The sequence below is a fragment of the Sorex fumeus genome, unplaced genomic scaffold (genome assembly GCF_029834395.1).
Source record: "Sorex fumeus unplaced genomic scaffold, SorFum_2.1 ptg000019l, whole genome shotgun sequence".
Classification (NCBI taxonomy): domain Eukaryota; kingdom Metazoa; phylum Chordata; class Mammalia; order Eulipotyphla; family Soricidae; genus Sorex; species Sorex fumeus.
This window is the reverse complement of record NW_026606076.1, coordinates 35,055,149-35,127,237: the sequence shown is the minus strand read 5'-3', so window position 1 is coordinate 35,127,237 and position 72,089 is coordinate 35,055,149. Positions and strand designations below refer to the sequence as shown.

Below are 72,089 nucleotides of genomic sequence, written 5' to 3'. Positions count from 1 at the left end.
TTTTCTATCAAGCAGCTAAGCTGGGGTCAATATGCAACAGTACATAGGTTCACCCACTCCAGCACTGCTAAAAATGATACATGAACTCAGAACCAAGAGTAAGCCCTGAGCACTGAGTGGTTCTGTGACCTCAAAAAGTACAATAAATTAAATAATAAAGAAATTTCTGTGAAAAGAGATTGGGGAGATAGCAGAGCAAGTGAGGTGCTTGTCTTGCACACGGCCAACCCAGGTTTGAATCCTGGCATCCCATATGGTGCCCTGAGCTCAGCCAGGAGTGATCTCTGAGTACTGAGGCAGGAATAGCAACTGACTTTTGCAGCTGTACTCCTACAGACTAAATAATTAATTCATTTAAATCAATAAAAGTGTGGTGGCCAATAATGATCCTAAATTGCATTATTAGAGGGTTTAGGGCACACTCTGGAAGTGCTCAAAATACTTCCTGCTAAGATTGCATATTTGGTTGCCAGACTCACTGTGGCATAGCACAACCCTGATGCACCCCTCTAGACCCACCCCCCCCAACACTGAGTTGTCTTAAAGCTCTGAAGCTTGGGGCCTGAGTGATAACATAGACAAATTTGCACTTGTTTTGAAGGCGGCCGACCTGGATATAATCTGGGCATCCCTGGCACCACTAGGACTACTTGCTGAATATAGAAACAGGAGTAACCAACATCCATCGCTGGGTGTGACCCAAAAAGAAACATAGGTAAATAAATAGAAGTAAATAGAAGCTCCCCACCTCCCTATATCCCCAGAACCCACTGAATGCACAAGAAACAAGTGAAAATCAAAGGCTCTGCCAAATGCTTTTTAGCCCCAAGCATATAAAGAATATGCCCAGCACCCCCCCTCCCCCCGACGCCCAGGAAGAATGAAAGGACACAGGAGAGGATGTTTTTTCCTTCATGCTGTTGACCCAGATATGGGGTACTTGAGCAACCCCAGGAGTGACCCCTGAACACTGCCAGGTGGGACTCAAAAACCCCCAAGAGGAAAAAGAATGCCCCCCAAGTCCCTTTGATGAGGGAAACCTGTGCTTTAGCCCTACTCCACAATCAGCCTAAGGAATGAAAGGGGGCCAGTAACAGGATGTCCAGGGTACACTGCTGGGATGATCCACCCACGCCTGTGACTGAACAGGTGCTGGGAGACGCCCCGATAGTAAGTTAATGCTGAGGTGCCCTCACGCGCCCCATCCGATCTGGGGGGAGACTGACACTCCCTCTAGCTCTGACACTTTCTGCTTTGTGAGGGGCCCAAGCAATGGGTCAGCAGGGAGGGCACTGGACTCGCATCCTGACACCCCAAAGGGTCCTCGGATCCCCAGGGAGGGAGTCCTGAGCACCACCAGATAAAGGCCTAAAACACATCACGATCACAATCAACCTGTTGTTCATCGATGGTATTGATTGCCCCAGCTTCCCCTGGATGCCCCCTCATCCGCTTCTCACCTTCTGCAGCCCGCTGGCACTTCCACCCAGAATGCCTTGGATAAAGGACCTGGATTCTGTGACGTCACCTGCAGGTTGCTCAGAGCCTTAAAGGGCCAGGCTTTAAATATTACTGGTCAGAAAGTTTCATTTTTCCTCGTTTCTGGGATAGGATCAGGTGACTCAGACATCCGGGGGACACCAGGTCGGAAAAGATGGATAGTGACGACTGAACAGATAACATGTCAAGTAGAGAATCTTTGTATTTACAAAGGAAGTAACATTCACAAAAATACTTTGCAAACAGCCACCAAGACCATCTCTCTGAGTCGCGATGTTCATTTGTATATTCATGTACAACTCTCAGCCACATGCTAGGACCAGGGCCCCAGGATTCCTCCTGGCAGCTGCCAGTGAAAAAGATGGGCTTCAACAGGGTCCATCATCACTGGGAGCTGAGGAGCTGCCCCTCAAAGTGATCTGGAAATTTTACATACACATGTCTACACTGAAAGCTGCAGGACAGGGTCCGGCACAACCCTTGGTTGAGAAGGTTGGGATGGTCAAGAGTTCTGCAATCAGCAGTTCGAGGGTCCTCAATTCCCAGAACCCCCAATCCTCAGCTCCGCACTCAGGTCACTCTGCCCCATCGCAGAGCTGGAGGGGAAGGTGCCCCCAAGATAACACACAAACACCTGAGACCCCTGTGCCTTGCTAAATCTCCCCAATGCAACCAGCAAAGTTCTACATCCTCCTAAAGCCTCTGGAGCAAGTCAGACCCAGGAACCCAATGGAAATGGATGGGGGATTGAAAAACATACACAAAAGTGCTCCAAAATCCGGTGCGGTCCCGTCAGTTACATTACAGGCACTGGAGGTGAGAGGTCCTCATGGCCTGCCACTAATTGACCTTCAGTGCCCCCGTTCGACTGAGGTATCACTTTGTCCTTTAAACGCGTGCCTGTAGGAGGCCTGATACACTTGACAGCATTAGGAAGTAAACGTGCACATGGAAGACTCCTGTCTGTGACATCATCCATTTCACCAAGGAGCCTTAAAGTGCCAGATTCCAAGTGCAGAAAGACCATTATGCCAGCGCAGGTGAACCAGTGCAAGGGGGATGAGCTTGGATAAAGAAGAGGAGAGGCAAGTGCTGGAGGGGCTGGTCACAGAGGTCAGGGCAGCGAGTTAAGGCGGAATCCCTTGATCCTGTACTTGTCAAACATGGAACCAATGCCCCCCCCCACACGTCCATCATAAAAACAAAAGCAGGTTGATTCCAAATTAAACAGGCAAGTAGGTTGTGAATGGCTCATGGGACAATGAGTTTCGCTGGGAAGTCATTAATCAAGATGGGTGCAGTGACTCTGAATCCAGCCTTGAAGATGCAGAGGAACTGGCCTAGCAGCAACCCAGAGATCTGGAGAGACACTGGACAGGAGCAAAGGCTGGTAAGAACATCAGAGAGCACTGTACAGTGAACACTCTACCCCTTGAAAACACAAGAGCAGAGAACTCTAACCTACAAGGAAACCCCAGGATGCAGCTTTAGAAACATGTTTTCAACCAAGAGTAAGGGGAAAGAGTATACTACTGTGGCTTAATGCTTGTGTTAAACATGGTTTTCCTGAGTTCCATTCTTGGTATCCAAAATAATACAAACTCCTAAGAACTGCCAAGTATAGCATGAATCACATAAAACATACTTCAATAAATAAATCCCATGTATGAACCAACCCTATGAACGGAGGCACATAGGAGCTAATGGGCACCAAAGTGTACCAGATCATTTTGTAGACTTAGTCTTTTTTATGTAGTAGTACTGCTATTTATGCAGCCACTGATTAGCTGATTGAATTGGGCATGAACTCAACCTTACTTTTTTTCATAGTTTTATTTATTAACCCCAATATTCCCCCATTCCACCCCACCCAATGCCTGTGAGGCAGATGATTTCTACTTATCTCTTCTCTACATTGGTTACATTCATCATTTCTACATAAGATGCACTATTATTGTTTAGAATTTTCCCCCAACAATCAGAATTTCTGAAAAGGCATTGTGAAATACTTTATTTTCTATAGCTGGTTATGAGAATCATATAATGTTGCAGGGTCGCTATTGTGGCCACACAATTTTGGATTTCTGCAAAGAGCCAGATAATTTAGAGATTGGTTTCTGTGTGCCTTGTGTTATGGCTGTGCCGGAGAGCTGCTCTTGGGGGCAACTCAGGACCTCGGTAGGGAGTGAAGGACAAGCCGGTACCACCCCTGTTCCCATGAGACTGCAGTTGCCCTTCACTGCTGGCTCATACCTTCCTTTCCTATAAGCTCTGAGGCGGTGGCCACCTTGCTGCTTGGGGGGGGGGGGGGGAGGCAGAAGGGAGCAACACCGTTTCCCTCCCTGGGAGGCATGGTGCTGGAGTTTAACGCATGGTCCATTTACTTTTCTGCCGCAAGCTGCCGGGCTCTGAACTAAGTCCATTTGCCTCTGGAGCCATGTCTGTGCCGGAGAGCCACTCGTGGGGCGCAACTCGTGACGTCAGTAGGGCATGAAGGACGAGCCAGTACCAACCCCTTTCCCATGAGACTACAGTTGCCCCGTCACTGCTGGTACATACTTGGCTTTTCAATAAGCTCTGAGGCAGTGGCCACCTTGCTGCCAGTGGAGAGGAAGGCGGAAAGGAGCAACACCATTTCCCTCCCGGGGAGGTATGGTGCCGTAGTTTAACGCAGGGTCCATTCACTTTTCTACTGCAAGATGTCGGGCTCTGGATTAAGTCCTTTTGCCTCTGGAGCCATGGCCATGTATGCGGTCCAGATGCATTTCTACCAAAAGCCGCTGGGTTTTGAGATTTGTTTCTGAGTCTCTGGAATCATGGCCATTAATCAGCTTGATCAGGAGCCAGAGAGGCCGTTAGTAGGCAGTGACTCAAGGTCTCGCTGGGGAGGGGTGGTAAGGGCCGGTTCCACCACCATCTGGTGAGGCCCCGCGTGTCTCGTCACTGTGGGCTCAAACCTGACTGTCTTGTGGCCTCTGGGGATGAAAGTCACCAGGCCGCCAAGGGGAACAGGCCAAGACACGAAACCTATTCCCACCTGGAGTGGCCCAGCCCCAGTAACCTACTGCAGGAACAGGACACATTTCTGCCAAAAGCTTTTGGGTTCTGAGATTTATTTCTGAGCCTCTGGGATCATGGCTGTTAAGTAGTTCGATCAGGAACCAGAGAGGCCATGCCTCCGATTATATAGATGAGCCGGAGGTGGTTTGTGGGTATGTCTCCCACATACCTAACTTTTGGCCCTTTACTTTCTTGGTTAACTTTGCTCCAAGTTTTTGGGGTCTGGCCAAAGGCATAGAAGCAATTGTGGGGTATCTGAAAGCCTGACTGTGCCATCAGGCTGCTGATGCACTCACCTCACAGGTACAGATTGACCTGCTGGCGACACCATATCCCAAGACTTGGTCCTTTGGACAGACCAAAAATTGTTTTAATCATTCTGGTGGCTAGTACGGTTGAGATTATACCACTTGCAAACACAACGTGTTGTCATCTTTTCTCCTAATATAACTGAAATGAGGATAGTGGTATCCAGGAATGTGACCACCCTTTATAGTTAGTCATCACAGCTGATGTTATTGCCTACCAACCATGCTGAGATGGGAGTTTGGGCATTCTGCCAGGTTCCCACCATTTGTAAAATATTTTGACCAAGGGGCCCGTTCCATCCTTTCGTAGAACCATCAGAAATCTTTCTATGCACAGTCAAGTCCATTTCAACTATCTCTAATCCACTTTATTAAAGAACAATGACAGGGCCATTATCCTAAACTTTTCAGAAATATTTATCCTCAATGCTTAGGGAAATCTAATAAAAATCTGAATGCTAGGAGTGCAGAGCTGATACAGCGGGAAGGTGTTTGATTGCACAAGACTGATCTGGATTCAAAGTCCAGATTCCCATAAGGACACCTATGTCCTCCCTCGCAGGTATGGATAAGCTCAGAGCCAAGAGTCCGGCCTGAGAAAAGCAGGTGTGGCTCCTCAAAACATAACAGAGGAAGGCCTGAAGTGTGGAGATTTACATATTTTTCCATTCCAAAGGATTCACTGCAACATCCTGCTTGATCTCTACCATAAACCCTGAAAACTAGGCCTCTGTTCAAACCAGGGTCCAAGCAAAAATGAGACTCTGGGCTGGAGTGATAGCACAGCAGGTAGGGTGACTGCATTGCAGCTTGAGTTTGAGTTTCAGTCGTACAATGATCGAACACCCATCCCTCCATTTTCCCCCATCAATGTCTCCCCCCTACCTCTATGGCAAACAATCTCCCCCATACTCTCTACTTCTGGGCATTATTGTTTGCAATACAGATACTGAGGGGCTATCACCTATGGTCCTTTATATATTTTCGGCACACTCCTCCCAACCCGAGCGATCCTTCTAACCCTCATTGACTTAGTGATCTCTTCTCTATTCCAGCTGCCCGTCCCCAGCTCATGAGGCAGGCTACCAACCATGGAGTAATGTTCCTGGGCCTTGTGTGTACTGCCCTTGGGTGTCAGTCTCATGTTTATATTCCACAATGAGTGCAGTCAGTCTATGTCTGTTCCACTCTTTCTGACTCATTTCATTTAGCATGATAACAATATTTCTTTCTTTCTCTTTTTGTCATTTTTTTCCTTTTTGGGTCACACCCAGCAATGCACAAAGAAAGAGGTCACAAATAAACACAGAGGAATGGGAGCACTGTGATAGGAGTATCCTGACAAACCTAAAAACTCTGTCGCATCCCCACCCCAAGGGACTCAGCTCCAGCAGCTGAAAACCTCCAGAACTCAACCAACGCCCTGCTCACTGTCACTCTCCGTATGCTTGGGCCAAGCCTCAACGTATGACTGAATCCCCAGAAAACCCAGTTATGCGGGACTTTGTGAGTGAGAACTCAGGGTTCGATGGAACCAGGAACGGGGATCCTTCACCTGTATCCCCCTGTTTGCAGAAACAGTAGTCACACCCATAAGCCACCTCTGGCTGGTGCCAGATAATCTCATCATCGGCCACCATCCAGAGTCACATGTTCTTCTCTCCCAGAAGGGAGCATAACATGACACTTGCCATAACCACGCCGCTGGATCCCGTGCTAGGCTGTTTCACTTGGGGTGCCCCAGAGGGCGGCCGGTTGAGACCCCTTCCCACCCCAAAGGACCTATCCCTGGCAACCAAAACCCTCCAGAACTCAAGTGCCACCATGATCATGGCCTCTCCCCATGCACTCTGGCCAAGCCTCACCCACAAGTGAACATATTCCTGAACCGCATGGCCACATTTGAATCCGTACGATACTTCATACCACACACCACTCAAACTCCAAGAGTAACGCACCACATTTGATGGGGTTCATGTAAGAGGCAACCAATCTTACCAATCTTAGAGGAAAATATTTTTACACACACACACACACACACACACACACACACATATATATATAGTACAGAAGGATCAACCTTTAACAACATTTGAATGATCTCTTATAGAAGGGCTTAATGGCCCGTGGGTGAAATACAACAATCCTCACATTCTTTCCTCTAAGAAAACTTTTTGTATCATGTTCAGTGGTTTTTCATAACAAGCAATACCAAATATATTATTTCAGTTCTGCTTTTGGGTCCCAAGTTGGGGTTTGGGATGGAACCTTCCAAAATATGGTGGTGTGAAGGTGTCATGGTGGTGGAATTGGTGTTTGAATATTAATTGTAATCAAATATTGTGAACTACTTTATAAAATCTAAAAAATTTAAAATAACCTAATATCCGAGGCCAGTGAAAACAGGGGCCACGTGGACTAGTGAATGGTTGGGAATTACCACAAAGGTTTGGAGATAGAGGGTAATTAATATAGAGGAGGATTCTTCATGACAGCATAGTTAGAAATGATCACTCTGGACAAGAACTGAGTGTTGAAAGTAGGTGAAGGGATATACATAACTTTTCAGCATCTGTATAGCAAACCATAATGACTAAAATAAGCGAAAGAGAATGAGAGAGAAGAGAGGTGTCTACCATAGAGGCAGGCTGGGGAGTGTGACTTGAAGGGGTGGGAGGAAAACTGGGAACACTGGTGCTAAGAAATTATACTGGTGGAGGGATGGGTGTTAGAACATTTTATGACTGAAACCCAATCATGAACAGCTTTGTAATGCCCTATCTCCTGGTGATTCAATTTAAAAAAATTAAATAATCATCACGATCACGATCACGACCATCCTGTTATTTGTTGATTGCCTCGAGCAGGCCCCAGTAACATCTTCTTCGTCCTAGCCCTGAGATTCAAGGCTCTTTCAGGGTTAGGAGAATGAGACCCATCATTGTTACTGGTATTTGGCATATTGGGTAAGCTATGGGGAGTTTGCCAGACTCTGCCGTGTGGGCAGGTTACATTCAGTAGCCTGCAAGTTTGTCCAGTTTTATTATTTTAAATAATAGTAAAAAATCTTGCACGGTCATGGATTGATATTTTCCACAGATACTACAATGAATCTGCTTTTCCTCCACTCATTCTGTTCTCATCATTCAATGAGAATTGGATACACTCTGACATGGAAACTGAATCTTGCCATGGCCTAACCCAACCAAAATATCAAAAATTCCTCAATAGATCCTCTGCCCATATCTCCCTATCTCCAGCAACTCAGCAGTCACACCCATAAGCCACCTCTGGTTTGAGACAGATAATCTAGTCATTGGCCACCATCCAGAGTCGCATGTCCTTCTCTCCTGGAGGAGAGTATAACATGACACTTGACATGACTATGCCACCAGACCCTTAGCCAGGCTATTTCACCCAGGGTGCCCCAGAGGGGTTGGATAAAACCTCTCCTTGCCCCAAGGGACCCAGTCCTGGCAGCCGAAAACATCCAGAACTCAACCACCGTCATGCTCATGGGCGCTCTCCATACATTTGGACTGAGCCTCACCCGTGATTGAATCACCATATGCAGGACTGGAATTGAGATCCTCTGGCCATAAGGCCCTGTCTCCAGCAAGTCAATAGTCACGCCCATAAACAACCTCTGTCTGAGTCCAGATAATCTCGTCATTGGTGACCATCCAGATCGCATGTCCTTTCCCGGAAGAGATCATAACATGACACTCGCCAGAAGAATGCTGCCAGACCCTGCACAGGGTTTGACTCCACATGCTCAGGTCAAGTCTCACCCATGAGTGAACCTATTCCTGGACTGCGTGGCCACATTCACAGCCGTGTAACGCTTCATAGGACACAACCCTACCCATACTCCAAGAATACCACACCACATTTGATGGAGTTCAAAGAAGGAGGCAACTAATCTTAGAGGGAAATAGTTCTTTTACATATATATATGTGTGTGTGTGTCCGTGTGTGTGTATATATATATATATATATATATATATATATATATATATACAGAAGACTAAACCTTTAACAACACATTATCACTTATAGAAGGATTAATGGTCCCTGGGTGAAATACAACAATCTTCGCATTCTTTCCTCTAAGGATACCTTTCTGTAGAATTTTCAGCAGTTTTTTATAACAAACAATACAAAATATATTATTTCGTTTCTGCTTTGGGCAGGGGTTGGAGTTCAGGATGGATAGAAACATTTGAAATATGTTGTTGGTAAGGTACAATGGTGGTGGAATTAGTGTTGGGATATTAAATGTAATCAAATATTGTGAACTACTTTATAACATAAAAAATAACAAAAAATACCCTCAATATGTGAAGTTCTGACGTGCAACTAACATCCTCAAGCATTTCTCTCTTTGGGAAAAGTTGGCAGTCAGGCGGATGCTGGACCACATCTGGCAGTGCTCAGGTTATTCCTGACTTGGTGCTCAGAAGGGTTCAAGAATAAAATGTGGGCCAGATAATCTCATCAATGGACACGATCCAGAGACTCATTGTTCTTCTCTCTTGGAAGACAGCATAAAACAACACACGCAATAGCCATGCTGCTGGACCCCAAGCCAGGCTGTTTCATACAGGGTACCCGGGAGGGGGGCAGGGGAAGCCCCTCCACACCCCAAGAAACCGAGACCTGGCCACTGAAATCCTGGACTGCGTGGCCACACAATATCACATACCTCACACCACTCATATTCCAAAAGTAGCACACCACATTAAATATAGTTTAATTTAACAACATATTAGTAATCTCTTATAGAAGGGTTTAATGGCCCTTGGGTGAAATACAATAATCTTCACACACACTCCCCTAAGGAAAGTTTTTTGAGCATTTTCAGTGATTTATTAATAACAAAAATAGAAAATAAATTACTTTAGTTCTGCTTTGGGACAGAAGTTGGGGTTTGAAATGGAAACATCTAAAATGGTGGGAAGGTCCATTGGTGGTGGAATCGGTGTTCAAATATTAAGTGTAATTGTCAAATATAAAGCAGTTGTCAAATATTGTCAACTACTTTATAAAAGTAGTTATCTTCGTTGTCTACACACCAACATCCAATTATGATGAAGGAGAAATTGAGAAGTTCTACAGAAAGCTGGAGAAGTTCTATAAAGAATACCACACCTTCTACAAGATCATTTTTGGTGATTTTAATGTCAAGATAGGAGCAATAAGATCAGATGAAGAACTCATAGTCAGGACCCATGGCATCGAATGGAATGAACAGGGTGAGAGACTGTCTGAGTTCATCATGTTGACCAAGACCATCCATGGTAACTCACAGTTCCAGAAGGCCAAATCTAAACGTTGGACATGTGAGTCTTCCAGTGGATGGTTAACAACGAAATTGACCACATCATATTCAATCGATGGTTTTGCCTGACCAATGTCGCTGTGGTCCCAAAATTCCATAAAGGATCGGACCACCGTCTCATTCATGCAAAATTCTACTTCACAGTGTGGGGAGAAAGGGCTGCAAAGTTTAAGAAGAGAACTCCCAGAACGACCACCAACTGGGAGCTCTTTGGCACTATTGCAGCAACATGGGTAGATGCCGTCGTAAAAAAATATTGACGAGAAATACGATTGACTGGTTCAGCACCTCCATGATTGTGTGAGAAACAGCAAGAGAGAGATAGCCAAAAAAATGCCTGCCTTTTAAAACGCTTGAGCTTATTTGCCAACATGACTTGGTGCTAGCCTCAGGCAACCACAAGAGAAAGACCGAGCTTGCAAATCAGTGAAGAGAAGCGATAAAGGAAGACCTTGAAGAGAGATGGGCAGTAGTCCTGGCAGATGCAGCAGAAGACAGGAAAAGCATTCACAAAGCCCTGCTGTTCATGGCCAACTACAAGACCAAGATGACAGCCCTCCGACGTTCTGATGGATCTATCATATCTTCCAAAAGGACAATGAAGAAGATTATCCATGACTTCTATTAGGACCTCTTTGATAGCCACATCCACCTGCCCACATACCAAATTTCACTGGATGGATATGTCGTTCCCAACGTTCTCCCTTCTGATATCCGACACACCATTTCATCGGAAAAGAAGTGAATAGCACCTGGCCCAGACAAGGTCAGAACCAAACTCTGAAGAATATGACGTTAGGAGTCATCAATACTCTGGCTCTGCTATCCACACGCTACCTATCTGAATGCAAGTTTCCATCCCACTGGAAAACCAGCAGGACTGTACTACTGTACAAGAAGGGAGACTTTCAAGACATTGGCAACTATTGCCCAATCTGCCTATTGTCTGTCATCCAGAAGCTGTTAACTTGAGTCATCCTGAATAGGATTGGCAGAACACTAGATGAAGGAGAACCATACCAGCAAGCCGGTTTCCGAAAAGGATTCAGCACGATTGACCATATGCACATGATAACCAAGCTTTTTTAGGTTTCTCGGGAGTTCAAGATGCCGCTTTGTCTAACGCTGGTTGATTTAAAGAAGGCCTTTGTTTCTGTTGAGATGGAAGCTGTGATTGAAGACAGCTAGCATAGCCTAGCCAAACAGGGCGTTCAAACTCAATACATCAGGACCCTGCGTGGGCTCTTTTACGGATTCACTACAAGGATCTCACCATTCTACAAAGAAGTGATCATGGATGTCAATAGAGTGGTTCGGCAGGGTGATACCGTTTCACCGAAACTCTTCAATGCCACACTCCAGAACGTCATGCGATAACTGCAATGGGAGGAAATGGGAGTGAAGATAGACAGTTGGCATCTACACCAACTCCGTTTTGCTGATGACATCGTTCTAATAACACCAAACATTAACCAACTGACAAAAAGGTTGGCTGACTTCTACCATGAGTGTGGAAAGGTTGGACTAGAGCTGAATCTCACCAAGACAATGTTTATGAGAAACAGTCTCGTTCCTGACATTCCATTCACTCTCAATGGAATGATCATCTCCGAATGCAACAGTTATGTGTATAGGTCGAGAAGTCAATATGATGAATGACCTGACACTTGAGTTGCGCAGGAGGAAGAGAGTGGCTTGGAACACCTTTAAGAGAGTCAAAGAAATAGCTAAGAGGACAAAGAACCTCTGGCTCCAGGCACATCTCTTCGAATACACTGTTTTACCTGCATTAACATATGCCTCAGAGACCTGGGCCCTATGAAAACAAGATGAGAACGCTATTCAGGTCTCCCAAAGAGGAATTGAAGGAACTATGCTTGGAGTATCACGCTTCACTCAAATGAGAGAATGAATCCGAAGTTCAGACCTCCGTCAACGGTCAAGAATCAGGGACGCTGTCTCATTTGCAAAGGTGTCAAAAATCAGATGGGCTGGACATGTAATGAGATTTGGAGATGACTGCTGGACTAAAGCCGTTACTGACTGGTTTCCCAGGGCGTCAAAAGATCGCATGGCTGCTCACCTAAGAGATGGCCAGATTTCTTCATCAAGACTCTGAACAATCAGTTTGAGGCTCTTCATTCCTGTTCCTAGAACAAACAGACGCCATTTGGCTACACTAGCACGTGTCAAGTATGGATGGAGACGTTATTGGTGCCCACTCGAGCAAATCTATGAGTAACGGATGTCAAGTGATCAAGTGATTTATAAAAATAAAATTTAAATTTAAATGAACAAAATTTTTTTTCTTTTTGGGTCACACCCAGCGATGCACAGGGGTTACTCCTGGCTATGCACTCAGGAATTACTCGTGGCGGTGCTCAGGGGACCATATGGGATGCTGGGAATCAAATCCGGGTCGGCCGCCTGCAAGGCAAATGCCCTACCCACTGTGCTATAGCTCCAGCCCCACAAATACATTTATTAAAAGACTCAATGTGCACTAATCAGCCCTTACTGATCTAGTTTCTGATGCTTCTATTTGTCGTTCTCAATGTTTTGTTGGAATAAATAATACAAAGTAAATTTTTTATGTGCCAAAGGGGGTAGATTGGGATTGGGAAGGAAACTGGGGATATTGGTCGAAGGACAATCACATTGGTGGTGTTGGAACAATAAATGATTGAAACAAGTAAGTATTCTCTACCCAGGGCCTTTCTGTAAGCTTATTTTATTTTGATCCGTTTCTAGGAATGGGAAAGGAGCTCCATGGAGGTGCCTTACAGGGTCCCCCTCTCTTTAAAACTGCCCTTGTTCGGGTCCAAAGGTTTGGGGTGCAGTTCAGTGTTCACCTTCAGTGTTGACAGCCACCAGGGTTGGTGCTGCTGACGTAACACCCAGTGGGGCAGACACGGGGAGGGGAGAACAAAGGGAGCCCGCATTCAAACTTGGGGTCTTTTGCCAGCCTGGCATGCACCCCAGCCCTTTGAGTTGTTGCCCTGGTCCGTGGCAACGTTTCGAAGCCATTTCAAATTCAAACAAAAACCAAGTTATCAGTGTTCATCTTAGGTGTGAAGAATGTATTTGCTACAGTTGAAATAGCATAAATTGAAGCTTCTCCACTTGAGTCAAGTGAAGATCCAAGACACACTGTTTCCTTGAAACGAGGCATCCCAATTACAATATAGAAAGTTGAGATCAACGCACTAGAGTGGGGAAGCTGGCTGGGCTCTGCACTCCAGAATCACGGCCAAGTTAAATCACTTGATCACTTGATGCCCTGTTACTCATCAATTTACTCGAGCGGGTGCCAGTAACTTCTCCATTCATCCCTGTTGCGTGATCACGTAGCCCAGTGGCATCTGCTCGTTCTAGGAACATGCAGAGCCTCAAAACAATCATTCAGGATCTTGACGAAGAAGTCTGACCATCTTGTAGGTGGGCGTCCACGCAATCTTTTGACATCACGTGGAAACCAGTTAGTAATGGCTCTCGTCCACTGGTCATCTCTAAACCTCATTGTGTGTCCAGCCCATCTGATTTTTGATGTGTTGGCAAATGAGACAGCGTCCCTGATTCTTGAGCGTTGACGAAGATCGGAACTCCAGATTCTATCTCTCAGTCAAGCGTGATACTCCAAGCAAAGTGCTTTCGATTCCTCTTTGAGAGACTTGAATAGCGTTCTCATCCTATTTTCGTAGGGTCCAGGTCTCTGAGGCATATGTTAATGCAGAAAGAACAGTGGAATCGAAGATATGTGCTCGGAGCTGGAGGTTCTTTGTCCTCTTAGTTATTTCTTCAACGCTCTTGAAGGCATAGCAAGCTGCTCTCTTCCTCCTGTGTAAATCAAGTGCCAGGTCATTCATCATGTTGATTTTTCGACCTAGGTATATACAACTGTTGCATTCGGAGATGGTGGTTCTGTTGAGAGTGAATGGAACATCAGAAACAAGACTGTTTCTCGTGAACATTGTCTTTGTGAGATTCAGTTGTAATCCAACCATTCCACACTCACAGTCGAAGTCAGTCAGCATTTTTTCCGCTTGGCTGATGTTTGCTGTTATTAGAACGATGTCATCAGCAAAGCGGAGGTGGTGTAGTTGCCGACCATCTATCTTCACTCCAATTCCTTCCCATTCCAGTCGTCGCATGATGTTCTTGCAGGTGGCACTGAAGAGTTTTGGTGAAATGGTATCACCCTGCCGAACCCCTCTCTTGACATGGATGATTACTTCTTTGTAGAATGTTGAAATCCTGGTAGTGAATCCATAATAGAGCTCACGGAGGATCCTGATGTATTGAGTTTGTACGCCCTGATTGGTTAGAGCTTCAATGACCGCTTTGATTCTCAACAGAATCAAAGGCCTTCTTTAAATCAATGAAATTTAGACAGAGAGGCATCTTGAACTCCTGAGAAACCTCAATGAGCTTGGTTATTGTGTGGATATGGTTGATGGTTCTGAATCCTTTTCAGAACCTGGCTTGTTCGCATGGTTGTCCTTCATCTAGTGTTCTGTCAATCCTATTCAGGATGACTTGAGTGAACAGTTTGTAGATGACCGACAATAGGCAGATTGGGCGATAGTTGCCAATGTTGTAATGTCTCCCTTCTTGTATAGTAGTACAGTCCTGCTGGTTTTCCGTTGGGATGGAACCTTGCATTCAAACAGGTAGCGTGTGAAGAGCCAAGCCTGTGTATTGATGAGTACTGATGGTAAGTTCTTCAGGTGTTCAGGTCTGAACTTGGCTGGGCCAGGTGCTCTTTGTTTCTTTACCGAAGAGATGGCGTGTTGGATTTCGGAAGGGGAACATTGGAAACGACATATCCCTCTCACGGAATTTGATATGTGGGCAAGTGGACGTGGCTATTAAAGAGATCTGAGTAGAAGTCATGAATAATCTTCTCCATTGCCCTTCTGGAAGATGTGATAGATCCATCAGGATGTCGGAGGGCAGTCATCTTGGTCTTGTAGTTGGTGAAGGACAGGCGGCATGCATTACGAATGCTTTTGCCGACTTCTGCCACATCTACCAGCACTGCTGCTATCATTTCTTTGATGTCATCCTAGATTACTTCTCCGCACTGTTTTGCCAGATCGGACATTTGCTTGCCTGAGGCATGGGCCAAGCACGTTGGCAAATAAGTTCAAGAGTGTTCGAAGAAAGGCATTTTTTGTGATTATCTCTCTCTTGGCATTCCTTGCACAATCATGGAGGTGCTGAATCATTCAATCATATTCTTTGTCAATGTTGTCAATGACGGCATCCTCCCATGTTTCCGCAACAGAGCCAAAGAGCTCCTAGTTGGTGGTCATTCTGGGAGTTCTCTCCTTAAACTTTGCATTCTTTTCTCCCCGTTCTGTGAGGTAGAATTTTGCATGAAGGAGACGGTGGTCCGATCCCTTTTGGAATTTTGAGCCAACAGCAACATCGGTTAGGCAAAACAGCCGATTGAATATGATGTGGTCTATTTCATTGTGGAACCGTCCACCGGGAGACTCCCATGTCCAACGTTTAGATTCAGCCTTTTGGAACTGTGAGTTACCGTGGATGGTCTTGGTTGACATGATGAACTCAGACAGTCTGTCACCCTGTTTGTTCCATTCTATGCCATGGGTCCCAATGTGGAGTTCATTTGCTAATCTTCTTGGTCCTATCTTGGCATTAAAATCACCAACAATGATCTTGTAGAAGGTGTTGTCTTCTTTATAGAACTTCTCCAGCTCCATGTAGAACTTCTCAATTTCTCCTTCACCATAATTGGATGTTGGTGCATAGGCAACAAAGATAGAAACTGCTGGCATTGATCCACATCTATTCAAGTGAAATCATCCGATTCGGGTTGTTAGGCATTCGAATGAATCAATGCTCAGGGCTAACTAAGTTCGTGTTGACAATGATACCGACATCACCGATGCCTCTTTTGTCACATGTTCCAAGGAACAGTTCTTCTCCAGTGTCAAAAATGGCGTGATGTGATTGATGCCTTCTCGTTTTGGTCAGACCAATAATGTCGTACTTGATCTTTCGCACTTGTACCTTCAGGTCCTTGATGAATGCATCAGATACCAACATACATGCATTGAAAGTACAGACAACCATTTTTGTCTTTCTTCGTTTCGGCAATTTTCTAGACCTCATCCCCGCATATTAGAGTCCACGACTAACCCTTGGATGTCGAGACAGGCAATGAGCAAACCCTGCCCAAGGGTCAGGAAATACCTATGAACAAACCTTCTATTGGTCCATGTTTTGCCCCGCTCCTCTCTCATTGGCTGTTGCTAAGGCCTAGAGCCCTGCGGACTGGTTACTGGGGAGGGCTCAGAGGTGCGTACTCCTTAGCCAGAAAACCTTTGTGCTCCAGCCACCAGCTTCTCTTCTGTACCGTTAGATGCTGACCATTAGACTACAGACCCTGTGCTTCATCACCGGACCTAGTCCTCCAATGCCTGTTTATAAGCTTTTCCGCATGTTTTACAAAACCCAGAACAAATACCCAGACCTTGTCTCTAATTCATTAGAAGGTCTCAGTGGACCTATATATCAGAGTTTTAGAAATTAAGATCAATATTGGGATATTTGAAGTTTTAGTTTAGCCAATAAGAGATCTGTCCAAGTTTCCATAAGATTCACCTGCCACATTTGTATTGGCAGGGCGGGGGGGAACGAGGAGTTAGCACTTCCTAATTAAGGAACTTTCTACAAAATTTGCCTTGCATGTGGCCAGCCCAGGACTTTGGACTTCTCATCTGGCACAATGAGTTTTGATGTACTAATTACAAACGTGGCTCTGCCAAACCCAGTATTGCGGCTCAAATAATAAAGAATCTCAGACAACCCTGCCTTTCCTTAGCATTTCTGGTTCACGGATTCAGGCTAACAAAATAAAAGGTGACTGACAGTTACCGGAATTTCACATTCAAACAAATACACACAGTGCCTCAATCTTTGTTTTCTTTTATCTCGAAATCTATTTTTTATTTTAATGAATCACCATGAGATACAGACTTACAAACTTTCATGATTGCGTTTTGATCTTGAATTCTTTTGAGACAAATAGAAAGTGGTTTGTAGGAAGCTCATAGCTATGGGTATATTGTATGGTAATACCCTCAATGTAATCCTCAGAATAATTAATGTGTTTTACTGGAGTGACAGAGAAGTTATGCATTTCTCAATATATATTATTATTTTGTTCAGTTTAAATTGTTTGTCTATTGGTTACGGGAATATCTACAAGGTCTTATAAACCTGTTCTCTCTCCCCTGGCAATGAGGCAAGGCAGTAGAGAAGTCCAGTCCCAAAGCAGGTCCCAGAAGCCTGTTAGCTGGATCCCCCTCTGTAAATACACTATCTGAGTACCTAGAGTAAACTCTCTGCATGCTTTAAAGCCTGTGGTAATAATACTTTGGAGTTTTCTTTTGTTTTGAGGCCTGGCAGTAGTCAAGAAATACTCCTGGTGGGGCTTAGTGGATCATACGGGATGCTTAGGATTATGCTCAGATTAGGTGCATTTAAGGCAATCACACTACCTGCTGTACTAGCAGTCCAACCACTATTATGGTAGGATTTTAAATGGAAACTTTAGTAACCCTTCATAAGACGATATTTTTTTTTCTACAGAGAAACCTGTCTCTGAGGGGCAATATGGTTTCTCTTCCACATTTACAATTACAGTTACAGATTGTATTCAGTAAAGTTGGCAATGTGTTCACATTGGTTTGGTAAGAACTGGGGTCAAAATTTATAAATTATTTATTTTTTTATTGAATCAGGGTGAATTAGAGCATTACATAATTGTTCATGATTGTGTTTCAATAGTCCAACACCCATCCCTTCTACCAGTGTATTTTCCCAAAACCAGGGTCCTCAGTTTCCCTCCCACTTCTTCAAGTCACCCCCAACCCCCCAACCCCAGCCTGTCTCTATGGCAGGTAGTTCTCTCTCTTTCTCTCTCTATCTCTTTCTCTTTTCATTTTAGGCATTATGGTTTGCAATACAGAAGCTGACAGGTTATCATGTATATCCCTTTACCTGCTTCCAACACTCAGCTCTTGTCCAGAGAGATCATTTCCAACTAGTGTTGTCAAATGGATCTTCCTCTATCATAACTATCATCCAATTCCCACACCACTGATCAACCATTGACCGTTCATGTAGCTTGATATTTGTCAATTTAGATTAAATAAATTAGAGAAAGACCACTTTATCCAGTAGGCATCTGGTCCTATTTTCCTAACTGCAGGCTCAAGGGCAGTCTAGCTTTTTAATTTTTTTTTGCCTGAATCCAAAGGGTCCTTCTAGATCTCAGAGACAGAAGCACTGTTTTCCTCTTGTTAGAGGCTGTCTCTTGAAGACAGTGCCCTACTATCAATATGAGTGTGGCCCCATCGGAAAAAAATACATGTAGATGCTAGTGACAAAGGAATACGAAAGAATGAAGAGAATGTACACAGAAGTTTCAGGTCAGTGATGTTCCTCTATGATTACAATGATGGATAAATAATATGATTTTCTCAAAATATCTAGAAAGTATAGCATCGAGAGTGAATCCTGGGGCCAGATTGATACAGGAAGGGTGTTTGTAAATTATGTGGTTGACCTGGATTAGATTCCAAGTATCCAATATGGTCCACCCGTGCACCACCAGGAGTAATTCCTAAGTGCAGAGACAGGAGTAACCCCTGAGCATCTCCAGGTATGACCTAAAACGATAATATTAATAATAATAATAATAATAATTTCCATCATATCAACTTTAGAAATGTCTTTGACGATTGTTAAATGAAGCAAGTCAGAAGAAGGATAATCACAGGACGATACCACTTCTATGTGGCATTTAGAATAACTGGATGAGGAAATGCAATGTTTTAAAGAGGAGGATGCTCTATTCAATCTTAGCCCCAGGGTAGAGGGAAGAGAAAGGAAAAAAGAGTGGAGGGTAGGGAGAGATAAGTCAGAGGAGAAGGAATGGGGGTCAGGTCCGGGGATTCAGGTTTTATTAAGGAAAGATAGAGCTAAATATCCAAACCACAGTATCAAGAACAATGAAATCAAGAGACCAAAATTATAACAGCCAAACTGAGAAAGATGCTTGTCCAGAGGAGATGGCTGGAGGTGGGTAGGTGATATGGGCAGGAACCTGAGACCATTGGTGGGGGGAACTTGGCACTAGTGGTGGGATTGATGTTGTAATGTTGTATGTCTAAAGTTCAACCATGAATAACTTTGGAAATCATGCTACTTTAGTTTTTTACATGTTCTGATTGGAAAACAAATTTTAAAAAGAAAAGAAAATGAAATGTCTTTGATAATTATATTTCATGGAAAAGAAAGTCAAAGCAGAGGGAGAACATCAAACTTAAACACTTCTGCACTGCCAACGAACGGCGGCCAAAATCAAAACACTCCCTCAACGAACAGGAGAAAATATCTGCACAGCATTCGTGTGACAAAAACACAAATTTCCAAGATGTGCGAACGATGGCAAAACTTAGAAACAAAATAATATACTCAGAACTTACACCTTGCTCTGTGATCAGAGATCACTCCTGGTGGCCTTCGGGGACCATAAGTGGTGCAGGGGATCAAACCCAGGCCAACCTCGGTAGTGTTCAAAGCAAGTTCCCTTCCCACTGTCTAAGTAATCCAGCCCCTGTCCACCTAATTTTAATTGATGCTTTCAGGACCTCTGAGCCTCTCTGGTGTGATCCCTGAGCAGAGCCAAGTGTGCTCCCAAAAAACAAACAAACAAAAAACCACAAAACAACATAAAAAACATATCTTCTCCCTTTTACCGTTAATTTTTCCTGGATCTCCTGTTTTCTTTGATGTTGTCTCACCTATCTCTCAGTCTACCTATTGTCAGGTGTATTCAAACAGCTTTGTTTAGCCTAGGGCAGTCAAAACTCACTCAATTTTGACCCCTCAGCCTGCCAGGAGAGATCTCTGAGCATTGCCACGTGTGGCCCAGAAAACAAAATGAAACAGAACAAAAGAAAACAAAATATAAAAATAATTAAAAGACATATCATCTACACAATGGAATACTATGGAGCTCTTAGGAAAGATGAAGTCATGAAATTAGCTTCTAAGTAGATAGTCATGGAGAGCATCATGCTAAGTGAAATGAATCAGAAAGAGAGGGACAGACATAGAATGACTGCACTCATTTATGGAATATAAAATAACACAATATGAAACTGACACCGAAGGACAGTAAAGACAAGGGCCAGAAAGATTGTACCATTGTTGGAAATCTGCCTCCTAAACTGGGGGAGAAGGCAGCTGGAGTAGAGAAGGGATCACTAAGTGAATGAGGGTTGGAGGGATCATTCGGGATGGAAGATGTGTGTTGAAAGCAGATAAAGGATCAAGTGTGATAACCTCTCAGTATCTATATTGCAAAAGTAGAGAGAGAGTATGAGGGGAATTGTCTGCCATAGAGCAGGGGTAGGGGTGGGATGCGGTGAGGGGGTGGATAATGGTGACAGTGGTATTGGAAAATGTGCACTGTTGGAGGGATGGGTGTTCTATGACTGTATGACTGAAACTCAAATATGAAAGCTTTGTAACTGGAGCTCATGATGGTTTCAAATAAGAATAATGACCATAAAATAAATAAATAAAAACCAATACACCTTCCCCTTTTGACCTCTCCTCTTTCCCTGCTTAAAGACTGATTGGAGTCAGTCCCTTCCTCCAAGCTTACATGACGTGACTGAGGAGCAGCTTATCAGAGGTTCTGCCCTACTCAGTGTAGCCTTTCGCCACTAATCAAGAACTGTAGGGATGTAAGTACCAGATCGGGGTGCTGGGATTTTTTCCTCTTGAATCTCATTTTCCTTGAGCAAGGTTCAGCCCATTTTATATTAGTTTTGTTTTTAGTTGGGGAGACACACCCAATGATACTCAGGGCTCACTCCTGGTTCTGCACTCAGAAATTCCTCCTGGCATTTCTTGGGATATCAAAGATCAAACCCAGGTCAGTCACATGACAGGCAAGCGCCTTACTCACTGCACTATCTCTCCAGCCCCTGAAATGTTTTTTTTTTTTTTTCGTCTGGAATGAAGAAGCCATTCAGACGGACACACCAACTAACATCCCTCCTCTGCTGGAAGGTCACTCTCTGAAAATGCTTAGTTCATGCCCTCATTCCCTCTGAGTATTTGCTCAAACTTAAGCTTTTGTTTATTTATTTACTTATTTATTTTTAGGTTTGCGGGGATCAAAAATCCAGCGGTTCTCAGGGCTTATTATCGGTTCTGTGCTTACTCCTGGCAGTGCTCAGGGGACCTCATGGGGTGCCAAGGATCAAAACCCAGGTCAGCTGCCAAATGTACCCACAGTACCATTGCTCCCATAGCATCCCCCAAATGTCACCTTTGAAACATGACACTAACAATTTCCTATTTAAAATAAACATTCTGTTACTAGATCACAAACCTTTTGACAGTTCATTTAATTTCTAAATGCTACATAACATAGCCTTTTCATTGAAATTGTGAACTTAAAGGTCTTATTAATCTCTTTTGTACACATATGCATGGCAAATTTTTTTGGAGTAACCACACTCAATAATGACCAGGGTTCAGTACTGAATTTGCACTCCGAAATTACTACTGGCGATGTGTGTGGGACCATTTGGGATGCCAGGAATGGAATCTGAGTTGACCTCATGCAGAGCAAACGCCCTACCCCCTGTACTATATCTCTCCAGCCCCTACATGGTAAATTAATAACACTGACAGATCATCAATAGTATGTAGCCTATGGATTATCAATAATTTCTGACAGTTGCACATTAACAAAGGTTCACAATTATTTTGTCTAATGGTTAAGTATTTCCAGATCCAAATGTTTAATAGTACAGCGAGGAGGGCACTTGCCTTGCGTGTGACCAACCTTGGTTCAAACACCAGCATCCTATATGGTCCTCCAAGCCTTCCAGGAGTGATCCGTGAGTTCAGAGTCAGGAGTAAGCCCTGAGCACAACCTGGTTTGGCCCAACATTAAAATAAGACAAGACAAACAAGCCAACAAATAAAAAATACTATTTAAAGAATGGATAAACACTAAAGAGTCTGCTATACCCCTAAGAAGTTACAGTATTAGACATTAAGTTTGCCACAAAATAAAATACATATAGGGCTGATAGAAAATGTTGTAAGAAGTATGAAGCCAGCAACTATTTCAAGCTTTATTCTACAAGCATTTCACTGTTTCATTCACTATAAAATAGAATCATTTGTTCATTGCACTAAGTTCCTGGAGCGATAGCATAGCGGGTAGGGTGTTCGCCTTACAAGCGGCCAACATGGCCGACCCGAGTTCGATTCCTCCGCCCCTCTCGGAGAGCCCGGCAAGCTATCGAGAGTATTCGATATGCCAAACACAGTAACAACAAAGTCTCCAATGGAGACATTACTGGGCCCGTTCGAGCAAATCGACGATCAACGGAAGGGCCTTTACCTTTACCTTTTACTAAGTTCCCAATGATAGAAGGCAGAGATTCAATTGTTTTCATTTTCAAAGCATGTTTCTTTTGATCCTTAGTATGATCTGGCCATGGGAGAATGAACAACAGTACAGAGAGAAGGGTGTTCACACCTTGCAGGCGGCCAATGCAGGATTGAACCACGTCATCCCGTTTGGTCACCTGAGCACTGCCATTCCTTAGTCCAGGGCCAGAAGAAACCCCTGATCATCATCACCTGTAACCCCAAAATAGCCAAAAATATAAATTAAAAATTAAATTCATATATATATGTGGTCCAGTGATCCCATTAAAATTCAGGTTGATAGTTTTTATCATTAAGAATTATCATTTCTGCATACTGAAAGTAGACGATAGGCCAAACATGATGGACACTTACTACATGTATTGCAAATGATAACAGCCAAAAGGAGAGAGCAAGTAAAAGGGCCGGTGCTTGTCACAGAGGCAGGGGCCAGGGGGATAGGTTGGGGGTGGCAGGAGGGGTAATAAGAACATTGGTGGTGGAGAATGGGCACTGGTGGAGGGATGGGGACTCGATCATTATATGACTGAAACTCAAACATGAAACCTTTGTAAGTCTGTAACTGTATCTCAAGGTGATTCATTAAAATTTTTTGAATTTTTAAAAAAGAATTATCAGGGGCTGGAGTGATAGCACAACGGCAAGGGCATTTGCCTTGCACACGGCTGACCTGGATTCAGTTTTCAGCATCCCATATGGTCCCCCAAGCAGCATCAGGAGAAATTCCTGAGTGCATGAGTCAGGAGTAACCCCTATGCATCGCTGGGTGTAACTCAAAAAAAAAGCAAAAAAATTATCATTTATAATTCTTCTTTTCCTAAGTCAATTCAGAATTGGTTGTGCCACAATAAACCCCAAATTGAGAGAAGCCTTAGAGAAAAACAATTACTCTCCAAAAGTTGTCAGGGCTATTTGATCAGCTATGGGAAATTTTGATTTCTCTGAGAGGCCAATTATCCCCAAGTTTGATTTCTGCTCTGCTCCTACAGAACTCTGCGGACTCAGGCTGATGAAATGGGAAAGATTCTGAAGTTAACACCTGAGGGACTTTGATTAAAAACTTTTCTAAATTGATCCATTTGCAACTCAGGCAGTAATTTGCAGTCCATGGGCACATCAGAAAGTCCCCTGATCTCTAGGGACCAAGTCACCGCTGTGTTTTGATAGCCCTGGATTAATACACAGGCATTCACCTGCAGCCTGGCTGAAGGTCCCATCAACTTCACCAACCTCAGACTCAGAAAATATCTCCTATCTCTGCTCCTGCTTGAAGAAAGAGACAGGGATTTTTCTTCATAAAAAATTCCTTTCCCTGGAGCTGGAGAGATATAGCAGGGGGTAGGGAGTTTGCCTTGCACACAGCTGACCCTGGTTCCAACATCCGTGACATTCCATAGGGTCCCCCAAGCACTGCCAGGAGTATTTCCTGAATGGAGATCCAGAAGTAACCGGAGCATCACCAAATGTGTGAGTTCATAAGGTAAGGGCTACTACTGTGATGCATGTGTGTGTTCTGTGGCCCAGAGCTGGCTTCCTGCCTCCCCACCTCCCCAGGGCTCCGCAACAGAGAGACCGAGAGATGTGGAGATGAAGGACCACATTCTGATGGTGAAAAAGGCCCCTTTGATGCATCGTGGCTAGCATGTTTATTGAATATCTGAAGGGAGATTGAGGTAAGGACATAGGTGTGATTGGTCATTTAGATAAACATTTGGCAAAGGAAATTCTCTTGGGGATATCAAATTAAGAAGACACTGTCTCCCAGGGACTTCTACATTGCTTTTATCTTTCCCTCTGGTTGTATAAGTTATCAATACCTGGATTGTTTGGATAAACACAGTAAGAGACAGATCTCAACACTTAGCTCTCTGAGCTCTGAGAGCAAGCAAGGCTTTTACCGTAAATCCCAGACTAAATCCTCGGGATATTTCAGCTTGTCCTTCCCCATGCGGGTCCTGTCTCTTAGGGTGTAACAGTTTGCATCAAGACCATGACGGCTTGCACATGTCGACTGGGATTCGATCCCAGGCACCCCATAATGCCGCCCCTCCAGGCGCGCCTGGAGTGATCTCACACTGCTAGGTGTGCAAAAACAAAACCAAGTGCAACCAGGAGGAAGAAATGGGGCTGGCCGGCCTGCCCCTGGCGACCGGCTGTTCCGGAACTCCTGCATGGGCACCCGCAGTTCTCCTAAGTGGACATGGTCAGGGCCCAGTGAGCGGCATTCAGTTGATCTTAGGGGGCACAGCGGAAGTTTAGCTGGATGTTTAGTACCTCTGCACCCCATACAAATGGGCCTATGACTGCAAGTCAAGAGCACTAACCACTCTGCTCCTATTGCAGCAGCCCGAACTGCTTGCTTGATTCTTAATTACCCTATACCTAACGCTGAAGCAAAGAAATGGGCAGGAAGTCTTAAGCGTGGGAAAAGTCGGGCTGCGGTAGTTCCGCAGAAATGCCACAAGATGTCGCTGTAAGAGTTTTCGTTTCTCAACAGGCCCGTTTCTCTTAAGAGTTTTCCACCTTTGGGTTTGCTTCAGTGATAAGTAATGGATAATTAAGGATCAAGGAAGCTGCTTCCACAGACACTGCTGTACGAGAACCATGCGAGTGCTTTCTTTCACTAGAGTAACGTGGGTTCGATTCCAGCCTTCAGATCTTGTGGGGACATAACTGAATCTTCTCGGGGGTTGTGTGGGTTGCTCCCGCTTTGTCTCTGGACCACGAGGGGTGCAGAGGATTGAACCTGACGTGGAAAGAACAAGACAAAGTCATTTATTTTTATTTTTTGTTCTCTCTGAGCTAGAAACCTTCTGAAGCCACTTTGCTATGTCTGTGACCAAGCCATTGAGAAATATTTCCTGCTATGGGCAACCCACACCCCATCACCCCACATTCTGAGGGTGCCCAAACCTCTACGATAAGGAAGAGGCAGCATGGATGCAGCATGATATAGCTCAGAAACGCCCACGTTGGGAGGAGGGAATCCTCCAATAAGGGACTGAGGCTGTTTTGGTTTGTTCATAGTTTGGGAGACACAAATCCAGCCAAACGCAGAGGTTCTCCTGACGCTGCATTCAGGAATAACTCTTGCATGATGGTGGGGCTGTATGGAGAGCCAGAGAAAGAGCCAGGGGCCTGTGACTGCAAGCCAAGAGCATTAACCGTCCTGCTCCCGCTGCAGCAACCCAAGCGGCTTGCTTGATCCTTAATGACTTTATACCTAACATTGAAGCAAAGAAATGGGCTGGAAATCTTAAGCGTGTGAAGTCAATCAGCGGTAGTTCCACCGAAACGGCACAAAATGTCGCTGTGGACATTTCTGTTCCTCTTCACACTCCTTTCTCTAAGAATTTTCCACCCTTTGGTTTGCTTCAGCGTTAAGTATGGGGTAATTAAGGATCAAGCAAGCAGCTTCCACAGTGCAGCGGTAGGGGAGCCTGTGGTTGCTTGTCTTTCACTTGAGTAATCTGGGTTCGATCCCAGTCTTCAGATATTTGTGGGGTGGATAGCTGAATCTCCTCGGGGGTCGAGTGGGTTTCCTTAGCTTTGTCTCTAAACCTCAAGGGGTGCAGCACATTGAACTGAGCCTTTAATGAGCAAGGCAAGGTTATTTTCTTACATTTATTGTTCTTTTCTCTCTGTACAAAAAAGTTCTGAACGCACCTTCTGATGCCTGTGACCGTGCCCTTTTAAGGTTTCCTGTCATGGGCAACCCACAGCCCATCATTCCACATTATGAAGGTGCTCTAACCGTCTTCTACACCGACGTGGAGAATGGAAGAATATACAGTTCTGACACCCTCATGTCGGGGTGAGGGAATTTGCCATCACGGAACTGAAGCTCTGTGTTTTACTTTTTTTCTTGTTTATTCCTTTATGTTTGTGGCCACACCCGGACATGCTCAGGGCCTTCTCCTGGCTCTGCACTCAGTAATCACTATGGACATGACTGAAGAACCGTATGGGAAGCCTATGAATATACCCGGGTCCTGTGGATGCAAGGCAAAAGCACTATCTGCTCTGCTCTCGTTGCAGTGGCCCAAGCTGCATGCTGGATCCTTAATGACCCCATTTAAGCAAAGAGAAGGGCCGAAAATCTTAAACGTGGGAAAATTTGGACCGCGCAAGTTATGCTTAAATGCCACAAGATGGAGTTGTTGGTGTTTCCGTTCCTCTCCATGCCCGTTTCTCTAAGAATTTTCCACCCTTAATTTTGCTTCTGTGTTAAGTATAGGGTATTTAAAGATCAAGCACGGAGCTTCAAAGGGGCGTGGTAGGAGAGCCTTGAGGTTGCTAGTCTTTCACACAGGTGACCAGCATTCGATTCCCGCCTTCAGATCTTGTGGGGTACATAGCTGAATCACCTTGGGGGTTGAGTACGCTGCTCCATCTTTGCCTCTGGACCACGACAGGTGCAGAGGATTGACCCTGACATGGACAGAGCAAGGCAAAGCTGCAAGGCTGGAGCCATAGCACAGCGGGTAGTGCGTTTGCCTTGCATGCGACCGACATGCCCACCCCGAGTTTGATTCCTCCACCCCTCTCGGCAAGCTACCGAGAGTATCTTGCCCACAAGGCAAAGCCTGCCAAGCTACCCATGATGTATTCGATATGCCAAACACAGTAACAAGTCTCACAATGTTACTGGGCCCGCTCGAGCAAATCGATGAACAATGGGAGGAAAGTGACAGTGACAGTCTGAGCTGAAAAACATCATAAGCCACTTTGTTATGTCTGTGACCAGATCATTTAGAAGTATTTCCTGCTATGGGCAAGCCACACCTCATCACCCCACGTTCTGAGGGTACCCAACCCTCTTCTATGAGGAAAAGGCAGCATGGATGCAGCAAGATACAGCTTAGAAACACCCACGTTGGGGTGAGCAAACCCTTCAATAAGGGACTGAGGATGTTTTGGTTTTATTTGGTTTGTTCATGGTTTGGGAGCCACAAATCCAGCAACGCGCAGAGGTTCTCCTGGCTCTGCACTCAGGAAGCACTCGGGCATGATGGTGGGGCTGTATGGAGAGCCAAAGAGTGTGAGAGCTTTCTTTCACTTGGGTAACCTGGGTTCAATACCAATCTTCATATATTGTGGACTACATAACTGGACTTACTATAAACAGTGCTCCTCTCCCGCATTCCAGGGGCTTCTCCCCTGGGGAGGTTTGTGTCCATGGACTGATCACAACAGTCTCTGAGTAGCTTGTGCCAGGGGAGCGCTTCTTTGCAGCGTGGGCACTCACTTCCTATGGTAACCCACAGAAGACCTCCCACCTGTCTTGGCATCCTCATGGGGCTGAGGGCATAACTCACTCGAGATTCTGTCACAGTGTACATGACCAGAAGAATTCCACCTGGGCTGTTTGCTACCCGAAGAACAGCAGAGAAGGATTCCAATTACTGTGCCTGATAGTCTTCTCGTCAAAAAAAAAAAAATTCTAGACCTGCAGGTTAGTTTCTAATATTTACCCGACTCGGTTGCAATTCTGACACGTGGATGAATTTTCCAGGCAAAGACCTAAAGTTTCAGCAAGATGTACAAGCAAAATAGACCAACGGCATGTCACATAGCTGTGTAAGTTTTTTTTCAACTCAAAGAACAGATACAGTAAGTGGAAATAATTCCCTCTGCAGAAAATTGAAGCACCAGTTTAGGGTGAAAATAAAAGGGGCCTGAGACTGGTACTAGCTCAGTGTGAAGCTTAGTGGGATAGCTTAGTGGGATACACGTGCGAAGGCAATGATGCATCCTCACACAATCTCACCTGAAGCAGATTCCTCTCCAGGATGAGGAATGAGTTTTCTGTTATCTCGTTCTATTTACTTAGGTGGGGAGTCACGACACCATTGCTCAGGGATTCCTGCTGCTGGGACTCTGGGGGTCATGTGGGGTGCTGGGATCAAACCAAAGTTTTCTTCCTGGTGCCAAGCAAGTGCCTTTCCTAAAGCAAAACCACTAGTGCTGAACCATCGATTCATTTCAGAAATCACACTTGTCCTTGCTGCCTATCAAATGTAAAGTCACATTATTTACCCTAGAATAAAAAGAATTTTTTGGGGGGGTTAGTGCAGGGGTAGGCATTTGCATTGCACACAGCCAGCCCAGCTTCAATTCCAGGCATCTGATATGGTCCCCAAGCACCAATAGAAATAGTTCTTGAGCGGGGACCTAGGATTAACCCCTCAGCATCGCTGGATATAACCTCAAAAGCAAAAATAAATAAATAAATAAATAAATAATAAATACATATTTTTTAGGTTTTAAAATTACTGCTTTTATGCAGCAACACGGTTGGAACTGGAAGATACCGTCTTGAGTGAAGTTAGCCAGAAAAATAAAACAAAAACAGGATGATGTCACTCACCTGTGGAATACCAAACACTGGATGTGGAAATGTACTGTAAAGGGGCTGCTTAAATCATCCCTGATTCCAGTGTTTAGAGAGGAGCCGGACAAAGAAGGAAAGAAATTTGGGGCGCAAGAAAACCAGAAGTTTACAGGGATCAGGAATTCATTTATGCCAGTGATATGAGTGAGAGGTGTAGTCATTTACCCAAAACACAGATGCAACAGAACTGAAAACAAGAGATCTAAGCCGTAACCACTGAAACGTAGTCATGTTCTTGTCCAGATGACAGGCGGGGGTAGAGTGAGGACTGGGGTGGGGAGGGAATACGGGAACACGGGTGGAGGGAAGCTGATTCAGGCATTGGTGTTCAAGTATTGTACGCCTAAGTACAACTATCAATAACTTTGAAAATCCTGGCACTTTAATAAAAACTTTAAAAAACAATACAATGAAATAAATTTCCAGAATTCAGAACCCACTGAGGTTAAAGACCCTCTAGTCCCAGAATTAGGCTCCGATATTTTTCCTGTGGTGCTGAGACCATAGATGTGGTTGTGGGGATGGAGCCGGACCCCACCTTTCAAGTTGCATGCTCGGTGACTGAGCACTCCAATGGCATAATAGTTTCAACAAGAGAATCCTACAGCACACTTGTATGCAATTCCCCTGTTCCCAAAGGAAACTGCTGTAATGCCACATCCTGAACCTGTGATTTGAGTTCTGAAATCAAACAAAATGCACAATGAGAATTATTCCAGTGTTGAATGACCAAGCATGTGGAGGACATCTCCATAGTTCTCACAGTCCAATCAAGCCTACATAAAGGAAAAATCTGCGGGAAGTGTTGCTGGGAGGAGCTCAGCAATCCACAAAAAAGCCTTTTGGGTTTTGTTTTTAATCAGACCCAGTGATGCTTGGGATACCATAGGGGATGCTGGACATCGAAGGTAGGCAGCATTTGTAAGGTGAGCACCCTCCGTGATGCACTGCTGTTCTGGTCCTAATTAACTTCACTATGGGCTCGCAGTCACAATTTAACATACACACAATAAAACAATTTTTGGTGCGTACAAGCGTACAGCAGGTAGGCATTTGCCTTGCATGAGGCTGACAGGGGTTGATCCTTGAACACTGCCAAAAGCAACTTACGAGAACCACCAGGAATAACTGCTGAGCATCCCCAGGCCCCAAAACAAAAGAAAACTAAACTTCTTTCTATATTCAAAAAACATGGCAATGATCCAAAGGCAAAGATAAGCATGGTGTCAGATTAACTGAGCGGGGTCCAGAAAAGGTACCCGACCCTTTAGGAGTACAGTCAGGCTAGTTATACAGCCGGGGAAACAAGGGCCTTGAAACACATGGACTATTAGACATCCCTGACAGATGAGGAAGAATGACAACAAAGTCAAGAAAGCAAAGCACAGGATCTCTCCGTAATGAATAGCTCCGGGGAGAAGACTCCCCTACCCCATGCCGCACCCCCACATCACATGTTCTAGGGATGAGAAGGGGACACTCAATGTCCAATGAGCAACTCAAAGATTTTGTGGACTGGAAGACTCCTGGGTTGGCCACATGCAAGGCAAGCATCCTACTTGCTCTACTATTGCTCTGGCCATTTCTAAATATATGGTAGAAAACGGGAAAAAAACGGGAGAGCACTTACAAAGCTTTCAGGTTTAAGTCTCGGTCATACAGTGAAACACCTGTCCCTTCACCGCATATTTTCCACCACTAAAAAACCCAAGTATTCCGCCATTCCACACCCTCCCCCTACCTGTGGGGCAGATAATTTCCACATTACTCTTGCTACTTTGATTACAGTCAATATTTTGACACGAGACCCACCATTATTATTTGGGATTTTACCCCAGCACTCAGATCTGCTGAAAACGCAACAGTAGACAATTCTTTTTCTATTGCTGGTTATAAATAACGTATGAATTTGAAATTCTGAAATTTTAACAAATAAATCTGGAGGGATTTCTGCCAAACCAGCTGGTTTCCGAGATTTGTTCCTAAGTCCCTGGGATTATGGCCATTAAGCAGCTTTATCACGAGCCAGATAGGCGGTTCTCTGGAATGACATAGGGTCTTGTTGGGGAGGGGAGGAAAGGGCCGGCTCCACCCCATCCTGAGAGGCCCCACATATCTCATGGGTGTGGACCCAAACCTGACTTTCCAATGGCGTTTGGAGGATGGAGGCCACCGAACCGCCAAGGGAGAGCAGGTGGAGAGACAGCACCAATTCCCAATGGGGTGGCCAGGGGACAGTAACCTACTGCAGGGTCCAGATGCATTTCTACTAAAAGGCGCTGGGTTTCAAGATTTGTCTCTGAATCTCTGGGATCATGGCCATTATGCACCTTGATCACGAGCCACAGAGACCAATCGTGGGCACCAGACAACTCGGGGTCTTGTTGGGGTGGGGAGAAAAGGGTCGTCTCCACCACCATCCCGTTAGACCCTGCATGTCTCCTCACTGAGGGCCCAAACCTAACCGTCCAGAAGCCATTAGTGATGGTGGCCACTGAGCCACCAGGCACGAAACCTATTCCCACGTGAAATACCCAGCTTTGGTAACCTACTGTGGGAACCAGACACATTTCTGCTGAAAACCGCTGGGTTCCAATATTTGTTTCTGAGTCTCCGGGATCATAGCCTTTAAGCAGTTTGATCAGGAACCACAGAGATCTTGCCTCTAATTATATAGCTGAGCCAGAAATGGTTTGTTGGTCTGTCTCGCACATACCTAACTTTTGGCCATTTACTTTCTTGGAAAACTTTGCCCAAAGTTTTTGGAGTCTGGCCAAAGGCACAGCAGCAATTTTGGGGTATCTGGAAGTCTGACGGTGCCATCAAGCTGTTTATGGACTCACCTTACAGACACAGATTGACTTGCTGGTGGTAACATACCCCCGAGAAGTAGAAATTCTATATATGAAAAAAACACCAATAGTGGGGTTGGACTCACTGTAAAGCGAGTAGGATGCTTGCCTTGCTGATCCAGGTCAAACATCCCCATCACATAAGAACCCAGCAGCACCACAGAATAATTCCTGAGCTGCAGAACCAGAAGTAACCTTGAGCATCAAAGAATCCCTTCCAACTCCCCTGAAAAAAAGAAGCTATTAAAATTAACCCAAAGAGGGGCTGAAGTGATAGCAGAGCGGGTAGGACATTTGACTTGCACGTGACCAACCCGATTCAAATTCCAGCAACAATATGGTCCACTGAGCTTTACCAGGAGTAATTCCTGAGTGCATAAGCCAGGAGTAACGCCATGTGCAAAGCTGTCTGTGACCCAAAAAGCAAAAAAAAAAAAAAAATTAATCCAAAGAGTAAATTTTCAGAGGCAAATACCTCTCACTTGTCCAAATGCGCCCCAAAGACCCAACCCCAGCACGGAAGCCAATGAAAATGACTGACCGCAAAAGTGTCCCTTTCCTTTGGGGACTGTCCATGAAAATATCTGGAGTTTCGATTAGTGTTATGTCCAGTCCAAAGGCTCCAAAGAGGGTCCTGCACAGTCTCGAGTAGGGAGGAATGAGATGGCCATGATCCCCCTCTCTGCAGGCTCCTCACATCAAGGCCTTAAGTCTATGTGCCCACCCTCCAGTGCCATCTTGGACCTGGATGTGATCGTGGCTGCAGAGGCCCTCAGGATAACGCACCCTCACCCATGGCACCTGCGCCACAGAACAACCCCCAACGCACCCCTCAAAAGCTCCACATCCCCTAAAGCCTGGATATCCAGAAAAAGTAAAAACAAGCATGGCGTGACCTGCTGCTCAAGTTCTCAAACCGGGATTTTCGGGGCGCCAAGCATTCCAAATCCTAACACAGGAAAGAATGAAGAATGAAGGTTTACCTGTTTTTCCATTTTCAAAGTATTCAACGCAGCATCTTGGTTGATTTCTGCCATAATTCTCGCTAACCAGCCCCTGGGGGCCAAGCCAGAAGCATAGCAAACTATAAGAGTAGTGAGCTCTGACACTTCTGAGCAGGGGAGTGTTTCTGTACCTGTTCATTCAGTCACCTTCCTCCTTATTTTCATCACCAGGACCCATTATTTACAAGTTAACACACAAGCAATTCCAAGCAAAAGAATACTGGCATAGGTGTAGCCAGGGTGAAAATCAGCAGGTACCTTTCACTGACATGAGGAGAAGCCTGTCCCAAAGCAGGCAGGCTTACTTCCCTTTTAACTGCACTTTTTTAAACAAATACCCTTGACCTTCGTGTCCAAAGGAAACTTGCTTGAATGACTTGTCCTGTTCTGTCATTAGAGACTGTTATTAAGGGATCAAACCATCCAGTATATATTTTTGTTTATTAAGGTGTGAGGGCTACATTAAGTATTGAGGCCATACAGAGGCCTTCCCACATTCCTTACATATACAGTTTCTATCCAGTGTGAATTTTCCTATGTACACTAATATTTGAGGCTGTAGCAAAGGCCTTCCCACATTCCTTACATATATATGGTTTCTCTCCACTGTGAATTCTCCTATGTACAGTCAATTGTGAGGATGAAGTTAAGGCCATTCCACACTCCAGACATACCTAATACTTCTCTCCATTATGAATTCTCATGTGTAGACTAAGGGAAGAGAACCATGTGAATGCCTTCCCACATGTCTGACACTGATGAGGTTTCTCTCTGAGATGAATTTTCATATGTGCAGTAAGTCTAGAGGCTCCAGCAAAGGCCTTGCCACATTCCTTACATATATATGGTTTCTCTCCTGTGTGAAGTCTCCTATGTACATTAAGGCTTGAGGCTGTAGCAAAGGCCTTTTCACATTCCTTACATATATACGGTTTCTCTCCAGTGTGAATTCTTCTATGTATAGTAAGTTTTGAGGCTGTAGGAAAGGCCTTCCCACATTCCTTACATATATACGGTTTCTCTCCAGTGTGAATTTTCCTATGTACACTAAGGCTTGTGGCTTCAGCAAAGGCCTTACCACATTCCTTACATATATACGGTTTCTCTCCAGTGTGAATTCTCCTATGCACAGTAAGTTTTGAGGCTCTAGCAAAGGCCTTCCCACATTCCTTACATATATACGGTTTCTCTCCAGTGTGAACTCTCCTATGTACAGTAAGTTTTGAAGATGTAGCAAAGGCCTTTCCACATTCCTTACATACATATGGTTTCTCCCCTGTGTGAATTTTCCTATGTTCACTAAAAGTTGAGTCTACAGCAAAGGCCTTCCCACATTCCTTACATATATACGGTTTCTCTCCAGTGTGAATTCTCCTATGTATACTGAGGCGTGAGGATTTAGTAAAGGCCTTTCCACATTCCTTACATATATATGGTTTCTCCCCTGTGTGAATTTTCCTATGTTCACTAAGAGTTGAGGCTACAGCAAAGGCCTTCCCACATTCCTTACATATATACGGTTTCTCTCCAGTGTGAATTCTCCTATGTATACTGAGGCCTGAGGATCTAGTAAAGGCCTTTCCACATTCCTTACATATATATGGTTTCTCTCCCGTGTGAATTTTCCTGTGGTCACTAAGTATTGAGGCTACAACAAAGGCCTTCCCATATTCCTTACATATAAAAGGTTTCTCTCCAGTGTGAATTCTCCTATGTACACTAAGATTTGAGGCTACAGCAAAGGACTTCCCACATTCCTTACATATATACGGTTTCTCTCCAGTGTGAATTCTCCTATGTACACTAAGACTTGAGGCTGCACCAAAGGCCTTCCCACATTCCTTACATATATACGGTTTCTCTCCAGTGTGAATTCTCCTATGTACAGTAAATTTTGAAGGTCTAGCAAAGGCCTTTCCACATTTCTTACATATATATATTTTCTCCCCAGTGTGAATTTTCCTATGTTCACTAAGAGTTGAGGCTACATCAAAGGCCTTCCCACATTCCTTACATATATACGGTTTCTCTCCAGTGTGAATTCTCCTATGTATACTGAGGCCGGAGGATTGAGTAAAGGCCTTTCCACATTCCTTACACATATATGGTTTCTCTCCAGTGTGAATACTTCTATATATACTGAGGCCTGAGGATAGAGTAAAGGCATTACCACTCTCCTGACATATATAAGGCTTCTCTCCACTATAGGTTTTCAGAGGTCTATTAAGACTTGAGGTCTGAATAAAGGCCTTTCCACATGTCTGACATTCATGAGGTTTCTCTCCTGTATGAATTCCCCTATGCATAATAAGATGTGATGATTGATCGAAGGCCTTCCCACATGCTTCACATGCAAAAGGTTTCGCTCCTGAATTTATATTCATAAAGTCATGATGGAGTAACTCTTGACTCACACTTTGTTCTCGGGGTTCACTTTTCTGGGGATTCTGTCCACTGTGGTTTTCTAAGGGAATACCATAGTGCTGAGAAAATGGGGAGGTTCCCCCACATTCCTTACACCTAGATGGGTTCTGCTCACAGTGACTGTGGTTGAGGGTATGTTGCTGTGAGGGACTCACTATAAACAGTGCTTCTCTCCCTAGCAGGTGCCCCACCTGGGAATTTTGTGTCTGTGAACTGAGAATAACACACTCCAAGGAACTTTTTCTAGGAGAGGGCTTCTTCAAAGTGAGGTAGCTCTTGCCATTCTGATCACTCTCAGTAGACATCCCGCCTGTCTCGTCGTCCTCAGGGGGCTGAGAGCAGGACTGATCACTCGAGACATTATCATACAGTGCAGGATCAGAGACATTCCACTCGGGGTGGCAGCTTTCCTGTAGAACAACAGAGGATTCTAATTATTGACATATTCACTGAGTCTTCCTGTCAAAAAAACTGAGCCCTTCAGATGTGGTTTCACACATATGCACCGCACAAATGCAATTACTGACATATGAATTGTCTTACTATTGAATAACTTCATGTTACTGTAAGTTGGACGCACAAAATTGATGGATAGAGAGTCAGTAAATTCTGTGACTTCCTCCCCTTTAAATTAATGAAGGAATACAACTGGAAACAATTCCTTCTATAGAAAACGGATACATCCATTTCAAGAGAAAATGAAATATATCCACATGTGGGTTTGGTTAAAGCTCAGTGTGGAACCTGTGATGCAGGGGTGAAGACAACGCTGCATCGTCCCACAGCTGAGACAGACCATGTGGCCATTGCAAAGCTCTCACCACAATTGATGCCTTTCAGGATCAATAAAGTTTTTTTTCCTTTGTTTTGCAGTTTCTATTTATTGGGGGTTGGGTGGGTAGAGGGGCACACCATGCAGTGTCTAGGACCAGTTTTGTCGGTCTATGCTGTCTATAAGGTGTGCTGGGTAAGGAATATCCGTCCATGTGCAAAGCAATTCTATTTCTCACTGCACCATCTCTAGGGCACAGAAATCAGCTTTCTAAACAACTACCACTTTCAAGCAAATAAAAACTCACAGTATTTTTAAACATGGTTGATTTCAGCACCCAGTGAAGCTAAGGGTCCTCTACTCCAAGCATCAGGCTTTGGAATTCCTCCCTGCCATTCCCAGCCTTCCACCTTAACAATCACATACTTGGTCCACTCCTGCTGGCATAATAATATTTATTCTGAATTAGCGAATCTTACCAACTCACTCGTACTTGCGGACCCCATTCCCAAATCAAAGTGCTGTAATGCCAAATCCTGAAGCCGCGGTTTCAGTTCTGAAACTGAACAAAACATGCAATTCAAGCACTTGTCAAAAAATGTAGCAAAATGATGCCATGTAGTTAAGAGTACATCTCTGTGGTTCTCAAATTCCAAAGAGTCCCACACTAAAGAAAAGATTCGGATAGTGGAAAACTGTGAGGATCTTGGCAATTCTACACTAGGTTTTGTTTTTGTTTTTGAGCAGACCTGGTAATGTTCGGGGAACCAGGTTATTGAACAGATTATTGAACAGGTCACATTCAGGCGCTGCAAGGCACTCCCTGCTGTACTATCATTCAGATCCAAACTAGCTCTGTTATGGTCTTACTTATTCGAAAGCCATGGAAACAAATTACAGGATCATTCTGTGACTGACAGTCCAGGGGAATGAAGAGCAGCGTGAGTTCGGCACAGACCCAAGAATCCAGAAGACCAAGGCCCCAGTCTCAGCAGTGTGTTTCCTGCATGCTCAGTGCACCCATTCACTGCACAGGGCCTGAGCCAGGAAGGTTCCTCAGACACTCACCCGTACACACTTCTCTCCTCCCCAACCTCAGGGCTCCTCCTTCCAGCCAGGAGATCACCGCAGGCTTCAGGCCAGAGTGCCCTGCCCGACAGAGACAGAGGCATGGATAAGTGACAGGGAAAAGGTGAAAGGTAAATCCCCATGTTTTCCTGATATAACTGGGCAAATATATGAAAGGCATGAATAGAATGTCCATTTCCAAAATGCCACATATTTCTAGTTTTCGAGAGGTAAGACCCAAGAAAATACCACAAATACTCTAGACCTGGCCTTGTGTATGGCCGACAGGTGTTTGATCAGCACAATATATTGTTGGTTTTTATCTTGTTTGGGGTCTCACGTGGCAATGCTCAGGGGTGACTCCTAACTCTGTATTCAGAAATCAATGCTGCTGGTGCTCGGGGATGACATGGGTTGCCGGGAATTTAACCCACGTGCGCCGCTTGCAAAAAAATCACTTTCCTCCCTGTACTGTCTCTCTAGGCCCAGCAGCACATGGAGATTCCTGAGCCCCTCATGACCTCATCACAGATTTCAGTAAAACTAAGTGCATAATAAATCTGGAAATGGCTAAGGGTGGCAAGAGACCCTTATTTTTTTAAAGCTAAAACATGTATCCAGACGGGGGTATGGTGCCGCCAGTAGATCAATTTGTACCTGTGAGGCGAGTGCATCAGCAGCCTGATGGCGCCTTCAGACTTCCAGATACCCCAAAATTGCTGCTGTGCCTTTGGCCAGACCCCAAAAACTTGGGGCAAAGTTTACCAAGAAAGTAAACAGCCAAAAGTTAGGTATGTGGGAAACACACCCACAAACCACCTCCGGCTCAGCTATATAATTGGAGGCAAGGCCTCTTTGTTTTCTGATTCAACTGCTTAATGTCCGTAATCCCAGAGACTCAGAAACGAATCTCAGAACCCAGCGGCTTTAGGTAGAAACGCGTCCTGTCCGTGCAGTAGGCTACTGGTGCTGGGCCAACCCAGGTGGGAATAGGTTTCATGCCTTGGCCTGTTCCCCGTGTCAGCCAAGTGGCCGCCATCCTTCAGAGGCCACTGGATAGTCAGATTTGGGTCCCCAGTGACGAGACACACAGGGACTCATGGGATGGGGGTAGAGCCAGGCTTGTTCTCCCCACCCCAACGAGACCCCAAGTCACCACCCACGAATAGCCTCTCTGGCTCCTGATCAAGATGCTTAATGGCCATGATCTCAGAGACTCAGAAACAAATCTCAAAACCCAGTGGCTTTTGGTAGAAATGCGTCCGGACCCCACAGTACATTACTGTGGCCGGGCCACCTCAGGGAAGAAAGGGTGTTGTCCCTCCGCCTGCTCTCTCTTGGTGGCTTCATGGCCGTCATCCTCCAGAGGCCACTAGAGAGTCAGGCTTGGTCCCGCAGTGACGAAACTTGTTGGGCCTCACAGGATGAGGGGGCAGCCGGGCCTGTCCTCCCCACTCCAACGAGACCAAGTCATCGCCCACGAACGGCCTCTCTGGCTCCTGATCAAGCTGCTTAACGGCGTTGATCCCAGAGTCTCAGAAACAAATCCTGAAACCCAGCGGCTTTTGGTAGAAATGTATCCGGACCCCGCAGTAGGTTACTGTCGCCAGGCCACCCCAGGGGGGGAAGGGTGCTGTACCTCCACCTGTTTCCTTCTGGTGGCTCGGTGGCCGTCTTCCTCCAGAGGCCACTGGACAATCAGGCTTGGGCCCAAAGTGACGAAACTTGTTGGGCCTCACGGGATGGGGTGGAGCCGGGCCTGTCCTCCCCACCCCCACAAGACCCCAAGTCATCACCCACGAATGGCCTCTCTGGCTTCTCAACAAGCTGCTCAATGGCCATGATCCCAGAGACTCAGGAGTAGATCTCGAAAGTCAGTGGCTTTTGGCAGAACTCAACCAGATTTTAGTGTTAAAATTTCATAATTTCAAAGCCAGATGGCCCTACTGCAGCCACGAGACATCATATGTTATTCATAACCAGCAATAGAACACAAATTGTCTATTGTTGCCTTTTCAGCAGATCTGAGTGTTGGGGTAAAATCTCAAATAATAATAGTGTGTCTGGTGTCGAAATATTAAATGTGATAAAAGTAGAGAGAGAGTAATGTGGAAATCATTTGCCCCACAGGTAGGGGGAGGGTGTGGGATGGGGGTATACTGGGGTTTTTGGTGGTGGAGAATGGGCACTGGTGAAGGTACAGGTGTTTCATTTTATGACCAAGACTTAGACCAAAAAGCTTTGTAAATGCTCTCACGATGATTCAATAAATAAATTTATAAACAATGAAAAAAAAAGTAAGGTGGAGTTCATGCACAAGTCAATCAGCTAATCAGTGGCTGAATAAATAGCAGTACTCCTACAAAAAAAATATACCCAGAAAGAGAACAATGCAGGAGTATCTCACGGCCAATCCAGTTGCGATACGCGATATCATCTAGGGTCCCTCATGCCAGCCAGGAGTGATCCCTGAGTGCAGAGTCCAGGAGAAAACCCTAAGTCCTGCTGAAATCTCACAAGAACCATTAGAAGTAAATCCAAGCACTGAAATAGGGCCGCGTCTAATGGTTGAGAGACGAGATATCAAATCCACTGTGGTGGGAGAGAGATAGTACAGCGCATAGGACAGAAGCGCTGCATACACATGTGAGTTTGATCCCAGGCAGCCCATATGGTCTTGGAGCAAGGCCAGGTATGGATACTGAATACACAGGCAGGAAAAATCCCTAATCCCTAAGAAAAAAAGAAAATGCAAACACCATGAGTGACTGGTGCAAAAGTTCTGGGGGTGAGGCACCAACATTTTAAGTTGCCAAGAGGTTTCAGTCCACAGTACCCCAAGGCCCCTGACTCTATCCTTTAGCACAGAGCCAGGAGAACCGTGGACTGTGCCCCAAAACAAAGAAAACAGCAAAACCAATTAAACACACAAAATTTCGTGTAGTATACAAAGTAAATTGATTCACCAATGGATGGTTCTATTTAAAGGGACCTGAGCGATAACTGGGCAGATAGGGATCTTCCCATGGACACAGTTGAAACAGCTTGATGTGAATCACCCCATAGGGTCCGGCTACCCCACAAGAGTAATTCCTGAGGACAAAGCTGAGAGTAAGCCCTGAGTATCCACAGGTGAACCCTAAAAAAACGAGAGAGGGAAGAGCTACTGCATGGCTGTCCAATATCCCAGCCCGTCACAGAGCTACTGTGGGACACACAGCTGCCACCCAACCCCAGGGAGCCCACGCGGGTCTGTTCAGACACGTTTTGGCTCCACACTGCTCTCACCAACAGCCTGCAGATGTTGGTAGGTCTCCAGCATCACATCCCTGTACAGCTTCCGTTGAGAGGCTTCCAGGCATGACCATTCCTCCAGGGTGAAGTTCACAGCCACGTCATTGAAGGTCACTACATCCTGACTCAGCACACGGAGAGGGTGGGAGTCAGAATCTATCTTAGCCTCATTTCCACTACTCTGAGGCCAGGACCCAGGGTCCTATATTGTCGCTGGGCCTCCCCCCTCTGAATGAACCAGCCTCCATGCACACAAATAGCTGACGGGTCCCAGAATTTACATAAGACACCTGGATCTCCTAAAGTGGGAGGACATTATACAGAAGGTTCTTGAATGTATCTGCCTTTCCTGGTAACCCCAGGGCCAATTCGAGCACCACTTGTCCAGTGAGCACTGTAGAGAGGATCACCTGAACACAGACTTTTACTATCCAAAAGACTATCCCTGGGTGTAGCAAAAACCACTGCATGCTCATCGCTGCACCCCCATAGCACATGACCACTAGGATTGAGAACGTGAAGTCCATAGACAACTACTCAGAGCAGTGCATGGCATGTGTGCCTGTAGGAACTCACTGCTCAGGACCGCCCCAAATCCTGGTCAAAGAAGGTAAAATTTTCTTGACCCCAACATCTCTACTGGCCTCAGAGATCCTTGGATCTTTCTACTTGGGATCACCGCATGCCCAGAAATCCACACACAAGATTATGTGAACGTAAGACTATATGACCGAGCAGGTAGTCTCTCCAAAGTAGGAAGGACAAAACAGGAGAAAAGCAAGTCTGGAGGCCCAAGTCACTGTAATTGCCAGGGAGAAAACGGGGCCAGCACACCCCAGGGTGCTCTGAGGCCAGTCAGTTGTGAATCCCGAGCACTGAGTCAAGAGGACAGCTGATGACAAAAACAATGCAAAAGAAACCGAAGCAGCAGGTTGGCGTAACAGGACAGCTGTTCCGGGGACAGCACGTAGGACTGGCAATCCCCAACATCCCATAGGGTCCCACAAGCACTGCCAGGGGCAATGCCAGAGTGCAGCACAAGGAATGATTGCGAGAATCCTTGCTCTGCCACCCCTAATAAAACAGAAAACCCAAGATGAAACCTTTGGATCTCCAGCATCCCATTGGTCACCTAGACCTGTCAGGAATGAGTATTAAGCACTGAGCTTTGAGTACTCCTCATGCACCACTGGGTCGGCCCCAAAGCCAAATAAAACAAAACAGAATGGGATGGTCCGATCGGAAGACTCATCTTGGAATCCGTCCAAAAGAAACTCAAAACAGATGGCCCAGGAAGCCTGGGCACACCTGGTACTACCTCATGTCATTCTATCCGTCTACTCCTACCTGGGGACGGTTTATCAGAAACCGCGACACCATCTTCTCCTGTCACTGTTGTTCTGAGGATCAGCAGGAGGTTCCGTGCAAAGACCTGGAGAAGTCAGAACAGTGAGCACCAGAGAGGAGCACCTCCTCCCACTCCTGAGCTCAGACTAACCACACCCTCAGGCACAGCCTCACAATTCCACCTCTGGGAGACAATGGCAGAAGCTCCTGTCTTTGCTGGGGATGCAAATTTTGTTGGCATCTGTGCTGCACTTCAGGAGAGGAGCCTGGGCCCAGGCTACAGGGGAGGAAAAGACAGCCTTCTCTGATCCCCGGATTCTTCTCTGGCTCCCACAAGAAAGTCCCTGTAGGCCCTGCCAGGGGCCGGCTCTCAGCCCAGGAGCTCCCAAATATTAGCGCCCCACCCCCCTTCGGGCTGTCTGCAGTGATGCCCCCAGGGAACCGTAGCCTGGAATGTGATTCAACCATGTAACTTAGAGTGGAAAAACCTTTGACACTCTCTTGCAGGGTGGACAAGGACATGCACCTGGGCACTGTGTCCCGGGGACCTCAGTATTTGCCACAATGGCAGGTGTCGTCTGCTCAGGGAGAGATGAAGAGTCAGGGGTGCTTTGCAGCTTGATGGGAGGGAGCTGAAATTCATAAACAAGAAAAAGATACACCAGTATTGTGGTTAGAAGGCAGTAATGTGAACTGGGTGCTTGACTAGATGAACTGATCAATCCTCTGCATTCCATATGGCCCCCAGCAGTGCCAGGGATAATACCTAAGCTTAGAGACTTGAGTAAGTCATGAGCATCTCCGCGTATGTGCCCTCTCTCCCCCCCCCAATCTAAACAACCAAAAATAGCCCCTGAAATACAATTTCATTGGCAAACCTCAGCCACCTGCAAGTCCCCTTCCCCCATCCCCCGCATGACCCGGGCTCTCACGGCAGACAATGAAGATGACCAGCAACAGGTATCCTGCCATTAGGTGGAGGGGCTGAAGCTCTGCCCCTCAAATCTGGAGATTCTACAGAAGCGAGCTTAGGGTCGATGGTTCAAACATGGGACTGCTGGGAGGGTTGGGACGGCCAAGCCCCTGGCTGAGTCCCACATTCACCCACTGTTGCCCCATCCTGAGCTGGAGACAATCGTGGCCAAAGAGACACCCCAGAATCACGAACTCACAACTGTCACTCCTGAACCCTGAGACAGCCCCCACTGCACCCCCAAAGCTCGGTGTCCCCCTAAAAGCTCCACCACACCTCAGGATCCACCTGGATGTTGGCGAACAAGTGAAAAACCAGCGCAAAAGTGCCCCCCAAGTTGGCTCAGCCCCTCAGCTCAGAGTGTGGAAACGGGAAGGTGCAGGGTGTTCACAGGAGGTTGCTCTAGTCCTGCAACTAAATCCTTCTTCAGTGTCGCCCTCCCAGGATGGGGCGCAAATTTTACTTGTCCTCTGCCAAGTGAGCAACAGCCCCAGTGTCTGTGTCAGGGATGGGAAATGAACCATGACATTTATGACATCACATATGACATCACTTCCGTTTCCATTAGGTACCTTAAAGAGCCAGAGTCTATGCACTGAGAACCTTTTTGCCACCCAGGTGAATCTGTGCTGCAAGGGGGATGGACTCGAATAAAGGAGTGGAGAGGCAAATGCTGGACTGGTCGGTCACACACTGGGGGTCTGGGGGTAAGGAGAAGTTCCCTGATCCTGCATTGTCACATAACATCGGACCAATGATATCTAAACACAGAGTGTTACCCTGATTCCTGTCAAATGATCCCTGAGCTCAGAGACAAGAGTAAACACTGAGCACTGTAGGCTGTGGTGAAAAATATAACAAGAAAAAAGGCAAATTCTACCGAAGGGAGGAAAAATGATGTACAAAGACAAATTTGAGAGTGAAACACTAAAAGAGTCAAATTTCTGGTCCACAAAATACAAAGACAGTCTACAGAATGGGAAAGGATATTCACCGAATACACATCTGACAAGGGGTTGATATCCAGGATATACAAAATACTGGTTAAACTCCACAAGAAGAAAACATCCAACCCTATCCAAAAATGGGGCAATGAAATGAACAGAAACTTTCTCAAAGAAGAAATCCGAATGGCAAAAAAGCACATGAGAAAATGCTCTACATCATTAATCATCAGGGAGATGCAGATCAAAACCACAATGAGATACCATCTCACACCTCAGAGACTGGCCCACATTCAAAAGAACAAAAGCAACCGATGCTGGCGTGGATGTGGCGAGAAAGGGACACTCCTTCACTGTTGGTGGGAATGTCCACTGGTTCAGCCCTTATGGAAAACAGTATGGACGATTCTCAAAAAATTAGAAATTGAGCTCCCATTTGACCCAGCAATACCACTCCTGGGAATATATCCCAGAGAGGCAAAAATGTATAGTCAAAGTGACATCTGCACTTGTTTGTTCATTGCAGCACTCTTTACAATAGCCAGAAACTGGAAGAAACCTGAATGCCCAAGAACAGATGACTGGTTAAAGAAACTTTGGTACATCTACACAATGGAGTACTATGTAGCTCTTAGAAAAGATGAAGTCATGAAATTTACATACAAGTGGTACAATATGGAAAGTATGCTAAGCGAAATGAGTCAGAAAGATAGGGATAGACATAGAAAGATTGCATTCATCTGGGGGATATAAAGTAACAAATTATGAGATTAATACCCAAGAATAGCTGAGATCAGCACCAGGAGGATTACTCCATAACTTAGAGGCCAGCCGGGTATCCTAGAGGAAAGGGCTGTTCAGATAGAGAAGGGAGCACCAAATAAAGGATGTTTGGAGGATCCTCCCAGGAGGGGAGATGCATGTCGAAAGTAGACTATGGACTGAACATGTTTGCCACTCAATGCCTCTTTTGCAGACCACAACACCCAAAAGGAGAGAGAGAACACAGGGGATTGCCCTGCCACAGAGACAGGGGGGATGGGGGGACGGGGGTGGGAGGGATATTTTCCATGGTGGTGGAAAATGGGCATTGGTGGAGGAATGGGTATCTGATCATTGTATAATTGAAACCAAAGCACAAAAAATTGTAAATCTACAACTTTAAAAAAATAAAATAAAATAAGGGGGAAAAAAAATAAACACTGGTATTTCACCCTTAAAAAAAAAAAAATTTCTGGTCCTTAAAAATCTCCTATTCTTAAAAAAATCTCCTATTCTTGGGGCTGGAGAGACAACACAGCGGGTAGTGTGTCTGCCTTGCACGCGACCAACCCGGGTTCGATTCCCAGCATCTCATATGGTACCCTGAGCATTGCCAGGATTAACTCCTGAGTGCAAAGCCAGGAGTAATCCCTATGCATCGCCTGGTGTGACCCAAAAAACAAAAAGTTCCCCTATTTTTGATCTATCCCTGCGACAGAAACACACAGTTTCTCCTGAATTCCTATTGTTCTTTCACCATTGTTTGTGCATATATATGTGTATATATATATAAGTGTGACTTTGTGTGATTTTTGTTTTGGGGCCACAACCGGCAGATTCAGAGATTACTCCCAGCTCTACACGCAGGAATCACTCTGGTACAGACCATATGGGATGAAGGGGTAGAACGTGGGCCGATTATTTGGATGGTTAAGTCCTTACTCACTGTACTATGACTCCGGGCCTAAGTAAATGTGCTCCTAGCACACCCAGTGGGAGTCCTGAGCAAATGTCCTGACTCCTGGAAAACCAAAACTTTCTTGCTTAAAAAAACAAAACCCTTTACCCTGGTTGGATTCTAGTTCTAAACAATTTAGGTTTAACATTGGTTCATCATTTCTCCTCTGCTACAAGGAGCTGAGGCTTACAGAGTAACAACCATCCCAATCACTCCCATTTCCTCAGTATTCATCTGTAACTTCCCTGTGCTCTGCTTCCACTATGATTAATCACCCATTTCCCATAACCACAACCTGTGAATTGTAAAGTCAGATTCTTCAGAGATCTCTGGATTTTGTAATTGGAAGTGAAATGTTGACTTTCTATTTCCTTTATATCCTCTGCAGTTTACTTTAGACAAATATCCTTTTTTGATCCTGGACAAGGACCAGTGCAGTACCAGGTTGGGAAGATTGTGCTGGGAGGATTGGGATGGCCATGCCCCCAGCCCTCAGCTTTGTATACACAAAGGAAGGCGATACTATGCTTTTGTAACTTCAGAGTTAATTGACTGCAGATACTATATACTCCTGGGCATTGTCGTGTTTATGAGACTTACGCCTCAGCTGCCCTTTGTTCTTAGCACCCCAAAAGCAAGAGACTGGATGGACCCAGGAGATCTGTGAGCTACCCTGGCATTGAAAAGGGACAGGTAAGCACCATAACAAATTCCATTATGACACAAACATAAGCAACTGAATAAGGATCCTGCTGTGGTTAGAAAGGACTAACCTGTCCTGGGGAGTGTAGTCTGGGAGCTATAGGAAATATCTCCAATAGAGACACCCTATAAACTTAATAGATCTTTTACTGTGTCCATTCAAAATGATCAGAAAGAGTAAGTGTAAATTTAAGATGTCTGTTTCAATGAATATTAACTAAGCAAAGAAAAAATATGTCCTTAGAGAAAATCCTGCCCTTGAGATGATCTCTCCTTGGAGTTAGATTTTTGGCCTAGAAGTTTCCCCTGAGGGAAGCGCTTTACATCCTCCGATTGTACAACCACATCTCTGCGTATTTGCTACCTCTAACTCTGTGGGATGGGCTGGAGAATAAAGGCTGTGGAAGACAGGTGAGGAGAGGGAATGAGGAGCAGTGGGAGACTGGTATATGTACGCAGGAGAACGGAATAAAGAGCAACTCATCACTGTGAGTCCACAACGTAAAATGTGGGGGTGCGGTGAGCTGTTGGTGGCCCAGAGCTGCCTCCACACCTCCGGAACCCTTCTCAACAGAGACAGAGAGAGAGCGAGACAGAAAATCACAGCCTGATGGTGAAAATGGCCTGTTTATTGCAGAACAGCTACCATACTTAGAGAACATCTGAGGGGGCATGAGGTAAGGACATAGGAATGACTGATCATTTACGCAGATAAACATCTGGCAAAGGAAATTCTCATGGGGAGATTCACCCAAGGAGACACTCTGTCTCTTATCTTTTCCTCTAGTTGTATAAGTTATCAACACTTGTAGTTGTTTGGATAAACACAGTAAGAGACAAAGATCCCAACACTTAATTCTCTGGGCTTTGACAGCAAATAAGGCTTTTTTAATTTTTTTTTTTTTTTTTGCTTTTTTTGGGTCACACCCGGTGATACTCCTGGCTCTGCACTCAGGAGTTACTCATGGTGTTGCTCAGGGGACCATATGGGTTGCTGGAAATCGAGCCCGCCTGCACGGCAAACACCCTACCTGCTGTGCTTTCTCTCCAGCCCCCAGAGCAAATAAGGCTTTTAACACTTACTTCTCTGGGCTCTGAGAGCAAACAGGGCTTTTACTGTAAATCCCAGACTAAGTCTTCAGGCCAGTTCAGCTTGTCCTTCCCCATGGGGGTCCTGTCTCTAACACTGTCACAGTTTGCATCAAGACCACGCATACGTGCTTTCTAGAATGATCCATTTCGAAGCCGCCGGGGTAGTTTTCCCATTTGCCCCGGGTCCATCCAAATCCCACGGCCGAACCTCCCTTTTGAGGTGTTAGGAACTACAGCAACTGAAGCCCAAGTCAAGTAATGATGACCAAGCAATTATGCCCAGGAGTAGATATACTTGAGTCCATCATCTCCCAAATATAAGCACTGATGGTCTTTCTGTGTTTAACCAAAGAACACTGCTGTAGAGTAAAAACATAAATAATCTATACGGGAAGGAGGAAAGCAGGTACAAATACACAGCACTTCAACTACAAAGTAGTACAAATACAAAGTTGAGAATTACCAGAAAGTTATGGTTTATAAGTAATCAAACCTGACCTGGGGAACTGAGACGTGAGGGAAAATACAGAGGAAATGTTAAAGATAAACTTTGACTAAATTAGGGATGTTAGCAAGGACATGATAAGCTTCTCTGGGAAGAGGAAAAGGGGCAATTAATAGATGAAGCCTAAAACACTTTGGGTTAATATCCAGCAGATCACCAAAACCCTGAACATGTTTCCTTCTTCGATCCTCTGTCAACCTTCACCAGCCAGTGTGGTGAGACCAATCACAGCCACCAAGGGCAGCAGCACATGTCCAGACATTATTTGAACACAACTCTCAGTACTCAGTGTAATAGCCGGGTTTTCCCTGATCTGGGAGAGAAGAAGATTCGGGGTGCAATTTTCAAGTTGATTTTAGGATACAGAAATTCTACATTAGAAAAAACAACAATGTGGAGTCAGAGATAGTAAACTGGGAGGGGCGCTTCCCATGCTGACCCAGATCGATATTCGGCATCTCACATGACCCATAAAAAATTTTTAAAAAAATTCCAGAGTGCTGCTCCTGAATTAAGCCCTGAGATTCCACATATGTGCCCAAAATACCAGCAAAAATAGCCCCAAAGTAAATTTTCATTTGCAAATCGCAACCACCCCTAGAACCACGCACAAGCGATGGTCTGGAAATCAAGGCTACTAATGAATAGGAACCGAGGGCTACCGAGGGCTACAGTGCATTTGCCATTAGGGAGCTGCCCCCCTGCCTCTCAAAAATGAACAGACATTTTATAGTTTTGGATGCACTGCTGACGATATGAATGAGAAACTTGACTCTGCACTGAGGCACCCGTCCTGGTCGAGCTTGGAGGTCGATCTTGGGTGGGCCAGATGCAAAGCAAACGCCCTAACCGCTGTGCTATCTCTTCGGTCCTCTAAGTGAATCTGCAGCTTCTACAGCAGTGAGGTCCGGGCCAAAGCATCCAGGACAGGGCCCAGCATATCCCTGAGCTGGGAGGATAGGGACGGCCCAGCCCCCCCCACCCACTTGGCCCAGCGCCCACCCGCCACCACCCCACGGCGGAGCTGCAGGGAATCCCCAGAACCACGCACTCACACCCTCGATCCCTGCACCCCAGCACAGCCCCCACTGCACTCACCAAAGCTCCGCGTCCCCTACCAAACCCTGGCAGGCTCAGGAACCACCGGAATATCAGTTGAAAAAGGAGCTTAACAGTGTCCTTAGAGCTTTCTTGGCCCCACCCCTCAGTGCAGACACCTGAAGGTGCAAGGCGGGGAGCTCACGGGAGGCCACTGGTGTACTGTCACGAAAACGACCTTCACAGACCCCTTCCACACGGGACAGCGTCTTCTCCCTTCACCTGCGTAACAAACAGCCGCCTGATCCAGAGTCTTGTACACAAATACCTAAATGCCCTGCTGTGATGTCACTTCTGTTTCTGCAAGCAGCCTTAAAGGGCCAGACAGGAGCTGCGCAGAGAACAACTAGGAAAAAGCAAGTAAATGTGTAAGGCTGGTTGGCTGGAGCGAAAGCACAATGGATAGGGTGTTTGCCTTGTACACAGCTGACCCAGGTTCAATCATCTGGATTTTATATGATCCCATTTTGGTGCATGAGAGATTGTTAGGATTTTACTACTTCCAAAGTGTAAGTCTCAAAACATTTACTCTCAATGTTTGTGTAAATCAAATGGAAAACTGAATACAATGAGTGTAGATATGCTACAGCGAATGAAGTGCTTCCTTACACATGGCTGAACCGGACACAAATTATAGACAGCACAGCGGGATGTGACTCCCAGAACATAACACACAAGGGCCTGAAGAATGGGGAATTGGCTGTCTATCCAACGTAAAAAGGGCTCACCACAGCATCCTCGTTGATCTCTGCCATGATCCTCTGCAAACCAGGGCCTCTGAGCCAAGTCAGAGTCACAGCAAAGAATGAAACCATGGTGAGTCTTGACAGTACCCAGCAAAATGCAATGTCTGTACCTATTTCCTTCTTATTTAATTCCTTCCACCTTGCTTTATCACTAAGAACCATTATTTACCAGTTAACAAATTGGGAAGTCCACATGCCAGGACATCATCATAACCATGGTGCAGGTGATAATCAGCAAGTACCTTTCACTTACGGTACTAATATCACAGGAAGGTTTCACACATAACAGGATTATTTCCTTCCTTATTGTACTTTTGTATCAATCCCCACCCACTTGTTGAAACTAAAATTATTTTACCTCAGGGCCATCTTCTAACGCCAGCCATTGTTTCTATGGAAGTGATTGATCCAGCATAACTTTTATATTTACTAATGCCTGAGGGAGCACGAAGGCCTTCCTACATTCCTTACCTACAGGATTTTCTCCAGGATTCTCTTTAAAGTCGCAGGTGTGAATAATGTGCTTTCCACGTTAGCACAGCGGTAGGGCGTTCGCCTTACAAGTGGCCAACATGGCCGACCCGAGTTCGATTCCTCCGCCCCTCTCGGAGAGCCTGGCAAGCTACCGAGAGTATTTGATATGCCACAGTAACAACAAAGTCTCCAATGGAGACGTTACTGGGCCCGCTCGAGCAAATCGACGATCAACGGGAGGGCCTTTACCTTTACGTTCTTACATAAATATATATATATATTCTTACATATATATAAATGTGTATATTTATATATAACTTCTCTCCAGTGTGAATTCTCCTATGCATAAGGCCCGAGGATCCAGGAAAGTCCTTCCCACACTCCTGACAGATACAAAGTTTCACTGCAAAATTACTTTTCACATGCACAGTAAGGGCTGAAGACAAACTGAACACCTTTCCACATTCCTTACACTTATGAGGTTTCTCTCCAATGTGAATTTTCAAGGTTCAGAAAGCTATGCCAATTGCATCAAAATCTTCCTGCAGTCCTTTCATATATAAGGCCTCAATCCAGGATAAATTTTTCTCACACAACAAAGCTTGAGGATTGAGTAAAAATCTTCCCACACCCCTATATATGTTTTATTCGAGTAGGAATTTTCCTATGTTTAATAAGGAGTTATGGGAAAGTGAAGGCTTTGCCAAAGTCATAACAAACATAAGATTTGTCTCCAGTATGAAAATTTCAGTGTCACAAAAGGACTGTGAAATAAGCAAAGGCCTTGCCACACTCCTTACAAATATATATATATATATATATATATATATATATATATATATATTCACTGCAATGTGCATTTTCTTATGGACATAAAAGTTTGAATAGTAAGTAAAGACCCTCCCACAGTAGTGACACTAATAGTGTTTCATTCCTGTATGAACTTTTCTATGCTAAGAAAGACCTGAGAACAAATGAAAGGCCTTTCCACCTACCTCACATATAAGGGTTTTCTACGAAACAGAAATTATGAAAACTAAGACTTCACGAAGAAGCAAAGGCCTTCCTACATTGCTCCCAAGTATAAGTTATCTCTCCAGTGTGAGTTTATCTGTGTACTAAGGCTTGTGGAATAAGCAGAGACTTTCCACTCCGTATATGCATATGGTTTCTTTCCAGTGTGACTTTTTCTGTGCATACTAAGATGTATGAGTCAGAGAAAGGCCACAGCACATGACTTACATGCATACGGACTCTACAGTATGAAATCTCCTGTGTATAAGGTATGAGAATCCATTGAAGGCCTTCCCACAGTCCTTACATTTAAACGGTTTCTCTCCTGTGTGGATGTTCACATAGTCCGACCAGGGTCATGCTGGACTCAAAAGTTTGTCCTCAGTGCTTAAATTTCTGGGGATTCTGTCCATTATGGGCTGATATGGGAGAGTGATGGTGCTGAGGACATGGGAACAGTGATCTTCTAATCACCCTCAGAAGACATCCCACCTGTCTCGGCATCTCTGTGGGGATGAGGGCCAAATTGCTCACTTGAGCCTTTATCAGAGTGTGCAGGATGAAACATTCCACCAGGATTGGCTACTGCCATGTAGAAGAACAGAGAAGGATTCCAATTATTAGTCTATGCCATGAGAGTTTTCCTGTCAATAGAAATCAAGCTCTGCAGGAAGGTAGATGGTAGGGTACAGGACAATAAATTTCTTGGGGAAGTGATGAATCCAGATGGGGATGAAAGCAGTGACTCCGAAGCCAACCCTGGGGATTCATAGAGGAACTGGCCTAGTAGAAACCCAGAGAGCTGGAGTCATGAAAGAGGAGGAAAGGCTGGTAAGAACATCAGAGAGCAAGGTCCGGCCAACGCTCCACCCCTTGACAACATGCGAGCAGTGGAATCTCAGCTACAAAGAAACCCCAGGAGGCAGTTTCAGAAACATGATTTCAAACTGAGAGTATCAGGCTAGTATAGTGCATTGCATGCAGTCAATCTAGTACAATGTCCATAATTCCAAATGGTCCCCTGAGCACCATCTGACTAATAGATGGATGGAATTTTGCTCTATCCAATCATAAATGTTTCCCTTTTTACCTCTAATATTAGTAAAGTGACATGGGTGGGACCAAGGAATGTGAGCAACCTTGTGAGTAATCACAGGTAAACAGAATGGTCTGCTGGATTGTGAAGAGCTTGGGACCTGACCCATATTCCCACCTATAAAAGATTTCATCAAGGTGCCCCTTCCATCCTTTCAAACGACATTCTGTACACAGTTACATGCATCTAAACTCTCCAATTGAGACCAGAGCAACTGTAGATCTGGGTAGGGTGTTGCTTGCACATGGCAAACCTAGGTTCAATCCCCAGGATCCTGTAGAGTCTCGCGGAGCACCATCAGAAATAATACCTGAGTGCAGAGCCAGGAGAAACCACTGAGGATCACCAGGTATTGTAGGATAATAGTGCTCTGCCCTTGCTCCCTGGCCGGTGAGAGCTTATGTTTGTTGATTGCCCATAACCTTTCAATTACCTTTGTCTCCTGATAAGACTTTGACTTGTAAAGATTGTCTTTCTCTTCTCCTTAATGTCTTTTGCATGGTTAGCTATTTCAGAGCAATTGCTTTTTGTATGGATACAGGAAGACAGTTACAAAGACAAGCCTGAGCTTGAGAGTTGATGGTCTCCAGATAATATTACCTCCTGGAAATCTGCTCTTTTGACTGAAGCCTCAGTTGCCCTTACTTCCTCAACCCCAAAAGACGGGTTCGATGAGGGGCTAGATGGACCCAGGGCAAGTGGTGAGCTAGCTACCCTGGCATCGAAATGGACCTGGCCAAAGTACCATAATGCTTATCTATAAGAGCCTGGTCATGGACAAATTCTGTCATGAATCAAAAAGTAATAACTAGACTTGGACGCTGCTGGGATTAGGAGTGATTGATCCGGCCAGAGCACTGTAGTCTGAATCTGTGGTGAGAAGTCCCCAGCAGAGTCACCAACAAGCCTAAAAGTGTGTATACTGTGTCCATATAGAATGGTAATCATTAGGAAGTAAAACGAAATATGTCAATTAAGTTGCTGGTCTAAGGAGAGGAGTAACACACCCTAGGGTCTGCTTTTCCTACGTGGGCTGCAGGTGATGGGGAAGTCTGGAAAGCCATTTTTCATTGCGCTTCCCGTGGGGAGGCGTGGATTGGGGTCGTGGTGAGAGAAGAAAAAGAGCAGCTTCAGGGAGACAGGGGGAATGAAGGAGACTGAGAAAAGGGATGGTCCTCCTCCACCCAGATCCCCTATCTTCCAGTATGTAGGCGTTACACCCACCAACTGCTCCCGGTGCTGTGTAATCCCATCAATGGCCAAGACCCAGAGACTATGATACCCTGCTCCTGGAAGAGAACAGTGCAGTCTCCTGCCTCCGTGTCTGGCTGTCTTACTGGGGCCTTTTGGAGGAGGGTGTGTTGAGTTTCCCTCCCCACCCTGAGCAGAGCCCCGGCAGCTGAAGACCTCTGTTTCGAGCCACAGCCATGCTTAAGACCACTCTCCACACATTCGGACGAGGCCTCGCGCATGAAGGAACCGGCAGAGGAACCCAGGTGTGCAGGACCTGGGGCTTAGATCTCCAAGCTGCTGGTATTGGGACTGGGCCTCCTCCATCCAGATCTCCCATCTTCCAGTATGTAGGCGTTATACCCACCAACTGTCCCCAGTGCCGTGTAATCCCATCAATGGCCAAGACCCTAAGACTATAAAACCGTGCTCTGGGAAGTGCACGGCCACACGAAATCTTATTATCTAGTCTTACTCTGGAAAAACTGGTAGGCTACCAGAAGTATTCTGCCCACACCGCAGAGTCTGGCAAACTTACCGTGGCGTATTCAATATGCCAAAAACCAGTAACAATGATGGTTCTCATTCTCCTGACCCGAAAGAGCCTCAAATGTGGCACTTCTTAAAATCTCAGGGATAGGAAGAAGGAGACATTACTGGGGCCTGCTTGAGTCAATCAATGAACAACAGGATGACAATGATGCAGTGAGAGAAGAGATACAGAGTTAGAGGACACGGCTGCGACTTAGAGAGAAGGCTGAGAGCTGAGAGTAAGAGTGGCTGGGGAGATTGGAGAGCAGTTACAGAGAGCATTGGAGAGCAAGTTAGAGACAGGGTTGGATAGAGCTGGGAGTGACAAGAGACTGAATAAAGTGCAACTAATCAGCAACCAGCCTGGTCCCCATACTACTTTTATTGGTCCAAGGCAAAAGCTGTCCAAGGTGGAGAAGTGGCTTGAGAGCACCAAATGTGGACAGTGAGAGAGAGCCACCAGGAGAGACCGGGAACATCTGTTAACATGTAAATCCTGTTCAAACCCCCACTTCTCATCGGGTCCCCCAGGCCCCCCTGGATTGACTCCTGAGTGCAGAGTCAGGAGTAAGCCCAGAGCACTTCTGGCTGTGATCCGAAAACAAAAACACAAAAAAGTGAACTGTGGGAGGCTGGAGCGATAGCACAGCCTGTAGGGTGTTTACCTTGGACACGACCAAAACCAGGTTTGATTCCCAGCATCCCAAATGATTCCGCAAGCACCGCCAGTAGTAATTCCTGAATGCAAGAGCCAAGAATAACCCCTGTGCATCACCGGGGGTGACCCAAAAAGCAAAAAAAAAAAAAAAAGGAATTGTGTAGTTAATCAGAAAAAAGAACACAATTTTCTTGACTTAGCAAAAGCATTTTTATGATGGCTACAGAGATAGCACAGACCCTGAATTGCTTGTCTGGCACATAGCTGACCAGGGTTCAATCCCTGTCACCTCACAGGGGCCCCAAACCTAGCATTATCAATGAGTACAGAGCCAGGGTAAACTCTAATCTCCATTGGGTATAGCCAACCAAAAATAAATCAGTAAATTTAGGTGCCAGAACTATAGTTTGGTAGGGTACTGGCCTTGTACACGGCTGACCTGTATACCCCGGCACCACACTGAGTACCGTTTGGTACCTTTTGGCAGCAACCACAGGGTATGACTATATATATATATATATATATATATATATATATATACACACACACACACACACACACACACACATATGTGTGTGTGTGTTTTTTTATGTGTGTATATTATCTATACATATATATATATATATATATATATATATATATGTAATTTGTTCAGAAGTCAACCTCCACCAACCAGTTTTGTAGAATGCAGGTTTGGATTTTGGCGCTGCAGGTGGCAGAACTTCGAGCTTACCTGAGTGGTGCTTGGGGAATCCTGCGTTGTACAGGAGACTGTACCATGGCAGACTGCTTGCAAGGACAGTTCCTGCATTCCTGGCCTATCTCTGACTGCAGGAATTTAAATTCTATATAAATAATGTGAACCTTGTGAGAAAGATACAGGCAGGTGGAAGGGATGAAGCTCAGCTGGTAGACAGAGGTCAGGGCAGGGTTGCTGGCACCTGGGGCCTCCTGGTGCAAACCTGAGTCAGAAGTACAGGCTGCAATTTCGAAGGCTAGCAGCGGCATGAAAGAGCCGACAGTGAGTGGCAGGGCACTTGTCATGAACGCAAAAGACTCAACTTCACAACCTGAATTGCCAAGGAGTGATCCCAGAGCGCTGCTGGGTTTGGCAAAAGGCCGCATAGCCAGTCCCCCTCTTGCCCAAATAAAGGCAATGAGGAGTTATCCGCCAAAAGAAGAGGTGCGAAATCTAGTAATATGTTCTGAACGGTCAGTCTTCTGGGTTTTTTGTTTTGTTTTGGGACCACATCCAGAAATGCTCAGAGCTTACAGGCCAGGTTTTCAGACTATGATTTTACTCCTATGGGTACGTGATTTTATAAAGAAAAAGAGGATGAAAAATTATACTTGGAGTCAGTGTGATAGTACAGTTGGCAGGGCATATGTTCGGTCCCTGGCATCACATACAGTCCCCAAAGCACTGCCAGGGGTGATTCCTGAGTGCCAAGCCAGAAATAACACTTGAGCATTACCGCTGTGTCCCAAAAAAAAAAGACAAGAAAAATTAAATTTAGCCCAAACGAGATTTTGAAGTCCATAATTTTGCTCAGAGCCTCCAACTTATTCATTTCCCCCTAACAGCCATCTGTTGAAAGAGCTCAAGAAATTTCACATGTTTAGAACTTTCAATTAAGTACAAACAGGAGAGAGCAAACCAGACTGAAGCAGATGCCAGCCACCTGGAAGCCCAGAGGGCCTTCCCTGGTGTCCAGTGTCCACTAGTCCCCTGAGCACAGAGCAGGGCACAGACCTCAAGTACTACCAGGTCTGGCCCCAAATCTCGCCTCATCTGCTCCCCAAGTAGTGAGATACACCCAAGGAGAGGAGCTCAGAGGGCTGAGCACCTGATTTACCTTTGGGCGATATGGCATGTCTCCCCCTGCATCTCAGACACACAGACACAAGAGGGGGAGAGTCTCTGATTATCTCCAAGTTTGTAGCAAATGGAGCGGGGGTGGGGGGTGGGGGGGAGAGGGAAAGACAGGAGAAACACTCCAACCCCAAAAAGATGCTCATGTTTCAAGACAAATTCTGAAGTGGAAGGGTTGGAGTCATACCTAGTGATACTCAGGTGACAATATCACCTCGTGATGTTTTGGCAGGGATAACTCTGGAGACCGCAAGAAAGACAAACGCCCTGCTAGCTGTACTATTGCACCAGCCCCTGAGAGTGAGACATTTAGAACCTATTGCAGCTGGTCCCTGGAAAACCCCTTTCTGCAAGTACTCACATCAACAACAGGGCACACCCCTGGTCTTGGAGAGATGGACAGTGGACATGCTTGGAACCTGGACAGGTGAGGCAGAAATTCTTTTTTCTGAGGAAATATAATCGCATACGGTTAGCAAAGCTAATAAGTTGATAGGGTGTTTTTCTTTCAAGCAGCTAAGCCGGGGTCAATATGCAAAAGTACATCGGCTCACCCACTCCAGCACTGCTAAAAATTATACATGAACTCAGAACCAAGAGTAACCCCTGAACATTGAGTGCTGCTTTGGTCAAAAAAAAAAAGTACACTAACTTAAAGGTAAAGGTAAAGGTAAAGGTAAAGGTAAAGGTAAAGGCCCTCCCGTTGATCGTCGATTTGCTCGAGCGGGCCCAGTAACGTCTCCATTGGAGACTTTGTTGTTACTGTGTCTGGCATATCGAGTACTCTCGGTAGCTTGCCGGGCTCTCCGAGAGGGGCGGAGGAATCGAACTCGGGTCGGCCATGTTGGCCGCTTGTAAGGCAAACGCCCTACCCGCTGTGCTATAATGAAGACATTTCTGGGGCCGGAACAATGGTACACCAGGTAGGGAGCTTGCCTTCCATGCGGCCAACCTGGGTTTGATTCCCGAAATCCCATATGGTCCCCCAGTACTGCCAGGAGTTATTCTTGAATGCAAAGCCTGAGTAACCCTGAGCATCGCTGGGTGTGACCCTAAAAATCCAAAAAAGAGAAATTTCTGTGGAAAGAGATTGGAGACACAGTATAGCAGGTGAGGTGCTTGTCTTGCACTCGGCTAAACCAAGTTTGAATTCTGGCATCTCATATGGTGCCCTGAGCCCCGTCAGAAGTGATCCCTGAGTGTAAAGGCAGGAGAAGTAACTGAGTCTTGCAGTTGTACTTCCTACAGACTAAATAATTATTTCATTTAAACACATAAAGGTGTGGTGGCCAATAGTGATCCTAAATTGCATTATTAGAGGGTTTAGGGAACACTCTGGAAGTGCCCAAGCTCTTTCCTGCTAAGACTGCATATTTGGTTGCCAGACTCACTGTAGCACCACCCTGATGCACCCCTCCAGACCGCAACCTGAGTTGGCTTAAAGCTTCACACCTTGGGGCCTGAGTGACAGCATAGACAAATGAGCATTTCTTTTGAAGGTGGCCAACCTGGGTTTAATTCTGGCATCCCTTATGGTTCCTAGCACCACTAGGATTGGTTGCTGAATTTAGAGCCAGGAGTAACCATAATGCCTCACTGTTTGTGACCCAAAATGCAAAATAAATAAATCAAAAGGAAAGAGAAGCTCCCCACCTCCCTGAACTCCCAGAACTCACTGAATGCACAAGAACCAGTGAAAATCAAAGGCTCTGCCAAATGCTTTTGACCCCCAAGCACATAAAGAATATGCCCAGTCCCTCCCCCCCATCCAGCCCGGCCATCCCCCAAGAATGACAGGACAGAGGGGAGGGTGTTTTTTCCTTCATGCTGCTGACCCAGATATGGGGTACCATGAGCAACCCCAGGAGTGACCCCTGAACACTGCCAGGTGGGGCTCAACACCCCGCCACCAGGAAAAAGAATGCGCCCTTAGGTCCCTTTGATGAGGGAATCCCATGCTTTAGCCCTACTCCACAATCAGCCTAAGGAAGGACAGGGGGCCAGTAACGGGATGTCCTGGGGACACTGCTGGGATGATCCACCCACCCCTGTGACTGACCAGGTGCCGGGAGTTGCCCCGAAACTAAATTAACGCTGAGGTGCCCTCACATGCCCCATCAGATCTGGGGGAGACTGATGCTTCCTCTAGCTCTGACGCTTTCTGCTTTGTGAGGGGCCCAAGCAATGGGTCAGCAGGGAGGGCTCTGGCCTCGCATCCCGACACCCCAAAGGGTCCTCGGATCCCCAGGGAGGGAGTCCTGAGTGTCACCGGGCAAGGGTCTAAAACACATAAAAAAAATTAAAACTTTTTTTCACTTTTGCTTGTTCGGTTATTGTCCTTGTTTCTGGAGCTTTCAGAATGACCTTAGCCCTTCAAATTCGTTTTTCTCCTGGACCACGTGCTTCCTCTACCCACCCACATTTTTGGGGGGTCTGGGGGGCTTTGCCCAGGGGTTACTCCGGGCTCTGGGCTCACTCCAGGCTGGTACTGGATGCTGTGGGGTGCCGGGATCGAACCCGGCCGGCCGCGTTCCCCTATATGCATCTTCCTAAATAAGTTCTACTTAGTAAAACCGACCGTGTTTCCCTCAAAATCAATTTATAAACAAGATAAACCTCTCGGCAGGAGCGCTCGGTGCGTCCTGGGTGAGGGGCCGCCATCCCGGGCCACCGCCACGGAGCGACCCCGCCGCCCACAAGGCGGAGACCGCGGAGGTTCAGGCGGTCAGAGCGACCACTCCGCGGCTGGCAGGGAAAACTACCATCGGGGACCGCCCTGCCCCCCTGGGTGCCCCCTCACCCGCTCCTCACCTTCCTCAACCACGCGACCAGCCGGCACTTATCCACAGAACGCCAAGCCCTGGCGGATAAAGGTCGCGGATTTTGTGACGTCACCGGCACGTTTGCCCAGAGCCTTAAAGGGCCAGGCTTCAAATATTCCTGACCAGGTACTTGCCTGCTCAGGAAGGTTCATTTTACCTCGTTTTTGGGATAGGTCCAGGTGATCCAGACAGCTGGGGGTCGCCAGGTCTGGGAGAGATAAAGAGGGATAAGGTGAAGAGATAACATGTCGAACAGAGAGTCTTTGTATTAACGAAGGAAATAAAATTCACAAAAATACTTTGCCAACAGCCGCCAAGACCATCTCTCTGAGTCCCAACGTTCATTTATTTATTCATTTACAACCCTCAGCCACATTCTAGGACCAGGCCCCCAGGATTCTTCCTGGCAGGTGTCAATGAAAAAGACAGGCTTCAACAGGGTCCCTCACCATTTGGGGCCGAGGAGCTACCCCTCAAAGTGATCTGGCAGTTCTGCATACACATGTCTACACCGAAAGCTGCGGGACAGGGCCTGGTACAACCCCTGGTTGAGAAGGTTGTGATGGTCAAGACTTCCTCCATCAGCAGGTCTGGCATCCTCAAGACCCACAGCCCCCCATGTTCAGCTCCACACCGAGGCCATGCTGCCCCATCAGAGAGCTGGAGACGAAGATGCCCCCCAAGCTCACACCCAAGACCCATGTGCCGTGATAAATCCTCCCAATGCAAGCAGCAAAGCTCTACATTCTCCTAAAGCCTCTGGAGCTAGGAAGACCCCAGGAACCCACTGGATATGGATGAGGGAGAGTGAAAAACAACCATAAAAGTGTGCCAAAAGCTGGCACGATCACGTTGATCACATTACAGGCACTGGAGGTGAGAGGTCCTCATGTCCTGCAACTAATTGGCCTTCAGTGCCCCCCTTCGACTGAAATATCATTTTGTCCTTTAAACACATGCCTGTAGGAGGCTTGATCCACTTGACGTCATTAGGAAGTAAAGGTGCACATGGAAGACTCCCATCTGTGACATCATCCATTGTACCAAGGAGCCTTAATGTGCCAGGTTCCAAGTGCGGACAGACCATTATGGCAGCCCAGGTGAAACAGTGCAAAGGGAATGAGCTCCAATAAAAAAGAGGAGAGGCAAGTGCTGGAGGGGCTGGTCAGGGAGTTCAGGGCAGCGAGTTAAGGTGGAGTCCCTTGGTCTTGTACTGGTCAAACATAGAACCAATGCTCCCCAACACGTCCATCATAAAAACAAAAGCAGGTTGATTCAAAGTAAAACAGACAAGTTGGTTGTGAATGGCTCCTGGGACAATGAGTTTCTCTGGGAAGTCATTAATCAAGATGGGTGCAGTGTCTCTGAAGTCAGCTCTGAAGATGCAGAGGAACTGGCCTAGCAGCAACCCAGAGAGCTGTAGAGACACTGGACAGGACCAAAGGCTGGGAAGAACATCAGAGAGCACTGTACAGTGAACACCCTGCCACTTAAAAACACGCTACAGGAATGTGACCACCCTTTATAGTTAGTCATCACAGGTGATGTTATTACCTGCTGAGATGGGAGTTTGGGCATCTGCCAGGTTCCCACCATTTGTAAAATATTTGGTCAAGGGACCTGTTCCATCCTTTCATAGAACCATCAGAAATCTTTCTGTGCATAGTCAAGACCATTTCAACTATATCTAATCCACCCTATTAAAGAACAATGACAGGGCTATTATCCTAAACTTTTCAGAAATATTTATCCTCAATGCTTAGGGAAATCTAATGAAAATCTGAATACTAGGAGTGCAGAGCTGATATAGCGGGAAGGTGCTTGATTGCATAAGACTGATCGGGATTCAAAGTCCAGATCCCCATAAGGATACCTATGTCCTCTCTCGCAGGTATGGATGAGCTTTAGAGCCAAGAGTATGGCCTGAGCAAAGCAGGTGTGACTACTCAAAACATAACAGAGGAAGGCCTGAAGTGTGGAGGTTTGCCTCTTTTTCCATTCCAAAGGATTCACTGCAACATCCTGGTTGATCTCTATCATAAACCCCGCCAACCAGGGTCTCTGCCTCAATTCCAAGCCAAAATGAGACATTGAGCTGGAGTGCTAGCGGGTAGGGCGTTCACATTACATACAGCCATCCCGGGTTCAATTTCCAGCATTCCATAGGGTCCTCTAAGAACAGCCAGGAGTAATCCCTGAGTGCAGAGCCAGGAGTAACACCTGTGCATCTCTGGGTTTGACCAAAAAAACAAAAGAAAACAAAAAGAGTGACACTGATAATTGCTATCGAGGGGTGGTTTTGGTACCCATTTACTTAGTTCATATTTAATCAGTTTTCACCTGAATTCCATCATCAAGACCCATTATTTACAGGGGCTAGAGCAATCGCACAGCGGGTAGGGCGTTTTCCTTGCATGAGACCGACCCAGGTTCGATTTGCAGCATGTCATATGGTCCTCCGAGCACAGCCCGGAGTGATTCGTGAGTGCAAAGCCAGGAATAACCCCTGAGCATCTCTGGGTGGGATCCCCCCCAAAAAAGAAAAAAGGACCCATTATTTACAGGTTAACATACACATCAAGTCCAAGTGCTGGAACACTGGCATAGGAAATAGTAATCATTACTATTATCATTATGGTTTGTTATAGAAGGTAACTCAGGAGGTTAATTCAGGTTCACCAGGAACTCAGGCCTTAGTAGGCGTATGAAAATACACAGTGGCAAAAACTCTTAAGAGTGTACAGAATGGGAAGATCTTTGTGTTTCCCTGAATTGCAATGACCAGCAATTCCCTTTCCCTCATAGTACTGAAGTCACCAGTTTAATTTGAACTTGAGAACTGTAACAGTGATAGCACAGCGGGTAGGGCATTTGCCTTGCTGCGGCCAATATGGCCGACCCGAGGTCGATTCCTCCGCCCCTCTCGGAGAGCCCGGCAAGCTACCGAGAGTATTCAATATGCCAGACACAGTAACAACAAAAGTCTCCAATGGAGATGTTACTGGGCCCGCTCGAGCAAATGAACTAGGAGTGTATATTTAAGACATCAAAAGGCTGAAGCCGAGTGTTTGCCATAGGATCCCCCAACCACACTCACAGAGTAATTCCTGAGTGCATATTCAGGAGAAACCCCTGAGCATCACCCAGGTGGGACACAAAAATGAAAAAAAAAAAGGTCAAATGGCAAGCCCTGAGGAACCCAGAGATAATGGAGGCACTGTGTATCCCACCCAAGGCCTGGGGGAGATTGAATGATGCATTCAAGGTAAATTGAAATTCAGATTTTAGGGACTGCTGGGCATTTGCCTTGCAGGGGATGACCTGGATATGATCCCTTCCCCTCTCAGGCCCACCTGGACTGATCCTTCCTGCGGAGCCAGAAGTAACTCCTGGGGATTTCCGGTTGTGCCTTGCCCCCGCCCCTACAAAAAAGTACTTGTTTTGTGTATTGAACAGAAAGCGCTATGTCAGGGGGATTAGGTTTATGAATGACAGATGTGAGAGATTTCAGTGATCCCTGTGTTCAAGACTTTCTCTGCCTGTAGATGTTTTTTCTGGGCCCGGCAAGCTACCGAGAGTATTCGATATGCCAGACACAGTAACAACAAGGTCTCCAATGGAGACGTTACTGGGCCCGCTCGAGCAAATCAACGATCAACAGGAGGACCTTTACCTTTACCTTTACCTTGCACTCATGAGTCACTCCTCTGGGGCCAGGGTTGAGGTCTCCTAACGTCCGAACGCCCAGCACCTCCTAATGGTTTGGAGGGAATTGATGTAGGCATGCAGGCAGATAGGGAAGGTTCCCCCTCCCAAGGTAAAGGCCGTAAATTTCCTGGGAATAGCTCTGAAGTTGTGAAGGCCAACCTTGCAGAAAACAGGAACTAAGGCCTTATCACGCACTCACCTATGGCCAGCAACAGACCCAGAGAAGCTCCTGCAGAAACAAAAGGCCAGGAAAGAAATTTCAAAGAAGATCATCACCACTCACAACCTGCCTAGGCAACCTCCTTAGCAATGGGACTTTGACCTAGGTCAAAGCCCCACAAGGGGGCAGGTTGGAGAAAATCTATAAAGGCCACCTTGAACAAGGGAAGGTCGCACATATGCTGCCCGAGCCAATGTGACCGAGCACAAGTGTCACCCGCATCTCCCCTCTTGAGATGTGGACTTTCTTGCTTTCAGGTCTAATGCTGCAGTGTGTGTAGGGCTCTCTCTGCCCCTGGAGAAGCCCGGGTTCTCTCTTGAGTGCATTGCTCTCTCTCACATTCTCTCCCTCCTTTCCTTCAAAACATCCAAGTAAAATCTGTTTCACTTCACTGCTTGTCTAGTCCTGAAATTCTATTCTGCAAGGCAAGACAAAACCCCAGTATCCCTGGTTCCCGGGTGACAGAGTTGGATGGGGAGAAAGTGACCGTCTTTCTCCTGGTAACTTCACATACGCTACCCATGGGGCCCACTGACATAAGAATGACTTTTTAGGGGGTGATATTCCAATGAGGTGTTTGAGGTGGGCCTTAACTCAATGTTCCTGGTGACTGTATAAAAGGTGATGTGGGCATAGATACAGTAAAAGAACTATGTGAAGACAAAGAAAGAACTTTCTTATAGCAACCCCATAAAATGCACATAGTAGATTTTGATGGAAACAGAACACTTGGTTTCCAGAACGTTCTCCACAAAATTTTCACATGAGAGCTTCTTTAAGGCTCTGGGTATCTTTATTTTGTGATAAAGGCAGTGCTCAGAGGATCCTATAGGATGCCAGGAATTGAACTCCGGATTGGCCTTCTGCAAGGCCAACGCCCTCCCAGCTGTGCTATCACTCAGGCCCTAGCTCTGGATGTTCTTAGCAGCAGATACCCAGTAACTTCCCTTAGTCCAAGTTAAAGGAAAATGAAGGACTGGCTTCCTGCATGTTCAGTGAAACGTTATACAAACTAAAGTGAATGGAAGTTAAGGATAATCTACTCCCAGGGAGATAACAGTGAGTTTCAATGAGCTTGGCTATAGATTTTGACCTTAAGTTTCTCCTTTTACGGGCCTGTTTCCTCATCTTTATTATTTTATTCCCCATTCATGAAGCACATATGATGTGCTCAGCTCTATGCCAGGTAGATGGTAAAGAAACATACACACATACAAAAATAAATATATCCCTGCCTATTGGGCTGAACAATCTGGCCAGGGAGGTGTCTCAAAAGGTCAAATGCATATGTGGTAAATGGGAGACTCTGATCTGATCTCCTGCAGCACGGTTCCACAGTTGCCACTGAGCACTAGACTGGGAGTATCGCCAGAGCACTAGCAGTGATGCCCCTACCCCACCCCTCAAAAACAAAAATAAGCCCATAGTCTGACCCGGATCTTCTGGACAAACAACCTCCATCTGAAAGAGAATTGGTAAGAGAATGAAGACTAAAGATTTAGATACCTGAGCCAAGAACTCTACAGGCAAAAAACGATGTTGGAGCTATAGGCTATAGGCTGGAGATTTATTTTATTTATTTTTAAGTTTTTATTATTGAATTCTTTTGAGATAGACCCTTACAAAGCTGTTCATGATTAGATTTTTAGTCATACAGTGTTCCAACACCCATCCCTCCACCAGTGTACATTTCCCATCACCATTGTCCCAGGTTCCTGTCCATCACCCCCACCCACCCACCCCAGCTTGCCTCCGTAGCAGACGCTTTTCTCCCTCCCTCCCTCCCTCCTTTCCTCCCTCCCTCCAGCCCAGTCAGGATATTTCTTGAAGTTTTGGGGAGGCACATCCAGTGGTGCTCAGGGCATCAGAACTCCAGCCTGTGTGTCCTGCATATTGACCACACACCCCAACCCATCCTTTTTGCTTCTTTGTCCAACAGTGCTCACTGGGCACATCGAGGCATTTCAGTTCTGAAATGTAGGTAGTTCACCTGGATTTATGGGGTTTTTTTGTGGAGGAGGGTGTTACAGGGCTTACTCCTGTATCAGGAACCATATGAGGTGCATGGGATCAGACCTGGGTCAGCCGAGAGTAATCATGTCTTACCCACTATATAATCTCTCTTGTCACTTGACCGGATATTAAATGACCACTCTCCTCCCATTGTTCATCGATTTGCTTGAGGGGGCCCAGTAATGTCTCCATTTTTTGAGACTTGTTGTTACTGTGTTTGACATATTCTATTTCATAGATACTCTTGGTAGCTTGCCGGGCTCTCCGAGAGGGGCAGAGGAATCGAACCTGGTTTGGCTGAGCTGGCTGCGTGCAAGGCAAACACCCTACTGCTTTGCAATGAAAAATAGTGTGGGACTAGGTGAAATGAGTCAGAAAGAGAGGGACAGACATAGAATGACTGTACTTTTTTGTGGAATGTAAAATACCATAATATGAGACTAACTCCAGAGGACAGTGCAGACAAGGGTCAGGAGTTGGAAGCTGGTCTCATGTGCTGTGGGAAAAGGCTGCTGGGATAGAGAAGGTATCACAAAGTCAATGATGGTTGGAGGGATTGCTCAGGATGGGAGGTGTGTGCTGAAAGTAGACTAAGGAACAAACTTGATGGCCTCAGTATCTGTATTTCAAACCATAATGCCCCAAAGTATAGAGAGTAAGAAGGAAGGTGCCTGCCACAGAGTCAGAGCATGGAATGGGGTGAAGGTGGAGGGATGGATAGTGGGGACATTGGTGGAAATTTTGCACTGGTGGAAAGATGGGTGTTTGATCATTGTATGACTGAAACTCAATCATGAAAGCTTTGTAACTGTATCTCACCGTGATCTAAAAAAGAAAAAAAAAAGAAAAAGAAAAATCTCCTGCAAATAAAGAAAAAAAATAATATAGCATGGGATGAGAGACTGTTGTGTTGGATGATACCGCTGAGGATAGTGCAAATGGAAGTGTTCAATGAGCAGTTTAGGAATATTCGCAGAGTTCAAAAGAAATTCAGGATGCAGTGGGTATCAGGTGTAAAGGCATAAAGTGCTGAGAGTTGAGGATGCAGAGGAGAAGGGAGGATAAAAGTCACAGGAATTGGGCCGGAGTGTTAGTACAGCGAGTTAGGCATTGACCTTGCATGTGGCTGACCTGGATTAGAACCCCAGTTTTCCATATGGGCTCCCAAGCATTCTTAAATGCAGAGGCTGGAGTCACCCCCTCAGAATCTCTGGGCATGGTCTAAAAACAAAACAAAAACATTTTTTCCTTTTTTGAGGTCTAAAAGGTAATTTATTTATTTAATTAAAAAATTTACAGTTACAGACTTACAAACATTCGTGCCTGTGTTTCAGTCATACAATGCTTGAGTACGTATTCCTCCACAAATGCCCATTTACCACCACAGATGGTGCCAGTATCTCTCCCACCCTCCCGCCCCAACCATCCCCAGATCACCCCGCCTCTGTGGCAGGGTATTCCCTTTTCAAAACAAAAAAGTTCAAAAAAATAATAAAGTCACATGAATTCCTGAAACATGGTATGGACTCAGAACAGCTTGGCCCAAAAGGTGAGAGCGACACAAAGACAGTGATAGATACAGAGACAGAGAAGAAAACAGAGACAGAAAATGCAGAGAGAGGCAGAGACAAAGAGAGAGGAGAAAAGTGCCTGCCATGGAGATGGAGGGCGGGGGTCAGGAAACTGGGGACACTGCTAGTGGGAAATGTACACTTGTGAAGGGAAGGTGTTAGAACATTACAAGACTGAAATACAATCATAAACAACTTTGTAACTATATTTCACTGTGATTCAATTGAAGCATAATTGTTTAAAAATGGGTTGGTCCAATTTCTTTTTTAACCCTCTCTTGTCTTATGCTTCCAGACCTGTGATCAGAGGTGTCATGGGTCACCCCTGACAGTGTGTGGGGGACCAGGCAGTCCCGGGATCGAACTTGGGTCTCTGGCATGCAGAGCACTCACTTGGCTCTTATCTAATTAACATGCAAACTGGAGGGACTGCCCATAGTGAAGCACGAGAGCATGTGCAGGGCTGAAGGACTTTTCCTGTGACTGGATCATCTCCAGGATAGAGTAAGGGAGGTGCAGCTCTGCACCCACACCCCGTAGAGAGTACACAATCTCTCAGACACAAAGAGTGGGGAATGACAAATGCACGCTCACGTTTGCATGAAGAAACCCAGAAAAGATACCTGAAGTGATTAACTTTAAGTGAAGCACAGGACAAGGGAGATTAAACTACCAAGTGGACGCTCTCAGGACTCACTCCACTTCTACAGAGGACACACTTTCTCATGAGGTCTGTACCTTAGGGAGTCCAGTTATCCCGAGAGAGCACACATTCCTGAGTCTCTAGGGCAACTGAATAAGCCATTTCCACACAATTTTCAAAGCCTTAAGAAGTGAGATTATTGTACATTCAAGTCAGCCAAAGGAAAAAAAAAACGTACTTTGGCCCACCCCAAAGTCCAAGCATCTCCTGCCCATGTACAACGTCCTGTCCCTTGATGGCCGGTCCTGAGTATGATGGTCTAGTCCTGTCACTCACCATCTGCTCACCTCCAGTGTACAATGGCCTGGTCCTGTCCCTCAATGCCTGCCGTCTCCAGTGCATGATGAGTCTTGTCTTGTCTCTGTGCCCTTCTCTGTCCTGGTCTGAAATCTGTCCTTTATGCTACTGCTGTTGGGCCCTGCTGCTTCTCTTGCTGGACCTGTCTGGTACTGTCCCCTACAAGCTCCCTGGCCCCTGAGCTTCCCATCATCTCTATTCACAGTCACGTGCACATGGACACGACCCTTGGCTACCCTGCTCTCTCTGTGGCCAGGGGTGAGGGGCAAAGAGAGTGTTGCCCAGCTTGGGAGAGCAGAGTGTGTTCCTTTTATTTGCTACTTTGCCCCCGCCCCTCCCAGCTCTCCATGACCTGTTGTGACAGGATAATATTACAGCAGGCAAGACTGAACACAACCCTTTAAAGCAATCAGTTGTCCTGGTGGATTTACCCTTCTTTTCCCACTCAAGCCTTCCCTTCACACACACACACACACACACACACACGCAAGCACACACGCACGCACGCACGCACACACACACGCACACACGCACACACACTCCCCACCGCTGGCAGCCTGTACCCATAATTCCTTTCAGGATCAAGAGCAAAAACCCATCTTCCAAATGGACTTCCTGCTGACAAAGTTGGGTGCTGAGTTTTCCTGGGGCCCCCACGTTCCCTGACTAGGGTGGGACCAAGAAATTGGCCCTATGTACAGCAGCTGAGCCAGTTTATCTGATAGCGGATCAGATGATCTCTGGAGTTGCAGGACTTTGGGCGACAGGCATGAGGAAGAGGCCTGAGGTAAGTAAAATAATTTATGACTGACAGGAGAAAACTGGAAGATTGGAAATCAGCTTGTGGGGGAACTCAGCCATTTTCAGGAGCCAGGATCCCCCCAGAGGTCTGGAGCAAGTGTTTCTGGACCTCTAATGATCCAAGATCCCGGGTGCCCTGAGGTTTGCTGGGGAGCACAGATTTCTCACCTCTGACATATGCACCCCCAAACCTTACTCCCTGGGGCCAGAGTGACAGTACAGTGGGTAAGGCAGTGCCTGGCACACAGTCAACCTGAGCTGGATCATCTTCGAACATCCCGGGAGTAATCCTCCAGCTCAGAGCCAGGAGTTACCTCAGAGCACGAATTTTGTGGCCCCAAAACAAACACATCAATAAAACCCTATTCTTTTTCCACTCAAAACCGAAATTACTGAGCAAACAAGAGTCTGTGCGAATCATGGAGACCCCTGATAGCTTCCTGCTGAGATTGGAGTACAAACAAAGTCACCCTTCCCTTTCTCCATATCCTTGGGCTAATGCCCATGATGTTTGTTTCCTCCCACTTAGGATGGGGCAGTTGATACTCTACAGGTCCATCCATTTCAGAAGCAAGTGCACACTTTACAACAACAGTATGGATCCAAACCTGTGCAGGGACTCGACAGAAAAGTGCTCCACGCAGCAGGAACTCGGGACCATCACTTATGTGTGTCCTTGGATGGTGCCTCTGTCCCCAGGCCATCCTGCTGTGCTTCCACACTGATGGGTGGATTTCTCTCAAACAGGCCGCTGACTTTTCCTTTTCTTCCTCGTCTCTCTTCCTCTGTAGCCAACCATTCTTTTTTTTTTTTTCTTTTTAGGTTTTAATTTATTTTTATAAAGCTGTTCCCAATAACTTCACGGTCACGTTCCTCCCATTGCTCATCGATTTGCTCTAGGGGCTCAGTAACATATACATCATGAGAATTATTGTTTCTGTGTTTTGGCATATAGAATACCTCATGGGTAGCTTACTAGGCTTTGCCGTGTGGGCAAGACACTCTCGGTAGCTTGCCGGGCCCTCCAAGAGGGGCAGAGGAATCGAACCCAGCTCGGCCGGACCGGCTGCGCGCAAGGCAATCGCCTTACCTGCTGTGCTATCGCTCCAGTCAATAACTTACCTCATCGAATATTCTAACACCAAACCCACCACCACTCTACCCATTTTACCTTCCTACTTCCATATTTTGAATGTTTCCACCCCGGCCCCCAAAGCAGGACCTCAATAATTTAGTTTGTATTGCTCGTTATGGAAATCCACTAAAAATGATATCTGGACACCCACTGTTTACCTCTGTACCCCTAGATTCTGTCCCTGAGGGATGGCGGGGCGGGGGCATCAAGGATTGCTGAAGACATCTTTGCCTCTTTGTCTGTGAAACCTGCAGGCGATTATGCAAAGCTGGGGCTCTGCTTATGGGGTGTGTCTGAGCCAGATCCTTTCTCGCAGTTCTGACATTGTCCCTCTGGGGAATTTTTCCACCTCTTATTTTTTTCTTTTTGGGTCACACCCTGCGATGTTCAGGGATTCCTCCTAGCTCTGCACTCAGGGGAATCACTCCTGGCGGTGCTCAGGGGCTCCCTATGGGCAGCTGAGGATAAAATCCAGGTTGGCCACATGAAAGGGAAACGCCCTCCCTCCTGGACTTTGCTCCGGCTGGGCAGTGACTTCCACCAGGTCTTAGTACTGTTGTCCCTTACTGGGAAGCCTGGGGCTTGTCATGGAGACAAAGTGAGAGGACCTCTGGCTTCCTGGGAGGCACTGCAGCTGCTGGGAGCACCCCAAGGCTGGAAGTCCTTGAAGCTATAGTTTTCTCCTCCTGGAACCCAAGTCCTGGCTGTTAGGGAAAGGCCCACGGGTGAGGCCCAACAAAGAACAAAACTGAATTCGAGCTTGAGGCAGGTTCCTAAGGCTGTGTGTGATCTGAAAGCTGTCCCAAGACCCACTATCCACAGGAAACTTTGCAGGGAACACCCCCTTCCTGTAATCTATTTGATATTTTTTGGAGACAGGTTGTTTTTTGTATTTTGGAATTATTTTTTGGGGGGTGGCAATGGAGTCCATACTCAGAAATGCTCAGGACTCCTGACTCTGTGCTCAGGTGGCTAGGGAGACCCTATGGGATGCTGGGGATGCAACCTGGTCAGCCACATTGATGCCAGCACCCTACCCACTGTACTGTTAAAAAAAGGCCCTCCCGTTGATCGTCGATTTGCTCGAGCGGGCCCAGTAACGTCTCCATTGGAGACTTTGTTGTTACTGTGTCTGGCATATCGAATACTCTCGGTAGCTTGCCGGGCTCTCCGAGAGGGGCGGAGGAATCGAACTCGGGTCGGCCATGTTGGCCGCTTGTAAGGCGAACGCCCTACCCGCTGTGCTATCGCTCCAGCCCCACTGTACTGTACTGACACCAAAAATTATCATCTATTTTCTATTGAATTTTTTTCCTGTTTGTTTTATTTGGCGGCCACACCCAGCTACACTTCTTGTCTGAGAAACTTTAAGTCAATTTTCAGTCGCTATTTGGAGATTTGAAGAACAGACCTGTCAGGTCAAGGGATTCTGGCCCACCCAAGAAGTCCCTGCTCCTCCTAGTCAGAACCTGCCCTCTCCAGGAGCTCTCATTTCCAGGGAGAGGTGAATTCAGGGATATTTCCTGTGCCTAGGGCCACCCCTTGGGAAGTGGGAGGCTGTGAAAATCCCCACTCAGAGGCCCAGGAACTGCTTCTCATTTATCCCAGAACCCGTTTCTCAGTTGGGATTAAGAAGCGTCCTGGCTCCAGAAGAAGCCACAATCCCGAGATCGGTAGCAGATATTGGGTCCTTGAAATTTCCCCCCTACTCAATGGGATACTGGGGGAAAAACTGTTGGAACTGGAGCCCCCATTAGTCCAGGGATGAGAATTCAGAGCCCAGTGGTGGCTTCATTCCTCAGGGACCAGCAGACATCAGACATTTAGCCTCTGGGCAGGGCTGCCTACTCACCCCTTCTCAAGGTCTCCTCAAACCTGCACTATCTCAGGACTTGGGGGCAGTATTCAAGGCTGGACTTGAAGCTCCTTCAGCAGAATCTGAAATAACCCCCTGGGAAGAGATAAAAGATTTCTAGGCAGAGACGAAGGGAAGCACTGGACATTTAAAACTTACCTCTTATCACAGCAGGACCAAAATAGCCAATTCTTTTTGTTCAGGCACAAATCTGACACTTCTTATTTGTCTTATTTTTTTGACTTTTTGGGTCACACCTAGCGATGCACAGGGGTTATTCCTGGCTCTACACTCAGGAATTACCCCTCACAATGCTCAGGGGACAACAAATGGGATGCTGGAAATCGAACCTGAGTTGGCTGAGTGCAAGGCAAACGCCCTACCCGCTGTGCTATTGCTCCAGGCCCACTACTTACTTTTCT

General features: G+C 46.0%; 1 protein-coding gene across 1 annotated transcript; it reads right to left on the bottom strand.

Moving 5' to 3' along the window:
• Window positions 1-33,293: 33,293 nt before the first annotated feature.
• LOC130022198 (zinc finger protein 420-like) lies at window positions 33,294-35,266 on the bottom strand (the record flags this gene model as incomplete). The annotated part of the gene is made up of 3 exons (XM_056112956.1): window positions 33,294-33,368; window positions 33,797-35,127; window positions 35,212-35,266. Coding segments are annotated over 3 exons (1,461 nt in total), but the record flags the coding sequence as incomplete, so codon positions are not given.
• Window positions 35,267-72,089: the final 36,823 nt, after the last annotated feature.